We start from the raw sequence: 72,089 nt of genomic DNA on the forward strand, positions 1-72,089 counted from the left end.
ATAGGGCTGAAAAGAAGAGCAAGAATCTGGCATTCGTGTCAAATGATGAAGGAGAAGAAGGTGAGTATGACCTGGATACTGATGAAGGTCTGACTAATGCAGTTGTGCTCCTTGGAAAACAGTTCAACAAAGTGATGAACAGAATGGACAGGAGGCAGAAGCCACATGTCCAGAACATCCCTTTCGACATCAGGAAAGGCAGCAAATACCAGAAAAGGTCAGATGTAAAGCCCAGTCACAGCAAAGGAATTCAATGTCATGGGTGTGAAGGCTATGGACACATCATAGCTGAATGTCCCACTCATCTCAAGAAGCAGAGGAAAGGACTTTCTGTATGTCGTTCTGATACAGAGAGTGAACAAGAAAGTGACTCTGACAGAGATGTGAATGCACTCACTGGGAGATTTGAATCTGCTGAAGATTCAAGTGATACAGACAGTGAAATCACTTTTGATGAGCTTGCTACATCCTATAGAGAACTATGCATCAAAAGTGAGAAGATTCTTCAGCAAGAAGCACAACTGAAGAAGGTCATTGCAGATCTGGAGGCTGAGAAGGAGGCACATAAAGAGGAGATCTCTGAGCTTAAAGGAGAAGTCGGTTTTCTGAACTCTAAATTGGAAAACATGACCAAATCAATAAAGATGCTGAATAAAGGCTCAGATACGCTTGATGAGGTGCTGCTGCTTGGAAAAAATGCTGGAAACCAGAGAGGACTTGGATGTAATCCTAAGTCTGCTGGCAGAACGACCATGACAGAATTTGTTCCTGCCAAAAACAGGACTGGAGCCACGATGTCACAACATCGGTCTCGACATCATGGAACGCAGCAGAAAAAGAGCAAAAGAAAGAAGTGGAGGTGTCACTACTGTGGCAAGTATGGTCACATAAAGCCCTTTTGCTATCATCTACATGGCCATCCACATCATGGAACTCAAAGTAGCAACAGCAGAAAGAAGATGATGTGGGTTCCAAAACACAAGGCTGTCAGTCTTGTTGTTCATACTTCACTTAGAGCATCAGCTAAGGAAGATTGGTACCTAGATAGCGGCTGTTCCAGACACATGACAGGAGTCAAAGAATTCCTGCTGAACATTGAGCCCTGCTCCACTAGTTATGTGACATTTGGAGATGGCTCTAAAGGAAAGATCATTGGAATGGGAAAGCTAGCTCATGATGGACTTCCTAGTCTGAACAAAGTACTACTGGTGAAGGGACTGACTGCAAACTTGATCAGCATCAGTCAGCTGTGTGATGAAGGATTCAATGTAAACTTCACAAAGTCAGAATGCTTGGTGACAAATGAGAAGAGTGAAGTTCTAATGAAGGGCAGCAGATCAAAGGACAACTGCTACCTATGGACACCTCAAGAAACCAGTTACTCCTCCACATGTCTATCCTCCAAAGAAGATGAAGTCAGAATATGGCATCAAAGATTTGGACATCTGCACTTACGAGGCATGAAGAAAATCATTGACAAAGGTGCTGTTAGAGGCATTCCCAATCTGAAAATAGAAGAAGGCAGAATCTGTGGTGAATGTCAGATTGGAAAGCAAGTCAAGATGTCCCACCAGAAGCTTCAACATCAGACCACTTCCAGGGTGCTGGAACTACTTCACATGGATTTGATGGGGCCTATGCAGGTTGAAAGCCTTGGAGGAAAGAGGTATGCCTATGTTGTTGTGGATGATTTCTCCAGATTTACCTGGGTCAACTTTATCAAAGAGAAATCAGAAACCTTTGAAGTATTCAAGGAGTTGAGTCTAAGACTTCAAAGAGAAAAGGACTGTGTCATCAAGAGAATCAGGAGTGACCATGGCAGAGAGTTTGAAAACAGCAGGTTCACTGAATTCTGCACATCTGAAGGCATCACTCATGAGTTCTCTGCAGCCATTACACCACAACAGAATGGCATAGTTGAAAGGAAAAACAGGACCTTGCAAGAGGCAGCTAGGGTCATGCTTCATGCCAAAGAACTTCCCTATAATCTCTGGGCTGAAGCCATGAACACAGCATGCTACATCCACAACAGAGTCACACTGAGAAGAGGGACTTCAACCACCCTGTATGAAATCTGGAAAGGGAGGAAGCCATCTGTCAAGCACTTCCACATCTTTGGAAGTCCATGTTACATCTTGGCAGATAGAGAGCAAAGGAGAAAGATGGATCCCAAGAGTGATGCAGGAATATTCCTGGGATACTCTACAAACAGCAGAGCATATAGAGTATTCAATTCCAGAACCAGAACAGTGATGGAATCCATCAATGTGGTTGTTGATGATCTGTCTCCAGCAAGAAAGAAGGATGTCGAAGAAGATGTCAGAACATCGGGAGACAATGTAGCAGATGCAGCTAAAAGTGGAGAAAATGCAGAAAACTCTGATTCTGCTACAGATGATTTAAACATCAACCAACCTGACAAGAGACCCTCCATTAGAATCCAGAAGATGCACCCCAAGGAGCTGATTATAGGAGATCCAAACAGAGGGGTCACTACAAGATCAAGGGAGGTTGAGATCGTCTCAAACTCATGTTTTGTCTCCAAAATTGAGCCCAAGAATGTGAAAGAGGCACTGACAGATGAGTTCTGGATCAATGCTATGCAAGAAGAATTGGAGCAATTCAAAAGGAATGAAGTATGGGAGCTAGTTCCTAGGCCCGAGGGAACTAATGTGATTGGCACCAAGTGGATCTTCAAGAACAAAACCAATGAAGAAGGTGTCATAACCAGAAACAAGGCCAGACTGGTTGCTCAAGGCTACACTCAGATTGAAGGTGTAGACTTTGATGAGACTTTTGCCCCTGTTGCTAGACTTGAGTCCATCAGATTATTACTTGGTGTAGCTTGCATCCTCAAATTCAAGCTGTACCAGATGGATGTGAAGAGCGCATTTCTGAATGGATACCTGAATGAAGAAGTCTATGTGGAGCAGCCAAGGGGATTTGTAGACCCAACTCATCCAGATCATGTATACAGGCTCAAGAAGGCTCTCTATGGATTGAAGCAAGCTCCAAGAGCTTGGTATGAAAGGCTAACAGAGTTCCTTACTCAGCAAGGGTATAGGAAGGGAGGAATTGACAAGACTCTCTTTGTCAAACAAGATGCTGAAAACTTGATGATTGCACAGATATATGTTGATGACATTGTGTTTGGAGGGATGTCGAATGAGATGCTTCGACATTTTGTTCAACAGATGCAATCTGAATTTGAGATGAGTCTTGTTGGAGAGCTGACTTATTTTCTGGGACTCCAAGTGAAGCAGATGGAAGACTCCATGTTCCTCTCACAAAGCAAGTATGCAAAGAACATTGTCAAGAAGTTTGGGATGGAGAATGCCAGTCATAAAAGGACACCTGCACCTACTCACTTGAAGCTGTCAAAGGATGAAGCAGGCACCAGTGTTGATCAAAGTCTGTACAGAAGCATGATAGGGAGCTTACTATATTTAACAGCTAGCAGACCCGACATCACCTATGCAGTAGGTGTTTGTGCAAGATATCAAGCCAATCCCAAGATAAGTCACTTGACTCAAGTAAAGAGAATTCTGAAATATGTAAATGGCACCAGTGACTATGGGATTATGTACTGTCATTGTTCAGATTCAATGCTGGTTGGGTATTGTGATGCTGATTGGACTGGAAGTGCAGATGACAGAAAAAGCACTTCTGGTGGATGCTTCTATTTGGGAAACAACCTTATTTCATGGTTCAGCAAGAAGCAGAACTGTGTGTCCCTATCTACTGCAGAAGCCGAGTATATTGCAGCAGGAAGCAGCTGTTCACAACTAGTTTGGATGAAGCAGATGCTGAAGGAGTACAATGTCGAACAAGATGTCATGACATTGTACTGTGACAACATGAGTGCTATTAATATGTCTAAAAATCCTGTTCAACACAGCAGAACCAAGCACATTGACATTAGACATCACTATATCAGAGATCTTGTTGATGATAAAGTGATCACACTGAAGCATGCTGACACTGAGGAACAAATAGCAGATATTTTCACAAAGGCTTTGGATGCAAATCAGTTTGAAAAACTGAGGGGCAAGCTGGGCATTTGTCTGCTAGAGGAATTATAGCAGCTACTGCAATCTGAACGTGCCCAAACGAATCACTTAACATTAATAGCACGTTCACCACAAAGCAAATTCGACCGTTGCCTCACACGCCCCTCTACATTCTTCATTCAAATTTATATCTGCTTGGCATTCGTGTTTTCTCCAGCATTTCCCAATAGCTTTCTGAGATTTACGAAATCATTCCAAACGCTCTGCTTTTTCATGGCTACCTCACCAAAAGAAACTGCAGCTTCTGGTTCACCCGCAGTACCATCATCTCCGCACCAGGAACAACCTGAATTCAACATCCAACCCATCCAAATAATTCCTGGTCAAGCTTCTGTCCCTGAGAAACTGGTTCCCAGAAGACAACAGGGAGTGAAGATTGCTGAAAACCCTAGCCTTGCAACAAGTCCTAGGGAAGTAGACACGGAGATGGACAAGAAAATCCGCAGTATTGTGAGTAGCATTTTAAAAGACGCCTCTGTTCCTGAAGCTGATGAAGATGTTCCAACATCTTCCACCCCGAATGTTTCTGTGCCTGATGTTGAGAAAGATGTTCCAACATCTTCCGGGCCAAATGCTGAAGTACTCTCTTCCCCCAGCAAAGAGAGATCAACAGAGGAAGATGATCAAGCGACAAAGGAGACTCCTGCACCACGGGCACCAGAAACTGCTCCAGGTGACCTCATTGACCTGGAAGAAGTCGAATCTGATGAAGAACCCATTGCCAACAGGTTGGCACCTGGCATTGCGGAAAGACTTCAAAACAGAAAGGGAAAAACCCCCCTTAAGAGGTCTGGACGAATCAAGACTATGGCCCAGAAGAAGAGCACTCCAATCACTCCTACCACATCCAGAAGGAGCAAGGTTGCAATCCCCTCCAAGAAGAGGAAAGAAATTTCCTCATCCGATTCTGATGAGGATGTCGAACTAGATGTCTCGACATCTAAGAGGGCCAAGAAATCTGGAAGAAAGGTGCCTGGAAATGTTCCTGATGCACCACTGGACAACATCTCTTTCCACTCCATTGGCAATGTTGAAAAGTGGAAATATGTGTATCAACGCAGACTTGCGGTTGAAAGAGAACTGGGAAGAGATGCCTTGGATTGCAAGGAGACCATGGACCTCATCAAGGCTGCTGGACTGCTGAAGACTGTCACCAAGTTGGGAGACTGTTATGAAAGCCTAGTCAGGGAATTCATTGTCAACATTCCCTCTGACATATCAAACAGAAAAAGTGATGATTATCAAAGAGTGTTTGTCAGAGGAAAGTGTGTTAGATTCTCCCCTGCTGTGATCAACAAATATCTGGGCAGACCTACTGATGGAGTGATAGATATTGATGTTTCTGAGCATCAAATTGCCAAGGAAATCACTGCCAAACGAGTCCAGCATTGGCCAAAGAAAGGGAAGCTTTCAGCAGGGAAGCTAAGTGTGAAGTATGCAATTCTACACAGGATTGGTGCTGCAAACTGGGTACCCACCAATCATACTTCCACTGTTGCCACAGGTTTGGGTAAATTTCTGTATGCTGTTGGAACCAAGTCCAAATTTAATTTTGGAAACTATATTTTTGATCAAACTGTTAAGCATTCAGAATCATTTGCTGTCAAATTACCCATTGCCTTCCCTACTGTATTGTGTGGCATTATGTTGAGTCAACATCCAAACATTTTAAACAACATTGACTCTGTAATGAAGAGAGAATCTCCTCTATCCCTGCATTACAAATTGTTTGAGGGGACACATGTCCCAGACATTGTCTCGACATCAGGGAAAGCTGCTGCTTTAGGTGCTGTATCCAAGGATGCCTTGATTGCTGAACTCAAGGACACATGCAAGGTGCTGGAAGCAACCATCAAAGCCACCACAGAAAAGAAGATGGAGCTAGAACGGCTGATCACAAGGCTCTCAGAAAGTGGCATTGATAATGAAGAAGCAGCTGAAGAAGAGGAAGAGGCAGCTGAGGAAGACAAAGAAGCAGCTGAAGAAGAAGAAGAAGCTGCTGAAGAAGAGGAAGATGCAGCAGAGGAAACAGAATCCGATGATGAAGATTCTGAAGCCACCCCATGATCATCAGACCTTTCTATTTTTGCTTTTTACTGGCTAAAGGGGCATGTCCCTTAAACAATTACTAGTTATTGGTCTGTAATATTTGCACATTCATTTCATGCATCCTACTTTTGCCAAATTTATGTCTAAAAAGGGGGAGTAATAGTATTATGCTTGCTATTATGCATGATTATGTTGAATGTATGATGTATGGCAGTAGGATAGTAGGATACGATGTATGCATGATTCATGATCTTGAGGATACGGTGTATGCATGATTCATGATCTTGAGGGGGAGTTGTATGAATATGATTTTGAGGGGGAGACTGCTGCTGATGATGACTGATGTAAGCTACTAGAAGCTGCTAGAAGATGCTGCAGTAAGAGCATGAAGACAGGGGGAGCAGATAGCGGATGTCACATGAGATGTCTCGACATCCTGGAAAAGACTAGTAGCTGATAGAAGATGCTGCAGTAAGCATGAAGACAGGGGGAGCAGAAGCAGAAAGCTGATGTCACGAGAGATGTCTTGACATCCTGGAGAAGACTTGTAGATTTGCAACTTGAAGAATTTCCGCTGTGCTTGATTACTCTGATAATGGAAGTTGCTGATCCCACTTGCATAACTGCTCGTACCTGCTCAGGAAGTGTCTAAGTATGTTTTAGACAAAATTTGCCAAAGGGGGAGATTGTTAGTGTTTAGCTCTACTGAGCTTTAAAAGATTGGCTAAGATTTTGTTAAAACATAAGCGCTTAGACAATGAAGGAAAGCTGGAGTTGCTGCACATGATGTCCAACGTTATGTCAAGGAATAAGATCGGGCTGCACAATGCACAAGGCAAGATAAAATGTCAAATGAAGAATTGAAGTTGCAGGATCCACGATGTCGGATACAATGTCCTGACATCCTGCCCGAGAATACTGGAGTTGCTGTACAATGCAAGATAAAAGTCAAGTGCAGAAGTGAAGTTGCAGGATCCACGATGTCGGATACAATGTCCTGACATCCTGCCCGAGAATACTGGAGTTGCTGTACAATGCAAGATAAAAGTCAAGTGCAGAAGTGAAGCTGCAGGATCCACGATGTCGGACACGATGTCCTGACATCCGGCCCGAAAATACTGGACATATAAATCTGTTATATCTTTAACAGATTATTGTGCAGTTAGCAAGAGATTAGAAGATCTATCTTTAGGAACGAATTAAAAGATCATTAAAGTTCGAATTTCAAAGTAGAAGAGTTCGTTCAGGGATTAAAGATTAAAGATTAAAGATTCAAACTAAAAGATCAAAAGTTATCTTTTAGTTCTCTAACTGCAGATTTTTTGCAGAAGAAGATAGATCTCCTCCAGCACAAGCCGTTGCAGCCCAGAAACGCAAATTGCTATATAATCATGGAGGCTGCACGAGTTCTGTACCAAGTCCGGGATTGAAGAGTTAGTTTGTGAGTTTTTGGGACTTGAGTCTTTTGTGAGCCACCTTGATGGTACCCTAGCATCAAGTGTTGGACCTATGTGTGTAGAGTTGATCTCTTGTGTCTAGAGTTGATCTCTAGTGTGTAGAGTTGATCTCTTTTGTTCAGAGTTGATCTCTGGTGTGTATTCGACTTAATTGTAAACACGGGAGTGTGAGTGAGAGGGAGTGAGCGGAGGTTCTCATGTCTAAGAGTGGCTCTTAGGTAGAGATCGCACGGGTAGTGGTTAGGTGAGAAGGTTGTAAACAGGGGCTGTTAGACCTTGAACTAACACTATTGAGAGTGGATTTCCTCCCTAGCTTGGTAGCCCCCAGATGTAGGTGAGGTTGCACCGAACTGGGTTAACAATTCTCTTGTGTTATTTACTTGTTTAATCTGTTCATACGGACACATATAATCTGCATGTTCTGAAGCGTGATGTCGTGACATCCGGTACGACATCTGTCCCCTGGTATCAGAATTTCAACTTTCCATGGTAAGCCAGTAATAACCTGCTCTTAGGATCTTCCTGGCCATAGCATGTCCGTTGGCGTGCGTTCCAAACGAGCCCTCATGGACTTCTTCGATCATGTGATTTGCCTCCTTGGCATCCACACACCGCAGGAGTGTCATGTCGTGATTTCTTTTATACAGTATGCTTCCGCTCATGAAGAAACCGGCTGCCAACCTCCTCAATGTCCTTTTATCGTTGTCGGCAATCTCTGGCGGGTATTCTTTGCTTACGACATATCGCTTGATGTCGTAATACCAAGGCTTTCCGTCCCGTTCCTCTTCCACTTGGCAATAATGTGCGGGTTTGCCACGACACCAAAATTCAATGTAGGGTAGATCCCCGTGCGGTGTTAGCTGGAACATAGACGCCAACGTAGCAAGTGCATCCGCCATTTGATTTTCCTCGCGGGGAACATGATGGAAGGAGATCTCATCGAAAGTCTTAGCCAATTCCTTGATATAGGCTTTGTAGGGTATCAGCTTGGGATCTCTAGTTTCCCATTCCCCTCTCAGCTGATGGATTACCAACGCTGAGTCGCCGTACACCTTGAGTAGTTTGACATTGGAGTCAATTGCTGCCTGGACGGCTAGGGCACATGCTTCATATTCGGCCATGTTGTTGGTGCAGTCGAATCCTAACCTGGCTGTGAAAGGTACACATTGATTGTTCGGAGAGACCAACACTGCCCCAACGCCATGACCTAGAATGTTTGACGCTCCGTCAAACCATACAGTCCATTTGTCCCGATCTTCGTCCGACTTTTCCTCGAACAAGGCCATGATGTCGTCATCCGGGAATTCCGGATGCATGGGCTGGTAGTCGTTAAGAGGCTGTTGAGCCAAATAATCTGCCAAAGCGCTTCCTTTTATCGCCTTTTGGGTGACGTAGACTATATCAAACTCAGATAGCAAGACTTGCCACCGGGCGATTCGTTCTGTGAGAGCTGGCTTTTCAAAGATGTACTTAACCGGGTCCATTTTGGATATCAACCAGGTAGTATGGCTCAGCATGTACTGCCTTAGGCGATGGGATGCCCATACTAAAGCACAACACGTTCTTTCGAGCAAGGAGTAATTCATCTCACAGGTCGTGAACTTCTTACTTAGGTAGTAAACAACGCGCTCTTTCTTCCCGGATTCGTCATGTTGCCCCAGCATACACCCCATTGACTCGTCCAAGATTGTCATGTACAAAATGAGAGGCCTTCCAGATACTGGTGGCATAAGCACGGGAGGATTCATTAGGCACTTTTTGATCCTTCTAAAAGCCTCTTGGCAATCCTCATTCCACCGATCAGTTTGGTTTTTGCGCAAGAGTTTAAACAACGGCTCACAAATGGCGGTGAGCTGCGATATGAATCTGGCAATATAATTCAAGCGCTCCAGGAAACCTCGGACTTGCCTCTCTGTACGGGGTTCTGGCATCTCAAGGATAGCCTTCACTTTTTCGGGGTCTACCTCTATCCCTTTCTGGCTTACAATGAAACTAAGCAATTTCCCTGATTTGACCCCAAAGGTACACTTAGCGGGGTTCAACCTTAATTGATATTTCTTAAGCCTTTCGAACAATTTTCGCAGGTTGACAAGGTGTTCTTCCTCGGATTTAGATTTAGCAATTATGTCGTCCACGTAGACCTCGATCTCTTGATGCATCATATCATGGAACAAAGCTACCATGGCCCGTTGATAAGTTGCCCTGGCATTCTTGAGTCCAAAGGACATCACCTTGTAATAGAACGTTCCCCACAGGGTGACGAAAGTAGTCTTTTCCATATCCTCGGGCGCCATCTTTATCTGATTGTAACCAGAGAAACCGTCCATGAAGGAAAATAAAGCGAAATTGGCCGTGTTATCTACGAGGATATCGATGTGTGGTAAAGGAAAATTGTCCTTGGGACTGGCCCGATTCAGGTCCCGATAATCTACACACATTCGTACTTTCCCATCTTTTTTAGGAACTGGTACGATGTTGGCAACCCATTCTGGATACCGAGCGACGGCCAGAAATCCAGCGTCAAATTGCTTCTTCACTTCTTCTTTTATCTTCAAGGATGTTTCGGGCTTCATCCTCCTCAGTTTCTGTTTTACCGGGGAACACTCGGGATTTAGAGGTAATCGGTGCTGTACAATGTCAGAACTCAAACCGGGCATATCTTGGTATGACCAAGCAAAGATGTCTTGGTAGTCTTTTAGCAGGATTATTAATTCTTCACGGATAGGTGCGGTAATACCTGTACCTATCTTTACTTCCCTCTTTCCACTGCCAATTCCTAAGTCTACTAGCTCTGTTTCTTCTTGATGAGGCCCCATTTCTTGGTCCTCATGGGCGACCATTCTTTCTAGTTCTAGGGGAAGTCCCACATCCTCATTTCCTTCATCTTCCGTTTGATTCATTTCTTGCTCGAAGTCGATAGACGGGTCCCAGGTATTAGTACCTTCGGGGGACTCGTCATCGGATCTGCCGTTTCAGAAAAAGAAGTAAACATGCAAATGAATGAGAATGGGTAGAGACCAGGAACAGATGAAGAAAGATCCTTGTATTATAAATTCAAAAACAAAAGACACAAAGCCTTAACAAAAGGAAAAACTCTAAAGCCTAGGCCCAACTATAGAGCTTTTAAAACCGTAAAGGTTTACATTATGCTTGTTGCGTAAATGCCGGGGCGTTCCTCCACTCGCCAATTTCCCAGCTGGAAATCAGGAGGGCAGGGTCGTACCAAATCCAAAGTACTCGGAATATCATCTTCGCATATCGCGAACGCTTGACCTTTGTCTCCCGAACCCGCGCTTATAAAGCTTCTACTTATGTGGCAGGGCGGGCTTCCTTCACCTTCTTGCCCCCAACGCGAACTTTGACCATTGTTCTTCCTTCCCGCGATGCTTCTTTTCATGTCCGCCTGAGTGGGCTTATAGCCTAAACCATACTTCCCACGATTTCCTTGGGTATTTATCAGGCTAGTTATGCCGCCGTTGTTTTTTCCTAAACCCATCCCGGGTTCATAACCGTTCCCCAACATAACTCGGGCCATCATTACCGCTGCATCGGACAGACAAGGCTGCCCAAAGAGGGAGTCCACGGAGGAAATGCTGACCACCTCAAAAGACTGGAAAGCAGTTTCTAACGATTCTTCTGCGGCTTCCACATAAGGCATGGAGGATGGGCAGCTTACCAAGATATCTTCCTCGCCTGACACGATGACCAAGTGCCCCTCCACTACGAATTTCAGCTTTTGGTAGAGTGTAGAAGGCACAACTCCCACTGAGTGGATCCACGGGCGCCCCAACAGGCAGCTGTAGGGGGGGTTAATATCCATTATTTGGATGGTGACTTGACAGGTGTGAGGGCCTATTTGTACTGGGAGATCGATCTCTCCCCTAACCTCTTGGCGAGTGCCGTCGAAGGCACGAACCACCATTGAACTTGGTTTTAAGTGGGAAGCATTGAATGGTAACTTCTCCAAAGTGCTCTTAGGCATCACGTTTAAACTGGAACCATTATCGATGAGCACCTTGGCTACGATATGGTCCATACACTTGACTGATACGTGTAAAGCCTTATTATGCCCTCTCCCCTCGGCGGGGATTTCTTCTTCGGCGAAGGCAAGATAGTTGTTGGCAGTGATATTGTTGACCAGCCCTCCGAAACCTTCTACCGAGATATCTTGGGCCACATGAGCCTCGTTCAGCACTTTTACTAGCAGGGCCCGATGAGGCTCGGAGCTCATAAGTAACTCCAACAGCGAGACCCTAGCCGGGGTTTTGTTGAGTTGTTCGATAACCTTGAATTCGCTCTGCTGAATTATCCGAAGGAACTCGCTGGCTTCCTCTAGCGACACCGCCTTTCTACCATCCTTTTTCTCCGGGGGCCCCTTTGCTGGAATATCTTTATCCGAAGCGTGGGGTGCTTCGCCATCTTGTTCCTCCACCACTTTTCCTTTTCCCTTGACGTCGGCGGGTTGGACTGGTAGGTCCGGAGGTGCGAACACACGACCACTACGGGTCACACCACTCAGTCCCGTGATATTTGTTACTTTAGCTGACAGCGAGCTGACGTCAGTGACTTCTTCTTCCTTCTTCCCCGGAGGTGTATATCTCCACGGGACCGCGTGACTATTTTGGTACGGGAAAGGAACAGGTTTGGCCATTAAGGGGTGTCCGGGCTTTTGTGAAGCTGCGCTTTTAGTGAAGTATATCACCAAGGGTTTGGGCTTCGCAACACCGCTCCCCTCCGTAGATTGCATGCATATATGCTGCTCCTCTTTTCCTTCAATGCCGACTTCCAGTCGACCTTGATCTATCATCCGCTGTAACAATTCCTCTACTTCCAAACACGTCTCCATGTCATGCATCTCGCCGGAATGTAGCAGACAGGAATCCTCCTTACACCCACTATGGGGAATCACACCTCCCTTTTGTAGGGCCTCAAAGATAAACCTCCTAGGGGTTGCCACATCCCTTAAAGGTTTAGACCTGTGCGGCCTATTGGATTCAACTGCATTAACTGCTCCCCCTCCATGATTGGCGAGCGGGTTGGTTCTCACATTGGGCCGATCCTCTTGGAAAGTCAGCCATCCAGCATCCATTAAATGTTGGACCTTGTATTTAAGGGCCAAGCATTTTTCGACGGAATGCCCCGGGACACCCCCATGGTACTTGCAAGTTGCGTTAGGGTCATACCACTTCGGGAAAGGGGGTTCGAGGACCCTTCCGGGAGTTACCACGGCCAAATGATTGGCGATGAGGGATGGCAGAAGATCCTCGTACGTCATTGGGAGCGGGGTGAATTCCGGCAATGGCCTCGGAGGGAAGTTCCTTGTCGTGTTGGAATTACCGGCCGGTCGAGTCGTGTTCGGAGTTGGAACTTGGGGAGCTTCCCTCTGGGTGGGTGCCTTAGGCTGCACGGGTGTTGAACTAGAGGCGTTCCCAGCATGAGCCGAGAAGCTTGGGTGATGTTGCGCGTACTGATGGGTACCATGAGGTGTTTGCTGGGGTTTGACCCACGCGGGTGTTGAAGAGACGGCATGGGCATCTCCTTCCTTCCTTTTTGCCCCTATTGCCCCGATTCTTTTGGCACTCACGTTTGTGGAGGAAACGTAATCAAACTTTCCTCTTTTCAATCCAACCTCGATTCTTTCCCCGGCAAACACCAGATCCGCAAAGCTGGACGGCATGTAACCCACTAGCTTCTCATAGTAGAACACTGGCAGAGTGTCTACCATCATGGTGATCATCTCTCTCTCAACCATGGGAGGAGCTACTTGTGCCGCCAAATCCCTCCATCGCTGCGCATATTCTTTAAAGGTTTCACCCTCTTTCTTGAACATATTCTGCAGTTGAGTACGGTCAGGAGCCATATCAGAATTGTACTGATACTGCCTTAGAAAGGCGGTAATCAGATCCTTCCAAGTACGGATACGGGAAGCTTCCAAATTAGTGTACCACACTACCGCAGCTCCGGCCAAGCTATCCTGAAAGAAGTGTATCAACAGCTTTTCATCTTTAGAGTGGGCGCCCATCTTACGGCAGTACATTTTGAGATGGTTTTTGGGACAAGTCGTCCCTTTATACTTGTCGAAGTCCGGCACTTTGAACTTCGAGGGAATAACAACATCGGGTACTAAGCAAAGATCCGTCATGTCTGCGAACGGATAGTCCCCAAATCCTTCTACGGCCCTCAATCTTTCCTCAAGGAGATCGAGCTTCCTCCTTTCTTCAGTTGCTGGGGGCGGCCCTTCCGTGGACAGAACTATTGGTGGTACTGCGATGTTGGGTTGAGGCAACGTGCCTGGTGCCGGCCCTTCGGGGATTGGGGGATAGAACTCGACATCCCTCCGAGCATAATCTTGAGGGTCTTTGTGGACTTCGTCGGGCTGCTGAGGAGGCTCTCTTTCATGGACGGGAGAAGCAATGTGGCCCGCATCTTCTTGCAAGACGGGTGGTGAATAGTTGGGCGGCAATCCATAAGGGTAAGCCGCTCGGTTGTATCCCAGGTGAGGGCTGCCATCGTGCCCCAGTGTGTCCCTTCCCCGTCCTACTATGTTTGAGGGAGGATGGTGCGTAGTTGCCAAGAGAGTCGGGTCTGCTTCGGCAGCCGAACTGGCAGCGGCGGCGGTGGCCGCGTTTTTCTCTATGAGCTGCTTCATACTTAACATGGCCTCCATCATGGAGGCCATTTGTTCTTTCAGAGCCGACATGTCGGCTTTCATCTGTTCCTGCGTCTCCTCTTGATCACCCATCGTTCTAGATTTGGATCTGGTGCGATAGGGATCCCTTGCGGCGCGTTTAGTTATGGTGTTTTTCCCTAAAAAACCAAACGTGAGGAGTGGGTAAAGAAAGAAAATGCATGCTAGAGATGAAATGTAGGAGTGATTTGATTTGCACAAGCTTTTTGGAGTAGAAACATGGGACCAACTCATTTTATTTCAAAAAGGAAGTCGTATCTAGTCAAGGTCTTAGAGACCATACAAGTTTCCTAACGATTTCTAATTATGTGGGCCATTAAGTCTATCATATGCTGACAATAGCCGAGAAGCCCATGAATCTCTTCGGGGGCGGAGTAGGTGTCTGCCATCGCCTTGGCCTTGGCTAACAATCGGGGAAGTTCTTGACTCCCGTTCAAGGTAAGAGCAAACCGATCCATCCACATGGTTGCCTCTTGGTGTAAAGAGTCGATCACCCTTCCTCTAGCCTCTTTTTCCGCGTATACTTGGGCATATTCGTCCGCAATCCTATGCTCGTGGGCCGCGGCTAGACCTAACTCTTCTTGGTACTTGGCGATGATAGCTAGCATGTTGGTCTCCGTCTCGCATAAACGCTGAGACAAGCTTCTTTTGGACCTTGAACAGGCAACTAACTCCTCTTTCAAAACCATGCTATGTGCTCGCGACTGGTCCCTTTCTTCCTTTCGCAACTTGAGTTCACTATTGCTACCCCATAGAGCTCCGCGAAATTTGTTCCGGCCATACTCTTCCCTGCGAGCCCTCTTGGTCTCTTGTTCGAGGGCTCTTGCGGTAATTGCATTCTCTTCCCATAACCCGGCACACTCCTTCCGAACGTGTGTAGCGGCCAACTTGAACTTCTCCTTGGCAAGTTTTGCCTTTCCTAACTCGCTTTTGAGAGCTTGGACTTCTTCGTCCTCTTCCGGTGCTTCAAAACTCTCTTCGCTGACGACTTTTAACTTGGCGAGCCAATCTAAATCTCGTATATGAACTTTCAGCCATTCGTGGTACCCACCAATGATGCCATTACGAATGCCTCTAAGCTCTTGATCTTTCCTTAACGGGGTTTCCCATGCCTTATGGATTCTTTGTATAGTCTTGGAATTTTGTGCGCCGAAATCCCTCACAAGGAAAGGAGACATGCTTTCTTCCGTCGGTGCTCCCCTCAGGGGGTACCCTAGTTGTCTTATAGCGAGCGCGGGATTGTAGTTAATACAACCCCTCGTTCCTACCAGCGGAATGTTTGGGTATCTTCCACATGAGAAAAGGACTCCTTCTTTTCCTTCCTTCCATCGGGGGAACCAACTGATTGTTCTACCTCCTATCCCGGCCAAGAGCTGGTCCCAATCTATTCTCCTCTTTTCAGTACACGAGCGATGGCTCAGGAGCGGACATGGATGTCTTGTGTCTTGTTGGAACAAGTGCGAAACCAACCAAACACAGAGGGCGGGTAAGCAACAGATGATCCGTGCGCTACTCTTTTCGCACCTTCGGTCAAATGTGTCAAATAGATCTGCCAAGACAGCTACCACCGGACTTTCCTTGCTATGGTGGTAGGCAAGGAAAGCGTCGATTGCTGCTAGGTCTACCAAACCATCCACGTTTGGAAAGAGGACGACCCCGAAAATTAGCAAAGCTAACACATCCATAAACGGGATCCAGTCTCCTTGATTGGCCATACCCCTCGCCTTGTCTTCTAGGTACTTCTGTGGTAGGCCCGCTATGCCGTTCCGAGTCTGTTTTATGCGGTCCAAACCTCTTGCTGAATCCTTGACCACAGTTGCAATTCTGCCCAAAGAGGGGAGACACCCGGAGGAAAGATATGGTTTTCTTCCCCCGAGAGGACATCCTAGAATTTCCTCAAATTCTTCAATGGTTGGTACTAATTGGAAGTCTCCGAATGTGAAGCACCTCAAAGGCTGGTCGTAGTATTGGGTAAGTGATACAATGGCTTCTATGGACACCTCTGCTATGGTCAACTCTAAGATCTTTCCGTAAGTCTTGCGGAAGGCTTGCATTTGGAGGGGTTCCATCAACCGCCCTAATTCCTTGATGCTGGTGGTATCTAGGCTTTTGACCTTGACTTGGTAGAACCTCTTGCCGGTTTGATTTGTTCCCATGCTTACTAAAGTGAGACAAAAGCTGGCGCAAATCAAAACTCCGATATCTCATGGGTGGGATGGATAAATGCATGATGGAATGCATATGACACAAATGCAATCTAGGAATGCGGGGGTCCGGGGAATTTGTCCCCTTCTTAGATACGACGTCTAGGGGTAGCGAAATGCCCCAACGCACGTTTTTAAGAAGGCGACACGGACCCTCCGTTGGTTTGTTTACAGTAGGGATCAAGACAGAACCCATATGCAATGCCTATGCAAAAGACACAATGCGGGAATGTGCACAGTATGACAATATTTACCAAACATAAGCAAAAGGGTATATGATACTTATGCATGGCAGTGTGAAAAATGGCACGCAGCGTGTTTGCTTCGTGCCCCTATTTAAGGGACCTATAAGGGAGAGAACTAACTAGGCTTTTAGCAATAATCCCCAAGGTAGTTATATCTCTCTTGATGGTTTCTAGAGGTATCATCCCCTTTGAAGAACATATTGTAGCAGTAGGGACTACTAGCAACAATAGGTTTTCAAAGAGAAAAAGCTCTAGATGAGGGTTCACTGTAATCAAGCAAGTCGGAGACCTAGCATGATCACAGGTTCACCTCCACTCCTTATGCTCCCATGAACCCGGGTATAGGGCCCTTTTTCACTCACAGTGTGTGCAAATAGTGTTGGTGTTTGTGTGCATCAAATGAATAAATATTTACTTCATGCATACATTTAAAACGCACTAAAAGCAACAAAGAGTTTATATACACAAGAATATGATGAAAGGAAACCAACAAAGGGGTAAGTCACGGTAAAACATTGCACAAAATTAAATGGCCTAACTTTCTAAAAACAGTCCCCAGTGGAGTCGCCAACTGTCGCAACCTACCCTTCGGCGGGAGGGCGACGCGTGACTCGCGGGACGCGTGTTCCACGAAAGGAATACGCGCGGAGTCGCCACCAACGTTTATTTGAGGAAAACGTCGGAAAAACCGGAAAAGACGCGATCTACGAACTTTTAAGTGAAAGGTTCGAGAGTTGTATTTACGCGCGGGGAAGGTATTAGCACCCCACACGTCCGCCCCAAGGGACGACAGCCTTTAATCGAATGTGCAAACATGACTTTGTTTTTTTATGTTCCCTTTTTATGTCTCTATATCCTTTATACCCTTTTTATATTTTCTCTTTTTGTGGTCGACAAGGGTGTTTCCCTTTGCTCCTACGTATTCCTCAATTTGGGATGAGAAAATCAGACCTACGTAGTTCTTTTTTATCAAGTGATTCTTTTTTACTTTAAGAGGTGATCATTTTAAGGCGTTGGACCTTAAAAATGATCCATTTTACTTAGTGAGAAAATGAAATGACAAACTTCAAAAGCCTATTTTTATGGACGAGCTTGACTAGGCGAATTGATTTTAGCCTTTAGTTTCACTTTAGTTATTAATCAATTCGATTAAGAATGAGAAATCCCAAAGAGAAAACGTCCGATTGATTTTCCGCTTTATTTTACTAAAAGATGTCTTTTTGATTATTATATTATTTTTTACCTCTTTTTGATTTCCAACGTGGTTACGGCACGACCGAACGGTCGGAATTTATTTTAACCGAAGTTAATGGATAATACAATTCAAACGTTCGGTGGAAATTTATTTTATTTTTAAGTTAAGCGAGAAATGACTTAAGTAAAATGGCTTAAGCACGTCAACAGGGGGTATAAAAAGTAAACAAAACGAGAATAAAAATGCACGAAACACAATGTGGACCACTACGGGTACATAGAATGAATCGAAAAGCTTGGTTCGAGGTACTTACCCGTTGAAGATCGAAGAACGATGAAGAACGAATGAAGAACGTCGAAGAACGGTTGAAACCTTTGCGAAATTCTTCACGGAAAACGTTACGGAAACGTTTCGGAAGCGCCTCGGCTTAGATTTTCTTCACGGAAACGATTTTTTCAAGCAAATTCGAAAGAGAGAGAAGTGCCAAAGGGGCTGAACCCTTTTCTTCTTCACTTCCTCCCCTATTTATAGCAAAATAGGGGAGGTGGTTGCCGCCCAGCTCGCCCAAGCGAGCTCAGCTCGCCCAGGCGAGCCAGGTTGCTTCCTCCAGAAGCAACAGCCTTCTGGAGGAATATTCTAGAGGGCCCAAGTGGGCCTGGGTGCTATTTGCACCCCCATTTTTACTAAGTACACCCCCTCTGCTGTTTTTTTGGTGATTCTTTTTTTCGTAAAGTTACGGAAACTTACGAATTTCGTAACGATACTTGTTTTCTTTCCGTAATGTTACGGAACCTTGCGGATTACATAATCATCCCCCTTTTGACTTACGGAATGTTACGGAACCTCACTTAATTATGCAACGATGCTTCCATTTGATTTCCGGTGTGTCACGGAAACTTACGGATTGTGCATCAATATTTTTTTGGTTTTTCGGCATGTCCTGGAATTTCATAAATTGCCTAATGATGGGTGCCAAGCACCTCACGAGGACCAAAGAATGGTCGCATGTCATCAAGCAAAGGTCCCCGGACGAAATTAGGGTATGACAGTTGTGAATGTGAATTCTAACCTTTTGAACACGGAATGGTGCTGTAAATCTGATGATGTCCATTGAATCGGATGGGGACTACACGAATGATGTAAAAATATTAAGTAACCAAACAAACAGAGCAAATAGATATAACAAAGATGAAAATGAGAAAGCACAGGAAAAAAGTTACAATAGTGGAGCGGGAACTGGAAGTGGTCATGCTTGTTTGTTTAGGTAAGATGCGAAGAAGTTGAATAGGTAATGTAGTATACACACACACACACACACACACACACACACACACACACACACACACACACACACACACACACACACATAGTATTTGTTGGGCTTGAAAGTGGCAATAGGGTTAGTTCGATATAAACACCGATTTAATAAATTAAATGGTGACTCCCCGTTGATGGGTTCAAAAAAGAGTTGTGAATAGTCACAACTGGTAGATGTATACAGCGCTGACGGCTCCCGATATTATTATTTTAGAGTATGAATGTATGATAATGATTACATCTAATGTAGTATAGGGAGATACAACTGCAGTAATTGTGCAGTGCATTTATTAGGAAGGGGCCTGAGTGGTGTAACTCTGATTTGGGAGGGGAATGTGGTTTTTCTGTAGACAAAGTGGAAGTTCAGAAGGAAAACCAATAGCAGAGTAAGCAGGGATAGAAAGCGTGCAGGAGAGGTGGAGGGAGTGGGAAAAGAAAACGTTCAGCAACAATTGTGCAGTGTATTTATTAGGAATGCAGTTTGATTGGTGTAACTTTGATTTGGAAGTGGAAAATTCATTTTTTTTAGACTAAGTGGAAGTTCAAAAGGCAAACCCATAGGAGTGTAAGGACGAATAGAAAATATGGAGGAGAGGTCGAGGGAGTGGGAAAACATTTTTATTAAATCACATTAAATTTACCATGAAATAAACTATTTGATATTTACCATGTAATATAAATTTAAAAATAAGAATTGAAGTATTAAATAAATTGGTTGAAGTTGCATTGAATTCTCGAAAATTATCATAGAAATTTTGGAATGCAAAAACATACATGATACATGTGTTATGTGTAAGAGTAAATAAAAAAACAAATAGAAAGGTGCAACGTAATTAAATTGTACGATGAAAGGATACCTGTTTATAAATTGGCAAATACTTCGTTGTAAACAACATTTGTGGTAATATTTTTTGGATTACCATCATTGTCATGTATGAGAATATGAAGTCTGTGTTTGCTTTTAACTCTTGAAAGTGCAACATATAGTTGGTCATGGCTAAAAACTGGGTGTGGAAAATACAGTCCTATGTGTTGTAATGATTGTCCCTGAGACTTGTTTATAGTCATAGCATAAGAAACTATGAATGGAAACTGCCTCCTAATAAGTTTGAATGGTCATGGAGATTAAGAAGGAGACATATTTATTTTGGGTATGTATGTCATATTTCCTGTATTAGGCCCAATAATGACTTCGGCCTCAATCACATTAGATCCAAGTTTGGTGATTATGAGCCTAGTTCCCTTGCACAGTCCATTAGTTTGGTCGAGATTTCGTATTAGCATGATTGGAGTATCAACCTTTAGTTTTAATTTATGATTAGATATGCCTTATGTGTAGAAGCAAGCTTCATGATGAATCAAGATTGATTCAAGGAGTTTTGATGATAACAAAAATGATGACAAAAATCTCAAAAGTCAAGATCACTTCATGATAACAAAGATGATGACATTCAAGAATGAGTTCAAGATTGAGTCAAGAACACTTCAAAGATCAAGAGGAAATTTGATTTCAAGAATCAAGAATCAAGATTCAAGATTCAAGAATAATCAAGATCAAGATTCAAGACTCAAAGATTCAAAAATCAAGAGAAGACTTAATCAAGATAAGTATTAAAAAGTTTTTCAAAACATTGAGTAGCACAAGAAGTTTTCACAAATACCAAAGAGTTTTACTCTCTGGTAATCGATTACCAGATTATAGTAATCGATTACCAGTGGTTTTAAAACGTTAAGATTTTCAAAATTCAAAATGAAGAGTCACATCTGTTGATGTGTAATCGATTACACCTTTATGGTAATAGATTACCAGTGACTGTTTTCGAAAAATTCATTTCCAAAAGTCACATTTCTTCAAGTGACTTGTTTCTGAAGATTCTTTCAAAAGTCATATCTTTTTAAGTGATTATTTTTAAAGGAATTGCCAAGAGTTACAAGTTTTGACATGAGTCATCAAGAAACTATAAATATGTGACCTTGGCATGAAACATTTTAACAATCACATTCATCCCAATCATCTCTTTCAATTATCTTTCAATATTTGCTTTCATCTCTTTCAACGGTTTTTCTGTTTCATCTTCTCTTCATCTTTCTAAAAAATTTTGTTCAAAACTTTCTCTTCCAAGAAAAGTTCTTGTTCAAAAACTTGTGTTATTCATCTTTTTCATTCCCTTCTCCCTTTGCCAAAAAGAATTCGCCAAGGACTAACCACCTGAATTCTTTTTGTGTCTCTCTTCTCCCTTTTCCAAAAGAACAAAGGACTAACCGCCTGAATTCTTTTGTGTCTCCCTTCTCCCTTGTCAAAGAATTCAAAATGACACAGTCTGGGAATTCTTTTGATTATTCCCTTTCCCATATACAAAAGATTTCAAAGGACTAACCACCTAAGAATTCTTTTGTATCCCCATTCACAAAGTTTCAAAGGTTTAACCGCCTGAGAAATTTGTCTTAACACATTGGAGGGTACATCCTTTGTGGTACAAGTAGAGGGTGCATCTACTTGGGTTATTGACTGAGAACAAGAGAGGGTACATCTCTTTTGGATCAGTTCTAGTGGAGGGTACATCCACTAGGTTGTTCAAAGAGAACAAGGGAGGGTACATCCCTTGTGGATCTTTGCTTCTAAAAGGATTTTTACAAGGTTGAAAAGAAATCTCAAGGACCAAAAGTCGCTTGGGGACTGGATGTAGGCACGGGTTGTTGTCGAACCAGTATAAAAACTCTTGTGTGTTTGTCTCCTTCTTCCCCACTCTTTTAATTTCCGTTGTGCACTTTAATTCCCGCTTTTACTTTTGGTTAAGTTTCTTTTCTATTCTTCATCTACTTAACAACATAGTAAAAGCCTTAGAAGAGTAAATTTTTAATTAGTAAAGGTTTATGAATAATTAATTCAACCCCCCTTCTTAATTATTCTGAGGCCACTTGATCCAACAATCTGGGATGGTGATTTATGAAAATCCGTCATTATCTTGTCCAATTTTTCCATCTCCTATGTCAAGTAGCCAATCTGAAAATTGTTTGAGCTCTTGATTGTTGGGTTGTTCGGGAGCACTTGATAACAATCTCATGTTTTTTGTGAGTTTAAGAATTTGGCAATGGTCCCAAATGTATGATGCATTTATAGTTGCATGAACAATGTCTGAGCGATTACCTTTTGGAACAATAGGCAAGATCTGTCGGAAATCTCCACCAAAAACTACAATTTTTCCTCCAAAAGGCAGATTGTTCGGCATGATGTCTTTAAGGCTTTTATCTAGTGCCTCAAATGCAAATCTGTGACACATTGGAGCTTCATCCCAGACTATTAGTTTTGTAACCTTTAATAATTCAGCTAACTCACTGCCTTGATGAATATTGCATGTCGAATTTTGTGTTGCAGGGACTGGTATAGCAAATTTGGAATGCGCTGTCCGACCACCAGGCAATAGTAATGAAGCAATTCCACTTGAAGCAACTGTACAAACAATTCTACCATTGGAGCGTATAGCAGATGATAAGGTTGTCCAAACAAATGTTTTGCCAGTTCCACCATATCCATAGAGGAAGTAAACTACAACTGATTGAGTGTTAACTATACGGATAATGGTATCGACAATAGTTTTTTGCTCATCTGTAATTATATATTGACATATTAAGAAATACTAATATGCACTATTGTGATTGAGGAGTGGCTTAATAAAATGTGTTATAATTTGTGAATACCTCTGAGCAAATGGTATGCTCTGTTGAATTCTGCTGCTAGCATTTGTTTGTCATATGCCATTTCATTATGGATTGGTTTATTATGGTGCTGGTTGGGTGCATATCCTATTGGGTATGGCATGGATGGAAAATCTCGCAAGGTCGTTCTGTTGGCTTGTAGCATATTCTCAATCTCAGTCAAGCATAAATGAATTGTTTCCTTTTCAGTAAGGTGGATACCTGTGATTAGTAAAATAAGAAACACAATGATTATGAGTAAACAATAATTATTTAGAATATATAAAATTACCTTGTTTTCTATGATTGAATGTGATATCATCTGTCATCCATTGCCATGTCTGTTGCCAAACATATTCTGGTCTGTCCATGGTGTTCATAAATAAAATTTTGACAAATAATTTTCTTAGGTAGTGTGCAGTACCCCAATTATTAGCTTCTTGTAAAGCACTAATAAATTCTTGATCACTACCTAGAAAGCCTTTTGCAAAACATGTTTCCTTAAATGTACCATATACCACACCATTGACTGTTCTAATGTCACTGTAAGACTGTGCACCTTTGGTAGTGGATATCATCATCTAAGGTAAAACAATTCACCAGCTAAAGGTGGGACCCATATGAGTCTGCCTATTGTATTCCTTGTTTTCTTGGTTGCCAGCATCTTTTATAATACCAAAGAGTTTTACTCTCTGGTAATCGATTACCAGATTATAGTAATCGATTACCAGTGGTTTTAAAACGTTAAGATTTTCAAAATTCAAAATGAAGAGTCACATCTGTTGATGTGTAATCGATTACACCTTTATGGTAATAGATTACCAGTGACTGTTTTCGAAAAATTCATTTCCAAAAGTCACATTTCTTCAAGTGACTTGTTTCTGAAGATTCTTTCAAAAGTCATATCTTTTTAAGTGATTATTTTTAAAGGAATTGCCAAGAGTTACAAGTTTTGACATGAGTCATCAAGAAACTATAAATATGTGACCTTGGCATGAAACATTTTAACAATCACATTCATCCCAATCATCTCTTTCAATTATCTTTCAATATTTGCTTTCATCTCTTTCAACGGTTTTTCTGTTTCATCTTCTCTTCATCTTTCTAAAAAATTTTGTTCAAAACTTTCTCTTCCAAGAAAAGTTCTTGTTCAAAAACTTGTGTTATTCATCTTTTTCATTCCCTTCTCCCTTTGCCAAAAAGAATTCGCCAAGGACTAACCACCTGAATTCTTTTTGTGTCTCTCTTCTCCCTTTTCCAAAAGAACAAAGGACTAACCGCCTGAATTCTTTTGTGTCTCCCTTCTCCCTTGTCAAAGAATTCAAAATGACACAGTCTGGGAATTCTTTTGATTATTCCCTTTCCCATATACAAAAGATTTCAAAGGACTAACCACCTAAGAATTCTTTTGTATCCCCATTCACAAAGTTTCAAAGGTTTAACCGCCTGAGAAATTTGTCTTAACACATTGGAGGGTACATCCTTTGTGGTACAAGTAGAGGGTGCATCTACTTGGGTTATTGACTGAGAACAAGAGAGGGTACATCTCTTTTGGATCAGTTCTAGTGGAGGGTACATCCACTAGGTTGTTCAAAGAGAACAAGGGAGGGTACATCCCTTGTGGATCTTTGCTTCTAAAAGGATTTTTACAAGGTTGAAAAGAAATCTCAAGGACCAAAAGTCGCTTGGGGACTGGATGTAGGCACGGGTTGTTGTCGAACCAGTATAAAAACTCTTGTGTGTTTGTCTCCTTCTTCCCCACTCTTTTAATTTCCGTTGTGCACTTTAATTCCCGCTTTTACTTTTGGTTAAGTTTCTTTTCTATTCTTCATCTACTTAACAACATAGTAAAAGCCTTAGAAGAGTAAATTTTTAATTAGTAAAGGTTTATGAATAATTAATTCAACCCCCCTTCTTAATTATTCTGAGGCCACTTGATCCAACAATCTGGGATGGTGATTTATGAAAATCCGTCATTATCTTGTCCAATTTTTCCATCTCCTATGTCAAGTAGCCAATCTGAAAATTGTTTGAGCTCTTGATTGTTGGGTTGTTCGGGAGCACTTGATAACAATCTCATGTTTTTTGTGAGTTTAAGAATTTGGCAATGGTCCCAAATGTATGATGCATTTATAGTTGCATGAACAATGTCTGAGCGATTACCTTTTGGAACAATAGGCAAGATCTGTCGGAAATCTCCACCAAAAACTACAATTTTTCCTCCAAAAGGCAGATTGTTCGGCATGATGTCTTTAAGGCTTTTATCTAGTGCCTCAAATGCAAATCTGTGACACATTGGAGCTTCATCCCAGACTATTAGTTTTGTAACCTTTAATAATTCAGCTAACTCACTGCCTTGATGAATATTGCATGTCGAATTTTGTGTTGCAGGGACTGGTATAGCAAATTTGGAATGCGCTGTCCGACCACCAGGCAATAGTAATGAAGCAATTCCACTTGAAGCAACTGTACAAACAATTCTACCATTGGAGCGTATAGCAGATGATAAGGTTGTCCAAACAAATGTTTTGCCAGTTCCACCATATCCATAGAGGAAGTAAACTACAACTGATTGAGTGTTAACTATACGGATAATGGTATCGACAATAGTTTTTTGCTCATCTGTAATTATATATTGACATATTAAGAAATACTAATATGCACTATTGTGATTGAGGAGTGGCTTAATAAAATGTGTTATAATTTGTGAATACCTCTGAGCAAATGGTATGCTCTGTTGAATTCTGCTGCTAGCATTTGTTTGTCATATGCCATTTCATTATGGATTGGTTTATTATGGTGCTGGTTGGGTGCATATCCTATTGGGTATGGCATGGATGGAAAATCTCGCAAGGTCGTTCTGTTGGCTTGTAGCATATTCTCAATCTCAGTCAAGCATAAATGAATTGTTTCCTTTTCAGTAAGGTGGATACCTGTGATTAGTAAAATAAGAAACACAATGATTATGAGTAAACAATAATTATTTAGAATATATAAAATTACCTTGTTTTCTATGATTGAATGTGATATCATCTGTCATCCATTGCCATGTCTGTTGCCAAACATATTCTGGTCTGTCCATGGTGTTCATAAATAAAATTTTGACAAATAATTTTCTTAGGTAGTGTGCAGTACCCCAATTATTAGCTTCTTGTAAAGCACTAATAAATTCTTGATCACTACCTAGAAAGCCTTTTGCAAAACATGTTTCCTTAAATGTACCATATACCACACCATTGACTGTTCTAATGTCACTGTAAGACTGTGCACCTTTGGTAGTGGATATCATCATCTAAGGTAAAACAATTCACCAGCTAAAGGTGGGACCCATATGAGTCTGCCTATTGTATTCCCTTGTTTTCTTGGTTGCCAGCATCTTTTACGGGCAACATAAACAAATCTTGAGATATATTGATGATATGTAAGAACCCGTCCATAAGAACATATTTTGTTAGAATGCATCCAGGCTGTGAACATGGATTCTTTGATTGTGTTTTTTGATAGGACTTCACCAATTTGTTGATCATCTGTCCAGTAAACATGCTGTTGATTTTCAAGATGGAAATATAGCCGCTCCACTGCTGGGGAACGTCTGTGCATCGGGAATGCGAAAATTTTCCAACATGCTTCTGGGGAAGATACATACCTAATGATTCAAGCAATATAGATATATTGTTGAAGATACAGTCAGATGTTGGTAAGTTTGAGTTAAATATATAATATTTAATAAATAAACTTATGTGAAATGATGTTGTTATTTTAATCAGGTGAGAATAGAAGCATACCTGCAATCAAGATATTGTTTAGTTTCATCTTGAACCTGAGAGTGGTCACCATTCGAGGTGTGATGATTTAGAAGAGTGGCTATGATACGGTCAGAACCTTTGTTGATGCATTTGAACAAATATTTGATGGATGTACTTTGATTACACCATTCCACATTTAGGTGTGTTTTATATTTCAATAAGAGTTGTGGATTGTATGGTACAACAAATCTGTTATCTAGTTCAATTCCATTTTTCATCACTGTACGTCCATCATTTCTTCTCCTATAAACTGGAAATCCATCTTGGTCAACAATTGTTGCTCCATGGAATTTTTTTGTAAAACATCTAATACACTTCCCATTGACCATACATGGTGATCTTTTATTTGCAAACCCACATGGTCCATGCATCATATGGCTGGAGACAATTTCAAATAATTCTGCATGGGTGTGTTTGTTAGGTATTTCTGCTGAAATGATGTGATCAATATCCTCTGGATTTGGTAATTTGTTTGAAGGGTGCAGAAAGATTAAAATGTGGGCATATGGCAATCCTCTTTTTTTCCACTCAATTGTATAAATAATTGCAATAAAGTTGCATTAGTGATACTATAAACATCAATTTACAAAGTAGGGAAAAAGTCATAAAATTTTTTATCACTTACATCCAATAATGTTACCAAAGATATTGCCATGTTTTAAGTCATTCATCAATTGATTGAGTTTTATTTTGAAAACTCGTGTGATAATATTAGGGCAATTATGGGGGGTGAGATTGGATTGTGTGACCTTGCGTTGTATTTCTAGCCATGTTGGATTACATGTTATTGTTAAGAATAAGTCTGGAAATTCAAGATGTCCACAAATTGCCATCCCATCAAAATAGAGTTGCTCTATATATCTTTAACTACCAACAAAACTATTTGGCAGTATGATTCTCTTTCCTTTATCCCTACCAAGTGTTTCAGGATGATCATTAGAGGCAGTGAAATTGATGTATTTGTCAACCCTGAGTTGTTGTTGATGTTGTCTCACATAGTTAAGTTTTTTAGACTCAATCATGCAATATCCATCAACAATCCATTACTGAAATAATCTTCTGGAATGAAGTATATTCTGAGCTTCGTTGATTCTTGACTGCAGCCTATAACAAAAATATTCGCGTAACGTGACTTTTTTCCTCTTTGCAGTATGTATATTGGCATGATCTTTGTGAGGTATATCTAGTATGTAACCATCTTCTCCTTTTGGGTATAAAAGTGGATATTGCAAAGGTAAATATGCAGGATGAAGTTCATGTATTCTCTTCAGAAATCCGGATTGTTTTTCTATTATGATATCTCTTTTATCAGCTGAGTGTTCATCACCAACAATCAAAGCAGCAACTTCAGTGGTAGTTGGTAAGTTATATAACCTTCCATCTGTTTGTCTTTGACTAATCAGTTTTATCTTTAGGTCTGGAAGTGCAACAGATTGCAATATGTCCCTTGCCATCCTAAACTTTTGGGCATAATAATTGTGATGATCGAGCATGTCTTTGATTGCAATGATAATCTATTCATCAAGCATATTGTGCATGCTGTAAATTAAAAATTAGTCAGAGCAGAATAGGCAGTTATTTGAAAATGTAATTTTTTATAGGTGTAACATAAGTATAAATACTAACGGGTTTTGTGAAAGTCTATTGTTGATCTCATTGTCTGTATCATAAATATATAGTTGTGAAAACTTGGGTGGGTTATTAGGCATAGGGAGGAGGCTTCCAATAAGATGATGTGTTTGGCCATGTATAGGGAAAGTTAGAGGTCCCTTTCCAGTGTTATAGGATGTGTCAATTTTGATACCGGGAGATGTGAACGCAAACATTAGATTATACATTCGTATGTACTGCTGGAAATTCTTAGCTTTAGCATCCTGGTTATTGAAAAGTAAGTAATTCAATGGATGGGGTGGTTGTTGCAATAGAGGCAATTGTATTTTTCCATCAGAACAACATAATGAAAACCTTGGTTTCTTGATTTGTTTGTCTTTATTTATCCTCTCATCATACCACATCATAGTTTTACAATGTGGGCATTCCTATACAGGATCTCCAATATGAATGTAAGCACCACCTATAAATAAGTTATCAGTAATAATTATATATATGAAACACATTTGAATGCATTTTTTTAGTTGAAAGATAAAACATGTATTTTGCTATGCAGATGAGGCGGTTAGAAAGGTTTGTTCATCGTAATCATCAAGATCATCTATCGTTGGGTCATTCAATGAGTATTCTATATATATTGATATGGTATAACACACATCAGCCGAAACTATTTGATTGATTTATTTGATGATGGAAGAAACACAATATAAATAATGGATGATTACCTATATCGATGTTTTCCTGTGTCTTATTTAGATCATCATCGGTGGAATCTGAGAGGTCATGGCCGACAAATTGATGATCCTGTGTAGTGTTAGTTGGTGTGTGATTTTCATCTGCATAATAAACACACAATATGGCATCCTATATATAAGTTGACTATAGAATAAGATTTGAAAAGGATGTAATAATAAATAAAATGTGTCTATGTAGATATCTAATAATAGCATAACAAAAAAAAATTACCTATATGAATGTGAAACTGTGTGATATTGGAATAACGATCACTGACTTGGCATGTGGATGTAGAAGGAGTTGTTCTATTTTTTTATTGTCATAACATGACATCAAATTCCTCTGGATGGAAGAAAGATTGACTGTATGGTTTTTCGAGCAATGTCCAGATTGATTCATAGATAAAGTTCTGTGTGGTGGTGTACATTGGAAGCTTGTAGCGGGGTTATTATTATGGTTAATGGTCGGGCTACATTGTGAGATATACTGCAAGTTGTCTATAATAATAGTTGTTGTAAGTATAATATTAATTTGAATAATGTATAAATGAATTACAAATCTGTATTAATTGATACCATTAGTGATTGAACTTTGTGTTTTTCGTTGTAAAATAATTTTCCTACGCTTCCTTCATTCAACATAGTTGTCCATGAGAAGTTAGATTTATGCAACAACTGGCTTATAATTGTGAAACAACATGAAAATCAAACGTTGAAACTAAGTTAAATAAGTAGTTGTAGTTGCTGGATTTTGAAATGATACCAATATTATAGCTATTTGGATGAGCGAGTAATGGGATATGTATTTGCAATTGAAAAACCACAATAGCATAAAAGAATACAAAAATTTGTAGCGAAACACGCATTAAATTTCATACTCGATGGTTTAGTCTAGTACGAATGGTCTACCGCTGTAAAGTGTCTGGTTTGCAAATTCTCTGATGTGTGAACATTTATGATCATCGTCTTTGTTTTTGAAGTTGAATACATTTAGTGTTTGATGAGGGAGGAAATAAAATGTTTGAAATTAAATGGTGCATTGCCGGATGAATTGAAAGTAACAAAAGTTTTTGAAGCATTGTTTCCATAGCATTAATATTGATATTGATTGATTGACATCAATGAGGGATTGACAAAGGCCGTCGAATGAGGGAAGTAAGTTTATATAGTTGGTGAAACCACCTAACGAATCAAGGTTAGTCAGTGTTGCTGGTAAAGGTGTATCTAAATTTGTTTCATTAAATGCATTGAGCGTGGCATCCCAAAAAATAGTCACCTATAAAACGCAGAACAATCATACCATACATTTTTATAGTTGTACACATTAAATGCATTTCCAAGTAATGAGGTTAGTGACAATATAACAATAATTTTAAGTATTGAAAAAATCACAAAGCGATAGACATATATTAACGGCATTATTGTTAGTGTTTTGCATATGACTAATAATTTTTGGAAGCCTGGGATAGGTTGAGCATGGGATATTAATTTTAATGATTAATATAATTATAATTATTAATATAACTGATGTGATGAATTCATGAATTTTAATTGTGTTGTGTTATAGGCTAAGTAAATAGAATTGATTATGTGTGTTGGTACACAATGTTTTACACAGGTATATAATAATAATAATTGAATTAAAATTTAAGACCACCAAAAGCAAGAGATTGAACAGCTGATTAAGAAACATGTTTGTTATACCATATATAATATTGATTAAAGTGGAACAACAAATATGATATTGAATTAAAATTTATGATCACAAAAAGCAAGAGATTGAACAGATGATTAAGAAATATATTTATTATACCACATATAATATTGATTCAAGTGGAACAACAATTATGATATTGTCTAATATGCCAACACATATGAAAGCAAAAAATATATAAATTTTGTAATGGACAACCAAAGCAACGAAACATTGTTATAAGTGTTATCCCTCTTATGTAGGTAGACTCCTCTTTATCGCATCCAATGTGTTCGCTCAGGATGATCAGTCATAGACCTCCGTTAGCGTGGTAATAAAAGACAACCTTATGCTGAGGCATCAAGTAATTGTGTCTCAGGTCAACAACAGGATATTCAGATCTACAATCAATGATATGCACGCCATGTGCTAGCAACTGTAATATTTAAACAAACAGAGTTAAATATAATGGGATGGACGTGTTTTTGGATATCAATATTTCCATGTGAGGATATGATGGCCATCTTGCCTGCAACAGAGAAATGATTGTAAGGTATAGTTATTGTGGTCACTGACAAAGGCAGAACCTGAAAAATTCCTATATAGATTTCATAAGAAATACAATTACACACTACAAATAATGGATGTTGATAGTTTCCGTAAGTTCTGATTTATTTCAAAGTCAAACTGGAAGTTGCATCCCTGGTAAAGTGATAAGCATCTGTGACATTAAAGCACAACAAATGTAAATATAATATACTATAATATAAAAATATAAAATATAAATATGAATATTTGATATATATATATATATATATATATATATATATATGTATGATATAAAAATATAAATATGAATATAAGAATAAATAAATAAAAGCATTAAATGACATAAGCTAATATTTGGATATATCCCAATATTTGGATATATAATAAAATGGTAAATATGACAGGAGGATATAGCATGGAAGGAAGTATTTTGTTCGTGACACAGTCAATGTCGATGTAGTAACATCCAAACAAAGCAAACCAAATCGATTTATATGTTATCGTATGCTAAATTAAACAGTAAATTGTTATGGTCCAATTTAGTAATATATATATATATATATATATATATATATATATATATATTAAGAACAATACGATAAGGAAATATTTTTCATGATGTAATAATAGTTTAAAACATTTGTCAATCGCACATCCAGAAAAATATTGAAACCAAAGACCCACCGTGGGAAGAAAAATTGGCGGTGAACTTTTAGGCTCAACAGCTATTGCCTTTCCCTTACTTGATTGTTCCTGTATGAAAAATATTAACACAGGAGAAACACCGTTTATTGTTGCTGACCTTATATTCTAATAAACTTATTTAGTTATTACCTTCAACCCAAGGGTGGCTATCAATGTTTGAATATGATGGGGTTCTTCACTGACATCCAACACAGATGATTGGTGCAATTGTGAACAGAACTTAAATATGACAGCCCAAGTTTTGGACAGGATTTCATCAACACAGGTTGAAAACACCTTAATATCGTCCCCATCCTACACAGGGGAAGTAATTGGCGTCAATCACAAACCACAAAATTATTATTTAATCTATGATTGTATCGTGTAGAACATACCGCTATCAATTCATCTCGACATTCTGCAGCAGTCTTACCAAACAGCTTGATACATGTTGCATCCCAAAAAAGGAAGTTTCCTTTGTCCCCATTATGCTCCATCCTAACATTTAATTTATACCTTGGCATCCATAGCAGTGTCAGGAAAATTTGGTAAAATAGTGAAACATGTAAGTAAATAATTAGAGCAAAAAATGATCATGGCTAACCGTGGAACTGTATTGGTCACACTATTTTGGCAAGAATGACAAGCTAAGCCACCTTTCGATGGATCAAATGTGGTGGTACAGTTAGGACAACTGTCATAACTCCATGGAGCATCAATGATGATTTCGTCAACTGTCCCAACAGTCAAGCAGTAACAATCCTGAAACACGGTAAATAATACATGACGAAACAAAGATGCCGTAAAGCCCACATAAAGGAAAGCAACGTTCAATTAGTAACCTGTCTGAGGTTGTTGATTTCACCTATACTAACCACCCGAGCATTGTGAAAAAACTTCTCCACCAGATTACTCTAGCTAGATTGGGACTGAGAACCACCTTTATCATGGGTTATTCCACCACAATAAAATGGGACACACAAACTGAATAGACCACAAATTAAAAAATTAGAGTCAGGCCATTAAAACATATAAAAAATGCAAAGAAAGTAAAAAAAAAATGAGGGCTGCAACATGACAACACTGCAAAAATGTAAAATTAATGACAAACCTTTGACGAAATTGTTGTATCTCTGCAATGTCAGCATTGACATACAATCTAGATCCAAATTTGATATTTTGCACACTTAGGGGATACTTGTCTGGAATGATATTCGTTAATATCATCAACAACATACATATTTATTAACCAAAGTGAATAAATATGCAAAACAAAGACTAACCAACACCAGACGCACCTGTAGCATCCTTGATTTTACCTAGGGTCAACATAACAACCAATGGTTCCTGAAGCAGAAGGTTTTTGTCAATAGCATCATGGAGCTGAATAGCATAGTCCTCCCAAACAGTCATTAGAATGTCGCAGTTACTATGACCAGACAATGACAATCAGCATGTTAGTTGTTGATAACCCATTGATCATATAAAATAATAAGGAGAAGCTGGAATGGTCTGATTTGGTTAGTCTGAGAGGATATATATATGTTAAATTAGGACATTTGAATACTTGTTATCCCTGAGCCTGACTGTCATCCTGTGAGGGGGATTAACTGTCTTAACATCAATGAGATCAGTAACCACACCAACAATGTCTTGCCAAACATGGCCACCCAACATAAACGTTAGTATGAGACAAAGATGCATATCAAATTGTTGGTTATACGAAAAACTAAACAAACTGACCCACTAATGTATGATGGGATGTCAGGCCAGAGATTATATCAGCAAAAGAAGTAATCAGATAAATATAAGAAGGAATTTTTGGACGATGGATTTCCTTGACAAATGTAGTTTTCAAGAAATAAACCAAAAATGGAACTGGGCTGACTCTGTATTCAGATTGGTTGTCAACAATCCTCAGGTTCTGAATCAAATACGAAGAACCACAATGTAACTTGTCCCACAACTCAGTGAACAATTCTTGCCATAGAGTAGCCCCAATTTTTGAACCCCGAAACACTTAAACCATAAAATAAAGTGACATCACATACAATACAAATGACTAATAACAACAAACAGAAAGAACACAACAATAACCGTTTGGTCCATCAACACCATCTCAATTGCTTGTTTACTATTTTGCTTCCGAACTTGCCAAAGATCAGTGATACGGGCAGCTATTTTCCATGTTCCTTTTCTAGTGTGTAACTCAAATATAAGATTTTCTTTCCAAGACATGGCTACAACATAGATAATAAAGACCACCGGGAATCACAAAAAGACAGGCAAATATAGAGAAAATAGGAAGCACATTCAAACAGGAGCAAATAGCGGGAAGGATACCAACATCAAAAACCTTTTTGTTTTTGCAAACAGTGACAAACAAGAGCAAATAAGGGGAAGGATACCAACATCCAAAACCTTTATGTTCAGAATAAAACACCAAAGAACACAGAAATAGTAGAAGACAAAATAGTACTGAAATTGGAAAACATAGTCAAACGCAAACCCAAAAACAGTGTATTTGCATCATTTTGTGATCAGAGATGTTTTTAAAAACCAACAAATGGGCATAGAATCAAAAGGAACCAAATACAAACTTGGTCAATGAAAGCAATCGAAAAAGAAGAGCAAAATCGTAGCTCAAAACCTGGATAGAACAAAATAACAACAAACGTTAGCAAAACCGAATTAAAAAAGGTAATAAAGAGTAGCCGGAAAAGAAAGTTGCAGAAAAATAGAAACCTGGATAGGAGAACAAAATAGCAACAAATGTTACCAAAACCCAAGAAAAAGGTAAAGAGTAACCAGAAAAGAATGATGGAGAAAAATAGAGGGAATAAAAAAGGAACCAAATACAAAGGTAAAAAAATTTTAGACATCAATCAAAACGGACAGAAACACAAAACCACAAAGGAGGGAAAATAAACAGTAGACAACAAAATGAGGATTAGATAAACGTGACATTTGTTCTCAGTCCAAAGCAATATACAACCAAAACAAAGAGAAACACAAAACGACAGAGGATGCCTGATAAACAGTAGCGAACTAAAGCAGAATCAGACAAAGGCCACGCCTTTTTTCAGTTTCCCAGTCCAAACCAATACACATAAAAAACAAATACAAAGGTGAAAGCTTTTAACACATGCAAACCAACATAAAGGCCAAAAGGAACCAAATACAAACCTGGGAAAAGAAGAACAAAATCGTAGTTCAAGACCTGGATATAGAAGAACAAAATAGAAACATTAGTAGACATCAAAACGAACAGAAAGGCAAAAACACAGAGGAGGTAAGATAAACAGTAGCAATCTAAATCCGAATCAGACAAAGCTCACGCATGTTTTCAGTACTTCAGTCCAAAGGAATATACAAAAAAATGAAATAAAGAATAAAATGATTAGATGCAAAGGGGCGAGAATGAAAAGGAAACAAAATACAAAAGAAAAAGCTAAGCCAGTAGGAAGCAAAACAAAAACCCATCAACAAAAACCCAAACCGAAAAAGGAAAATAGAGAATGAACACACAACCGCAAAAAAAGAAGCAAATGCAAGACAAACCGAAAGTTCAGAAAGCAAGCCCAAAGGAGAGAAAGAGTGAACGGAGTGAGGACGACAATAGAAGAGAAGAAGAAATGGGAAAAAACCCAGGAGAGAAAGAGTGAACAGAGTGAGAATGGCAAAAGAATGAGAATATGGGAAAAGAAGAAATGGAAAAAAACCCAGACAGGACACCTAGAGGGACGGGAAAAATAATGGAAGGGGAAAAGCAAAGAAGCAAAAACAAGCAGGACACATGGACTGAAGTGAGCACAGAAGGATTGGAGGGTTTATTATTTTTTTATTGGACAAGTGTTGGCAGTAGAGACAACAGGTAGTCAGGGCCTTCTTTGTATATATAATAGAGATAGAGATATAACTAGGATACCATTATTTCTTGCATACTCCACACCTCCACAATCTAGTATTAAAATAAAAGAAACAAAGAACAAAGAAGCAATTTTTAGTAGACCAAGGCTCATAATAAAAGGTAAATCAAATCATAGCCCAAACATTCCATGTCACACAAGTTTGCTTCTTCTAGCCACTGGAATAATAAACATGATCTTTGAAGGCATGCAATCTTAATCCAGTGACTAATATCAACTAAGCAAGAATTTCGCTAAGCAAAGTGATGACACAAAAGGACACAAATGAAAGTAAAGGGGTTGCATGATAGAGCATTACCACTTCAAAGTAAACTAGAGAAAGTTTATAATTAACTTGTAAGAGTTTTAGTTTTAAATTTTAATAATACAAGGCTTAGTAAAATGAATTAAATTAAAATGCAAAAAGTCAACAGATCAAGGTTTCAAAAATCTATCTACAACTATAGATTCACTGTTTCAGCCACAATGTCATTCATGTAAAGATCCAAGTTCACCAAGTTTGTCAAACTTCCAAGCTTGAGTGGGATTTCCCCAGTTATATTATTACTATAAAGTTCCATGTCATTGATAAGAAAAATGTTTATAGTTGGGCAGAGAAAAAAGTCTAATGAATGACTAATAATGGCATAACACATTTGTACCAATTCTATCGCAGGGGTTAAATTAAAATCTAATAGAATTCGTTATGTTAAAAATTGAACTACACAAAATGTCAAGGTATATGTGCTATGCAAAAGTGCAGGTCTGCAGGATCAAATCAATTGTAGAACTATAAGTAAATGGAATGAAAGCAATGTGGTTCCACTATGACAAGGAGAGTAACACAAATCCTCTAAAAATATCATGATGAATGGAAATAAAAAGAAATAATGCCATTGATGAACAAATGTAATAAAAAAAATTTATCAGGACTTGAACATAGAAATCCTACATTTTATAGTTTTTACAAAAGAAAGAGTCATTATATATTTAGCATATATTATACTTTAAAAAACCAAGAACAATATAATTTCTTCTAAGATGATTGGGGATAGAACAAAGTATAACTCCAACAATGTCCCAGGTTATTAAGGTCACACAAATACCTCAGTTATATATTGGTTGAATTTTTTCTTTTATCATCTGTTATTAGCCCTTATTCTCATATATATAATAATGAAAGAAGTTGACCTTATAACAAAAAAGGGATGGGTTCCTATAAGCAGGATTAGCAGAATGTCTTTATCATAGAAAAAACTTTATCGATTCCCATTCATTTTCATCTGCCTTTTTTTTATCTCATGAAGGAAATCAGTAGGGGATTTTCTTTTTTTCCTTGCATATTCTATGATCTTTTCTTCTTCCCTTTAGTCACTAGCACTTGCTATTATCTAAGTTTCCAACACTAGTGGAGTTGATAGGAAGGTCCTCGTCTGGGACTTGGAAGATGGTTACTGCACTCATTCCTAGCTTTTTTTCCTCAAAAAGATTTGACAAACCATATTTGATATAAGATAATAATTGATTCAAATAGAAGTCTTTAAAGATGAAATTCAGTAATATATTTGCAAGGAAAAGACTGATTGACGCTAATTTTATTTTGGTAAAAGACTGCAACGTAAAATTCAGACTTCTTGCAGATGTTAGATTTACTATATGTTTACCCCATTTGTGTTTCAGTTTTGGGAAAAAAAATTCAGCAGCCCAGAGCTTAAGGTTCTGATTCCTTGTGATTCCTCATACTACAAAGAAGAAGCCATCTTTACTTACGCAGCAACCAGAATCAGAAGTGTATGTTGTGACCAAAGGCTCATTGGGGCATTTAATCAAATAGGCAAAGAGAATCAAACAACACAACATCAAGATAAACATATTATGTGACCAAAGGCTCATTGGGGCATTTAATGGAAAAATGAAGTAGCACCAAACTGTTGAAATTAGTTCATTAGCTGGCAGTTATGTATTTGTTTTATTTGATTAGTTTTAGATATTAACCGAGTTTACCAAGTCTTTAGGAGGTTGTTGCAGCACTTTGCACGTTGCACTTATTTTCCCTAGTTTGTAGCTTTGCAGTTTTGATGTATCTTGCCTATTTATTGGCTGATTGATTATTGAATAAAATGAGTTAATTTTCTCCTCATCTTGTAGTAACAGTGGTATCAGAGCCTAGTTCATTTCCCATGGCCACTGAGTCTAGTTTTGTGCAAGCAGCCATCCCATGCTTTGATGGTCACTATGACCATTGGAGTATGCTCATGCAAAATTTCTTATGATCAAAAGAATTTTGGTCAGTTATTGAATCAGGGATTCAAGAATCACCAGTAGGTGCAGTCTTGACTGATGCCTAGAAAACGGAGTTTGAAGCTCGAAAGCTGAAGGACCTAAAAGCAAAAAATTACCTCTTTCAGGCAATTGATTGTGCAATCTTGGAAACTATTCTTTGCAAAGAAACTTCCAAGGATATTTGGGAATCCATGAAGAGAAAATATGAAGGCTCTGTCTGAGTGAAGCGTGCACAGCTTCAAGCCTTGAGGAGAGATTTTGAGACACTGGCTATGAAGGATGGAGAATCTGTGACCAATTATTTTGCAAGAACAATGGAGATTAGTAACAAGATGTGGTTCCATGGCGAAAAGATGACAGATGTCACTATTGTTGAGAAGATTTTGCGCTCCCTAACAACAAATTTCAATTATGTTGTTTGCTCAATTGAAGAATCAAAAGACATAGATGTGCTGTCTATTGATGAATTGCAAAGCTCCTTGTTGGTTCATGAGCAGAAAATGCACAGAAGCTCTACCACAGAGGAGCGAGCACTGAAGGCCTCTACCGCTACCAATACTTATTCCTCCGATTTCAGAGGAAGGGGAAGGGGGAGAGGTAGAGGTAGGGGTAGAGGAAGAGGAGAATGTGGAAGCAGAGAAGATAACAAGAATCCCAGAGCTAATACTACAAGCAAAGGCAGAGGACAATACTCTGACAGATCCAAGCTAGAGTGCTTTAGATGTCATAAATTTGGCCACTATGCTTCTGAATGCTATTCTAGGCTGCCTAATGATAGAGAAAAGGGGGAGAGTTCAAATTTTACTGAAAATAAGGAAGTTGAAACTCTACAGATGGTTATTCAAGAAGGAGGAAAAACTGAGTCAGGTATATGGTATGTGGATACAGGTTGCAGTAACCACATGAGTGGATGTAAGTCTTCTTTTTCTTATTTAAATGAAGATTTTCATTCTACTGTGAGTTTTGGTGATTGTTCTTCTATAAAAGTAATGGGAAAAGGTGATGTCAAGATAAAAACCAAGAATGGCTTTGTGGAAACAACCTCAAATGTGTTGTATGCTCTTGATTTAAAAAGCAATTTATTAAGCGCGGGTCAATTACATGAGAAAGGTTATGTCATTACAATTCAGAAGGGAGCATGTGAAATTTATGATCCTGTTAGAGGTGCCATCGCAATTGTTCAAATGAGTTCAAACAGATTGTTCCCATTGAAAATTGAAAGTATTCAGACTTGCTTCAAGACTGACATGGTAGATCCATCATGGTTGTGGCACTTTCGTTATGGTCACTTGAATTTTAGTGGACTAAAGACCCTGCAACAGAAAAACATGGTGACAGACCTTCCTCAAATTACTATTCCTTCCCAAGTTTGTGAAGAATGTGTTGTTGGCAAACAACATCGATCTCAATTTCCCAAAGGAAAGTCATGGAGAGCAAAAGATGTCTTGGAACTGGTGCATTCTGATATTTGTGGTCCAATAAACCCATTTTCTAATGGAGGTAAAAGATACTTAATTTGCTTCATTGATGATTTTTCAAGAAAAACTGGGGGTTATTTTATACAGGAAAAATCAGAAGCGTTTTCTACATTTAAAAGCTTCAAAGCAAGTGTTGAAAATGAAGCAGGAAGGTCTATAAAGACTCTTCGCACAGATCGAGGTGATGAATATTGCTCCAAAGAATTTGAAATTTTTTGTGCAGAACATGGCATTCGAAGAGAGCTTACAACTGCATATGCACCACAACAAAATGGTGTCTCAGAGAGAAAAAATAGGACCATTTTCAACATGGTGAGAAGCTTGCTAGCAAGAGGAAATGTCCCAACATCATTTTGGCCGGAAGCAGTAAATTGGAGCATTCATGTTTTGAATAGAAGTCCAACCTTTTCTATTCAAAATATGACACCAGAAGAAGCTTGGAAAAGGAGGAGGCCAGGGAGGAGGCCAACGGTAGATCATTTCAGAATCTTTGGATGCATAGCATATGCTCATGTACCAGAGGTAAAAAGAAAGAAACTGGATGAAAAGGCTGAAAAATGTGTCTTCCTTGGTGTAAGTGAGGTCTCAAAAGCATATAAATTGTTTAACCCATTAACAAAGAAGATTGTGACCAGTAGGGATGTTGTTTTTGATGAAGAAAACACTTGGGAATGGGAAAGGCAGCAACCTAGTCAAGTCATTTACGACAACGATACTGAACACGAGCAAATATCAGCACCTTACATGCCCGAAAACTCCACAAATTCAACTCCTATAGCAACTGTAACTTCACCAACAACCACTAGCATCAACGAAGAAGAAGCTCAATCTCATTCTCGTGTTAGAAGAAGGCCAGTGTGGATGAAAGATTACGAGGTAACTGGAATTCAAAATCCAATTACTCACTTTGCTTTGTTTGTAGATTGCGATCCTACAACTTTTGATAGTGCTGTCAAAGAAGAAAAATGGCGCAAAGCCATGAACGATGAGATTGATGCTATTGAAAGAAATGACACATGGGAGCTGTGTGATCTTCCAAGAGGACAAAAAACAATTGGTGTGAAATGGGTCTTCAAAACAAAGTTGAATGAGAACGGTGAAGTTGACAAGTACAAGGCTCGTTTGGTTGCTAAGGGATACAAGCAACAATATGGGACTGATTACACAGAAGTGTTTTCCCCGCTTGCAAGACATGACACAATTAGATTGGTGGTCGCGTTGGCAGCACAACAATCCTAGCAAATTTTCCAGCTCGATGTCAAATCCGCATTCTTGCATGGATACTTGGAAGAACAGGTATATGTTAATCAACCCCCTAGTTATGTTAAGATTGGAACTGAGGAAAAAGTTTACAAATTGAAGAAAGCCCTTTATGGACTAAAACAAGCCCCTCAGGCTTGGTATAGTCAAATTGAATCTTATTTCATTCAATCTGGTTTTTCAAAATGCCCTTATGAGCATACACTTTTTATTAAAACTAGGGATGAAGGGAAAATTCTCATCGTTTGCTTATATGTTGATGACCTTATTTTTACTGGAAATTGTGATGCCATGTTTAAAGAATTTAGGAAGTCTATGATGGATGAGTTTGGAATGTCTGATCTTGGACTGATGCATTATTTTCTTGGCATAGAAGTGGTACAATCAAATGCTGGTATTTTTATTTCTCAAAAGAAATATGTGGGAGAAATCTTGGACAGATTCCACATGCAGAATTGCAATTCTGCAATAACTCCAGCAGCATTTGGTTGCAAGTTGCACAAAGATCATGAAGGGAAAAAGGTTGACAACACATTTTTCAAACAAATTGTTGGCAGTTTGATGTATCTAACTGCAACAAGACCAGACATAATGTATTATGTGAGCTTAGTTAGCAGGTACATGGAGTATCCTACAGAAGAACATTTGCTAGCTGCCAAAAGAATCCTTCGTTACTTGCAAGGAACAAGAGATTTTGGGTTGTTTTACAGGAAGGGTACAAAGTCAAATTTGTTGGGATTTACTGATAGTGATTTTGTAGGAGATCAAGATGATCCTCCAAGAAGCAACCGATAGTCACTTTGTCTAGCACAAAAGCTGAATTTGTTGCTACAACTGCTTGCGCTTGTCAGGCAATATGGCTAAGAAGAACTTTAGAGGAATTGCAGTTCAAACAATTAGAAGCTACACAAGTGTTTTGTGACAACAACTCATATATCAAACTCTCAAAAAATCTAGTGCTACATGGAAGGAGCAAGCATATTGACGTGAGATACTATTTCTTGCGTGAACTAACAAAGGAGAAAATTGTTGAGCTTATTCACTGCAAAAGTGAAGATCAAGTAGCTGATTTGTTCACAAAGCCTCTCAAATTAGCGTCATTCCAGAAACTTAGAGCCTTGCTTGGAGTATGCACAATGGAAGAAGCCGTGCAAGGGACTTGAATGTGTTTTAGATTTGAGTTCATTAAACTTATGTTTGAAACATTAAGTTTAAGGGAGGCTGTTGAAATTAATTAATTAGCTGGCAGTTATGTATATTAAACTTATGTTTGAAACATTAAGTTTAAGGGAGGCTGTTGAAATTAATTAATTAGCTGGCAGTTATGTATATTAAACTTATGTTTGAAACATTAAGTTTAAGGGAGGCTGTTGAAATTAATTCATTAGCTGACAGTTATGTATTTGTTTTATTTGATTTATTTTAGATATTAATTGAGTTTACCAAGTCTTTATGAGGTTGTTGCAGCACTCTGCACGTTGCACTTATTTTCCCTAGTTTGTAGCTTTGCAGTTTCTTTGCAGTTTTGATGTATCTTGCCTATTTATTAGCTGATTGATTATTGAATAAAATGAGTTAATTTTCTCCTCATCTTGTAGTAATACAAACAAAAGGAAACCATTTCCTAACTACAGTGTTAGGGGTCACGTGCAACTCCTTGAGTGAAGCTAGGTCACCCTATGAGACTGTGGTGGCAACTACAGAATCTCCAAGAAAAGCAATGACAAAAAAAGATGCAAAGAAGATGGCGGATAGGGTACCTGGGAATGGCCACTTTGATGACGACGACGGAGGACAACAGTGTAGGTGACAACAATTCATGTTGATGTTTTGAAAGTTGTAGTGGGAGCATAGGTTGCAGGTGAACCATACGAGGGTTGAGGTTAGAGGAAAATTAGTGTCGAGAATAAAGGGGGAGGTTTTGGGTGAGAGAAGAGGTAGCCGCCATAGGATTTGGGAGAAGAGATTGTGGCAACATAGGGGTTTGGTTTGAGGGTTTTGAGCTACTGAGAGAGGGAACAAAAGTTTTCGAAGGAGTTAGGGGAAGGAATGCCCAGATAGAGTGAAGTTGATATTAAAATAAAATTGACATGATCGGTTTTAACAAACCCATCTTAAGCAAAAAAAAAATATCAATATAAGTTTTATGGAAAGTGGATGTTAACTTAGCACTCACAACATAAATTTTAAAATAAGAATGTTTAGGAAAATTTACAACATTGACTATTTTATAATTGATGTTAACAATAACATTTTATTTATAAAAATTCAATCACATTTATATAAAAATTGATTTTATGAGAATGTTAAGTGAACAATATTAAATCCATATTTTTATTAATGAATTAAGTTAAATATTTATCATTTGTAATAATAAGTGGGTGTATTTTTTTGTTTTGTAATTATAGCTTGCTAACTACTTCTTAAAATGAGTGTAAGTTATAGAAAACTCCTATATATAGTGAAATAAAGTTTAAAGAAACAAAAAAAATAGATTGGGATTTTGGTACAAAAGATTATTTTTCCCTAGCTTTGTATTGTGTTGTTGCGATATGTAGTATTCTATGTGTGTTTTCTGTTGTTATAATTGTATTACATGCAACAATTGAGTTTTTGCGGTTTGCTGGCTTTATTTAGAAGTGGGCCAGTAAACTTCTCTTCTATGTAAATCGACCGTCTGGTTATTGTTTGCGCACATTTCTTGACAACATAAATTCAGATTTATATTAATATATATCCCTCTTTTGCTGTGCAAAAAAAAAAAAAGAGTTAAGATGATATTTATTTCATGTAGCATAGGAAGAGAACCATATGGATCATAATTACAAGAAGAAATTATGTTTATAAGAGAAAATTGAAGTGATTTTAATTTATTGGTCTACAAGTTATGGAGTGTAACTCAGTAGACACCCCCAACAAGGCACTTAACATAACATGGGATATCACCCTTTTAGTTAATGTTTCTTAATATATATAGTAATTGAGGAATTGATTTAATGGAAAAATGTTAAATTCAAGGACCACGAGTATTATTTACTTCTATCAAGAATCAATCCGACCAATCTGTTCATTTTTTGTGATCCATTTGAGGTTTTATTCATAAAGCATTCGTTAAAAATTTGAAGACATATGTATGATCATGAATGAACGTCATTCAACTGAAAAATATTTCTAAGGATCTAACTCAGTCATTGATTTGGCGTGTCCCATAAAATGGAGAGCCCGATTCAAATAGAAGATGATAGATCAATATTCTAATTGACAACATATATAAAATATTGTTACAATCAAATTAAAAAGGGTCTTGTGTGCTACTGTTATTATAGAAAATAATCATGGGAAGACAAATACTTGCTGGTTACTTGGACATATGATGGATTGATTTTTTTTTTTCGTTTTTTTCAAATATAAATAGATAAGTTGGATTTTTGAATTCATTTCAAATACAATAGTTATAGTCAGGACTAAAAATGAATCAAAATGAGTCAAGATCAGTTCATCTCATACAAAGAAAGAAAAAAAACAAAGTGGAAAAGAAGTTATGAAAAATAAATTATATTATGTATATTTGCTAGTTTTTAGAGACATCATTACATATAAATATTTGTGTGAATATTTTTTTAGGTATAAACTAAATGATACATTATAACATGACTAAATTGAATAAACAAATGATACATCTTTTTTAGATCTATTAAAATTAATTCATATAATGTAATAAAACATATCATTTTTAAGAAAAATGCTATGAACATTCTCATTGACTATCTTTCCATTAAATTATGTTATCACTTAATGTAATAAAATATATCATTTTAAGTAAAAATGCTAGGAAGACTCTCAGTGACACTAGCTTTCCAACATCTCTTTATAATTGACTGAAATTTATTGAAAAACACTAGTTTAAAGATAGGATTTGCTAAAATTAATAATTTGGAATAAGTTTCAATCGGTTGTAGAGTGTATTTAAAAACATATCATTAGCATTCCAATAAAATTATGTTACTAAACAAGTGTTACCAAATTAACCTTTGAGGTGGATCAGTGTGACATGGATGCACATAACACACTAACCAGTGTTAAAAAACTTGAGTTAGAATTGGATGAAGCTACATGCATGTTAACCACGTGTATCTATAATAAAGGGCAAGGAAGTTATTTTTCAAACAAATTGTAATAAAAAAAAATGATATCAAAACAAGCGAATTAATTGCTGGACTTAAATGCCCTTATTCTAAACAGTTTAATTGCTTTGAAATTAATATTAAATGTCGATGTCTTTAATATCATTAATTTTATTTCATTTTATACAGACAGTTTCAACAAAGTATAATTGTGTGAATATTTTAATTTAATTTTTTCTGAGTGATCTGAATATTTAATGATTTCTTTTCTGGACATTATAACCGTTTGAATAGACTTCTGTCATGTTTTGGTAGCCTAAAACTTAACTTCTCATAAAAAATGCTGTAAATTATATGCGTTACTATTCCTCGGACACAGAACGTTGTCATTTTTCTAATGTGAAAGAAAAAAATTATGCGTATGTGTTAGTTCTACCCAATTCATCGTCATATAATTCATGGTGCTGTTCTCTCATATGTCCATCAGCGATCCAAATTCTAAATCTTGGTCGTATACCATTTTTAATTTCAATTAGGATATGTACCATTTGGGATTAAACCTGCTTTTGTTTAAGGGAATACATATAATTTTTCTTACAATTTAGTGAATTTACGAATATGAAGAACAAAATTAAAGAACTAGCAGATTTTAACACAGACGACCAACTATTAGACCATATTAATTAATCGATTGAAAACCATTTTAATTAATCGATTGAAATTCATTTCAAAGGGCATAATTATTATTGAAAATCCATGACCAACTACCAGACTAACCACGACCTATCATCAACTTGAATTAGCTTGGACTAAATTCACAAGGCCTTGTGAAACATAAATTAGCAAACATGTTAGGCAAATCCATGACCAACTGCCATCCAAATTGTTTCCTTCTCGGAACAGGGTAGGCCAATTATGAGGGTTGTGGCTTCATGTCTGCATTGGATACAGGAGCGTCGAGTTCCAACAATGGCCCAGGTGGTGGAAGGTAAGGTCGAAGCTCAACACCCGAAATTCGGACAGACCCAGGTGGTGGTGGGAGGTAAGGTTGAATCTCAATACCCAAAATTCGGATTGTTGTCACAGGCTCCTCCATGATGGACAAGAGGTCAAGTGTCACCCGAGATGACCTGGGTCGCAACATCAGTCGTGATGGTGATGGTGACAACATTGAGGTGACTTTCTTGTCGTCTACATGACTTCGAGATTCTTGAAGTGCTTGAAATGATGCATATTTTACTGCGTCACTCGGTTTGGCAGAGTTGTCAGGTGTGTGGAACATTGCGGTGGAGATGGACTGTTAGTCTCTCACACTACTAGAGCAAAAGGTTGTGATGCTGATCATGGTTACAGGAAGTACCTTATATTCATCAGTTGTATGATGTCAGACAAATGGGTTTGTGGGGGCGCGCAAAACTTGGCAACAAAACAGTGGATGTGTGTAGATTTCTCAGCTTTTACTTGACATTAGTTATGTATTGAGTAGGATTAGGGGATAAATGTGTCTTGACAAGCCCTGTATTGGCAAGTGTGCATGCTTTTTATCTGATTAGAATGCTCTTAAGAAGTTTTTTTTGCCTATTTATACAAGATAAATATTACTAAGGACACTGGTCAAAGAATTAAAAAGAAAAAATTATTAAGATGTGTGAAATGGTGTCGTCTAAGATTTTTTTTACACTATCTTATGTATCTTTACACAAAATATTTTTTCTTTTCAATTTTTTAACCAATGTCCTAAAGATTGGTCAATAAGATATTTTTCTTAAAAATAATTAATTGATCAAACATTTTCAGGCAAGTCAACCATGTGTGCCTATAAAAAAGAGCAAAGTGATTTTTATTTCTATTCCTAACAAAGCTAATTAAAAATAGTGATGCCAAGTAAGGTGGATTTATTTTTGCCTTCAAATGTCCTTCTACTCTATTTTTTTTTTTTTCTTATTGCTTTAACACTATGACTTTATGGCCAAGTCTTTGATATAAAATTATATATATATATATATATATATATGAGGGTGTGTGGGAAGACTACTACCCATACCCTCCAAATTGTCTTCCCTACTTACAATGAGGTTATCCAGTTGTGTTAAATGCTTGGAGGGATAGTTTTGTTGTTGATAGTGGTTTTACTTGATTTTAACAACATGGCTTCCAATGGAGGATATCTATGGTCTAGACGGAAAAAAAATCATAAGAGAGACTAACTAGAAGATTGACATAATGGAAAAAAATTTATATTCATGGATCACATGTGTCATTTACTTTTATCTAGGATGAATTTGGTGGTATATTTGTCACAAGAGCATTGATTGAAAGTCTAGTATATAACTCAGTTAAAAAAACATATAAGTAAAATAATATATTAAAAATTTTCCACCCATCACAACATAAGGCACCCAAGTTGGGTCATAAAATGGAGGAATATGGACAAGAAAAGATGGCTAAATATAAACATGACTTTTGTATAAGTATTTGAAAATAAAGAAAAGTAAATGATGAAGAATTATCAGATAATCCTCCAAATGCCTTATTTATTAATTACAAAGTTCTACAAATTTTGTCATGCACATTTATATTAAATAAATAAAAGCGATTGAAATTACTTAACCTATAACTTTAATTTATTCATTTTCTTAGCTAACTTGGTTTTCTTTTGATTTCTCATTTGAGATTCTAAAAGTATCCTGAAGAGAGATGAAGACTCATAACAACTCTACTTAACCCGAGCTTAATTAGTTTGTTATTCTTACAAAACAATTGATTAAAATTAGTTAATTTCTATTAGTGCAAGTAAAAATGTAGGCTTTAATTAATTGACAAGCATAAATGACTCTCATGATCACTTAAAGTAAACTAATTTAAAAGTTTCTACTAGTACAATGCGTATTAATGATAGGGGTAGTTTTAAAAAATACAAATTTAAAAGTTTCTATTTGTACAATTTTTTAAAAGTTTTGTTTCGAAATATATTAAGAAAAATATAAGCCAATAGTTTTGTTCCTAAATAAATGCACCATGAATTTTGAATTTCACACTTAAAGTAAAATAAATAAAGGAGATAGGAATTTCTTGACCAATAGTTTTATTTTTTTGAACTTTTAGTTTGATTTCCCCTTTGAGCTTCCTAAAGTATCCTAAAGGGAGAAAAAAACTCATAACAATTGTAAACTCATAACAATTGTACCTTACTTGGGCTTAATTAAGTTGTTATGATATCTATAGACAATAGTTGTATAAAGTCAAATACAAAAAGAATTGTTGAAAAAATGATTCCTAATTTGTCATATATCGTAAGTAACAAGGATTATCACTGCGTATTAATTTTAGTTATAGCTCCCAAAGAAAATGAAAGAGTATTTATAGACAAGTGAAAATGGTATCGGTCTTTGTTTAATTTGTCATCTAATGAAATAACAAAATATTTATCATCTAGTCAATAATTTTTTTAAAAGAACAAATTTGAAGTTAATGATAAGTTCTATTCCCTCACTATTTTCTCGAAGACTGTACCTTTATTGTTGTTATCTACATCTAGTAAATACCTATATACTCATAATCATGAGAGTAACTAATTTTTCGTATATTATAATAAATAAATGTTATCATTTTAATTTAAGTGATTGCACTAAAAGAAATATATATGGAAGAACATTTATAGACAAATAGTAAGGGGGTGTGCTTCTTACTTATTTGTCGTCTAACAAAATACTGGTTCTATGATCTATACTCAATCCTAAATTTTGTGACTATATATGTAAGATCAACTCACTCCTAGGGTTAGTCATTTTTAACTTATTGCTGTTTAAAAATTGAATCTCATTAATCCAACTGTTGGTTTAGGAGCTTACATATTTAAATCAAATGTACAAAATTTAAGCACAACATATTTTTTAAAATATAAGCAAATGTCACCTTTATGATTACATATCTATATTCTTTAAGAAGAGTAAATATAAAAAAACCTACTCGTGTAATAAGTTCATTTCTCCTCATATATGTAATTATATATAATAATTGTGGGTCTAAGTGAAGTGACACAGTGTGTAGTATAGTAACTATGCTTGCTTTTATACCCAGAAAATTTTATGGTGGGAGAAAGGTTGGTGCGTGAAACACATGGTTGTTCAAATTCTAGACATCCTATTATGGTGGGAGAAATGTTGGTGGCGAAAGCTATAAGTTTGGAGAGTAGTAGCAAAATCCTACAATTATATAATGATGAGATAGCTTGGAGGTTATGGGAATTAGCTAGGGTTCTTGGTCTAGAAGGGAGTCACCTTAATGGTTTTTATGTTTAGCATATCCAAGATATGGAGCTTACTGCAATCATATGGTCCAAAGAGGGCGGTCTGGAGGGATTTAATTTTTGTGGAGGAATTTTTGTTTTCTTTTAGGTATTCTTATATTGTTGAAGGTTTTGTTAGGTGTTGCGTGGTATGGAATCTCAATGGCAACAATTTTTATCTTGTTAATATATACTCATCTTGCTATTTGAATGAGAAAAGAAAATTGTTGGCAAATTTGGTGATGTCAAGATGAGGATTTGGAGACAATTGGAAAAGATTTCTTTAAGGAGAAGCTAAAATTTCTTAAAAAAAAAAAAACTCTGGGGTTGGCATGTGGAGGTATTTGATGGTTTGGGTGCTAATATAAATTCCAAAGTGGAGGAGCTAGAAGTGGTGAACATAAGGTTGTGTGAGAGGGTTGAAGATGAAGAAGGAAGGAGGTTGATTCTTTCTAAAGAATTTTGGAGATCTTTGAAGAAATGGCACAAAAATCTAGGGTGGGATGGATTGGTGAGGGTGATGAAAACTCTAGATTCTTTCATTCTTCTTTGAAATAACATTATTATCACTACTAAATTAAAAGCTTTTTACGACGCGTGAATAAGGACGGTTCTACTAAAACCGTCCTTAACAAATGACCGGTGGCATTTTTTGTAAATAAGAGTATGCGAACCATTCAATACGAAGGCGGTTATTTTCCGAACCGGCATCATAGATTGGGCAAGTTCAAATATGTGAAGCTTGCTCTCGATCTCATCTCTCCCATTCACCTTTCACTCATGCGCTCTATAACTCCACGCTCCTATCAATGTTCCTCTACGACATGTTCCTGAACGCCCCCATTGGGAAAAGAGGTTCTAGTGTTAGGGGCCTAGGGTTAGGGTTTGTGAGAGATGCTGGATGCTCCATGCATTGATGAGTCTTATCGCGCGCTGTTGGATGCCATTCGGGCACAGTGACGATGCCGGTAATGCCACCGTTGGAAGAGAATGCAAGGATGAACTCCTTTGGTTCTGTGACATCGGAAAGTTTGCCATCAGCGATTTCTCCATGGCCGTCATCCAGGCCAACCAAGTCGTCGTGGACCATTTTTGATGCTAAGCACTTTCCAATGACAAGCTGAAAAGAATGGATCACTCCATTTTTTACCTTTACCTTCTTGTTTCATCTTTTTTTTTTTTATTTTCCCTTTGTTTCTGAATGTTGTATATGCCAGTAAAAAGGTAGGCCGGTTATTTTGCTTGTTAATTAGTATCTGGTTTGTATATTGTTATGAGGTTTCTACTTTGAAAATGAGGTGATGATTTTATAGATAGGGTGTAATAGTGGAATTTGGAGGATATGATGTTGGTTTTTTATTTGCTGTTTATAGTGCTACATTGTATACTTGGGAGCTCATTCTCATGGCCCAACCCCTTCATCTATTGACCTAGAAACTGCCACACATTTTCATTATGATTTTCTGGGTTCAATCTTGGGAAGGTATTTAAATTGATGAAACCATTAAATCTAGCTTAAGTTCTGGGTTAGAAGAAACTGATTAATTGATTAATTGTGTTGTGTATATTAATCATCCACAGCCATGAAAAGGCCAAAGAAGCAATTATTTATTCATATAATAAACAAATCAATGGCTTTGCGGCAGCACTTGAAGAGGAAGAAGCTGCAGATATTGCAGGTGAGAAAATCAAGTGCTTTTTGTACTAATTTTTTCTTATTATAACCTAGTTTTAAGTTAGTTAGTTGAAACAATGATTCCACTATGCAGAAAACCCAAACACGGTATCAGTGTTCTTGAGCAAAGAGCATAAACTGCACACTACTCGGTCATGGGAGTTTCTTGGACTGCAAAGAAATGGTAGGAACACAACATGGCAAAAGGGAAGATTTGGTGAAAATACAATCATCAGTAACATTGATACAAGTAAACTTTATAACGACTTTACCATACTCTATTTTATAATTCATTACTTTATTATTCGTAAAATTAGTGTAGTCTTTTTTAATTTCATTTTTATATCAATAAGATTTGCAAAATCCGGAGTCCAAAAATAATAAAATAAAAGATTAAACTGACATGTACTTAAATGTTAAAAACTAAAGTGGGATTTACTCTCAATTTCTATAATTGGCATGCAATCATGTCAGGGAACTGACATTTTTTATGTGTGATTATAATATGACCTTTGTATTTGCGTAGTTTTCTTTTTGCCTTCCTTTCACCGTTTTAGTTTCTTAATCCTTGAAAAGTATATAGCTCTGAACAACACTTGCTGTGTCTACTTTTCAATCCTTTGTTCATCAAAACTTATTAGCTTGCATACGGGGCAGATTCTGCTGCTGTGGCAATCACCACGACAGATCTTGTTAGCAAGAGTGTGGCAATTGAGTCTCTGGTATTACTTGTTACTAATTTTTGCTCACTTGTTTTAAGTTGATACAAGTAGTTTGTACGTAACTGTGTTATAAGCACACATACAAATATAGATAAAACACACATTGGATATTTGTATGTATGGATGCATTTAGTCCTACGGATAAGTCATAAAATTGCCTTGTTTATTTCACTTGAATGAATTGTTGATATGTATAGGGTCAGCAATTAGCAGCCAAAAGTTATAGGACTAATTTCAAAAACAAACCTACAACTTCCCTGATATGATAGCTTTCCATAATTCTGTTAAGCTTTCCGTGTTGGGTGTTGGTTAGGTTGGAGGAACTAAGCTCAAAGTTGGGGGAATGGCTAAAGGTTCTGGAATGATCCACCCAAATATGGATACCATGCTTGGGGTATGTCTTACTTGATGATTCTTTCTTATTTGGAATAATTAGGTTTAACAGTCCATTCCTTGAATTAAACTAGCAATATGAAATTTCATTGCCATGTCATGATGTCTGTGTTAAAATTTTGATGGTAACTTAACAGATGGACCACATTAGCTTAATTTTAAAAGTAAGGGATTGGCTTAAAAAAATATTAGGGGGACTAAGATTACGTGTGTCTCATACTAAGGGAACCAAAATGCAAAAGTCAAAATAAAAACTCTTTCTAAACATATCCCTTTGCTCATTATTAGAGTAAACTTATAAGTCTTGTAAAGTAAAACCAATACGAAACAATAAGTCTTGTACCTCAAAAAACTGAAAATGAAAGTAACAAATAAGATAGGAGAAATAAAAAGAATAGAACCCATAAAGCAGACAAAAAAAAAAGAGTACTAGAGAGGAAATTATATGTTACAAGAAAAAGTAACCACCACAATATATATATATATATATATATTCTAGAGTCTTAGTTTTTTTGTTGAGCACAATTAATTGAGTAGAAAGATTAAGGAAACCAATGGGAGTATTTTTAATCATTGCTGTGAATAATAACTTTTGAACTGTACCATGATAGAGAAGTAACAGAAACCAAAAAAATTTGGCCAATAAGTTTTCCATAAAAATAAACAATAGATGGAATTGGAATGGAATATAAGGGTCTATACTATGTATTTTGTTATCATAGAAGTTCACAAAACCCCATGAGATATGCATATGTGTGCCTATAATTGTACTACACCTAGGTGAATTGTCAAGTATTTTTTGGTTGCTGGCTTAGTAAAAATGTTGGCTTAAACAACAAATGATTGACAACTCACCTTGGATATTAATAACCTCAGAGCTTAAAAAACATAAGTACGGGAGCAATCTTCTTATATGATATTATATTACGCAAAATATCTAAAGTATTTATTTATATAAGTAAAAATTGCAACATACAGTCACAATATTAAAAAATAATTAAAAAACTGTGTCCCTTCTAATTATTTTGTCCTGAACTCCTAAAATGTTAGAAACAACCCCGATTATACCATTACTCAGGCCAAACTATACGGGGAGTGTGTTTAATGTTATTGTATCATTCAGTTTGGCTCATGTTATGTGTGAGGAACCTTGTGGAAGATGGTTGTGAGTTTGATCGTGGTGATATGATGCTGGATACCACATTGTATCAACCAGTGTTAGCGTTACTAAACTAGTGTTACCAAATTAACCTTTGAGGTTGATCAGCGTGACAACACACTAACCAGTGTTACAAAACATGAGTTAGAATTGGATGAAGCTACATGCATGTCAACCACGTGTACCAATGATAAAGGGCAAGGAGGTTATTTTTCAAACAAATTGTAATAAAAAAAATATATCAAAACAAGGGGATTAATTGCTGGACTCAAATGCCCTTATTCTAAACAGTTCAATTGCTTTGAAATTAATATTAAATGACAATGTCTTTAATATCATTAATTTTATTTCATTTTATATAGACAGTTTCAACAAAATATAATTGTGTAAATATTTTAATTTTATTTTTTTCTGAGTGATCTGAATATTTAATGATTTATTTTTTGGACATTATAACCGTTTGAATAGACTTGTCATTTTCTGTATCCTAAGCCTTAACTTCTCATAAAAACGCTGTAAATTATATGGATTACTGTTCCTAGGACACAGAAAGTTGTCATTTTTCTGATGTGAAAGAAACAAATTATGCATATGTGTTAGTTCTATCCAATTCATCGCCATATAATTCATGGTGCTGTTCTCTCATATGTCAATCAGCGATCCAAATTCTAAACCTTGGTCGTATACCATTTTTAATTTCAATTAGGATATGTACCATTTGCGATTAAACCAGTTTTTGAGTAAGGAAATACATATCATTTTTCTTACAATTTAGAGAATTTATGAATGTGAAGAAGAACAAAATAAAAAAAACTAACAGATTTTAACACACACACTCAGATTAATTAATCGACTGAAATTCATTTCAATGGACACAATTATTATTGAAAATCTACGACCAATTACCAGACCAGCCAGGACCCATCACCACCTTGAATTGGCTTGGACCAAATTCACAAGGCCTTGTGAAACATATATTAACAAACAAACAGAATGTAAAAACTCAATTAAGTCCCAAGCAAACTCGATTGAAAACCCTAGACACGAAATGCCCTAAATTTCCAAACTCAAATCTAGCTCTACCATCCAAATTGTTTCCTTCTCAGAATAGGGTAGGCCAATTATGAGGATTGTGGCTTCATGTCTGCATTGGATACAGGAGCGTCGAGTTCCAACAGCGGCCCAGGTGGTGGAAGGTAAGGTCGTCTACAAGAGCAAAAGGTTGATGGTAATGGACTGTTAGTCTCTCACACTACAAGAGCAAAAGGTTGTATTGCTGATCATGGTTTCAAGAAGTATCTTATATTCATCAGCTGTATGATATCAGACAAATGGGTTTGTGGGGGCATCCAAAACTTGGCAACAAAACAGTGGATGTGTGTGTGGGTTTCTCAGCTTTTACTTGACATTAGTTATATATTAAGTAGGATTAGGGGATAAATATGTCATGGCAAGCCTTGTATTGGCAAGTGTGCATGCTTTTTATCTTATTAGAATACTCTTAATAAGTTTTCTTTGCCTATTTTTAAAAGATAAATGTTACTCTGGACACTAGTCAAGGATTTAAAAAGAAAAAAAAATGATTAAGATGTATAAAATTATGTTGTCTAAGATTTTTTTTTACACTTTCTTATTTATCTTTGCACAAAATATTTTTTCCTTTCAATTTTTTAACCAATGTCCTAAAGATACTAGTCAATAAGACATTTTTCTATAAAATCAATTAATTGATCAAAACATTTTGAGGTATGTCAACCATGTGTGCCTATAAAAAAGAGCAAAGTGATTTTTATTTTTGTCCCTAACAAGGCTAATTAAAAATAGAGACACCAAGTAAGGTGGATTTATTTTTGCCCTTAAATGTCCTTCTACTCTATTTTTTTCTTATTGCTTTAACATTATGACTTTATGGTCAAGTCTTTGATATAATTAATTTCATTTTATAAAATAATTTGAATATATATATATAACTTAGTTAAAAAATTTATAAGTAAAATAATATATTAAAAATTTTCCACCCATCACAGCATAAGGCACCAAAGTTGGGACATAAAATGGAGGAATGTGGACAAGAAAAGATGGTGAAATATAAACATGACTTTTGCATAAGTATTTAAGAAAAGTAAATGATGAAGAATTATCAAATAACCCTCCAAATGCCTTATTTATCAATTGCAAAGTTCTAAAAATTTCCTCATACGCATTTAAATTAAATAAACAAACGCGATAGAAATTACTTAACCTATAATTTTAATTTATTAATGTTTTTTAGCTAACTTGATTTTCTTTTGTTTTCAACGAGGTATTCTTATATTGGTGAAGGTTTTGTTGGGTTGTGTGTAGTATGGAATCTCAATGGCAACAATTGTGATCTAATCAATATATACTCATCTTGCTCTTTGAAGGAGCTAGAAAAGAAAATTGTTGGCAGGTTTGGTGATGTCAAGATGAGGATTTGTAGACGATTGGAAAAAATTTGTTTAAGGAGAAGCTAAAACTTCTAAAAACAAAACTCTGGGGTTGGCATGTGGAGGTGTTCGATGGTTTGGGTGCTAATATAAATTCTAAAGTGGAGGAGCTGGAGGTGGTGAAGACAAGGTTGTGTGTGAGAGTTGAAGATGTAGGAGGGAGGAGGTTGATTCTTTCTAAAGAATTTTGGAGATCGTTGAAGAAATGGCCCAAAAATATAGGGTGGGATGGATTTATGAGGGTAATGAAAAACTCTATGTTCTTTCATTCTTCTTTGAAATAACATTACCGTAAGAATTGATTGATTGCATTGAAGGAGTGGGATTGGTAGCTAGAGGAAGTTCATGTGATTAAGGATGTCATGGTTAACCATTTTTAGAATTTATTTTCATATGTGAAATTATATGTATAATAGATGTCAGTCTGAATGAGGTGTGTAGTAAAGTATTTGTACTTGCATTTATATCCACAAAAGTATGGTTAATTAATTTCTATGGAAATTGTTATGTCTGGTTGTGTCCAAGTCACATTCGACTGTATCAAATAATTAAATCCCTAAGGTTTTGATGTTAAAAAAGTATAAATTTTATATATTAACCTTTCATTTTTAAGTTACAAGTTCATCTATCTCTATGAGATACAAGCAAAAAGCATGAAAATAAAGGTTTTAGATGATAGCCAATGTATCAATCATTGGGCAATACTGCCTCAACATCCAGTCCTCAGAAGAAAAGTGCTTTGACACTTCTCTCATAGTACAAAGGCAATGAAACAATTACTCTATCCTTAAGTACAAAAAGCAATCATCAGAAAGTAGCGTCCATAGGTTCAATAAGCAACTCGTGCCACAACGCACAAAAGGGAAGATTTCAATTGTCTTGTCTTAATATTCTTAATTCCTTTTGTCTTATGTTGTTAACATTATATTTGATTTGTACACTAAAAGTCAACTTTGAGCGCAAGGCGACACTGGCAAGTTGTAGTTCTATGAAGATATGCTACAAAAAGTGTTTAGAGTTCCCACTATCTCTCTTTTCACAGTAACGGCCATGTGTAACGCTATCGACTTTAATGGATGAAGTAAACTTGCGAGAAATGAGTGAATCTTAGCTTTGTTAAGTTAGCAAGTTTCATTATATTCAAGCTTATTGTGTAAACACTCTTTGGACAAAACAACAATATCAACAAAATGAAGATTGAGTAAATGTTAAAAAACCAGAAGTACCTCCATTGCACAAAGATAGTCATTTCGGAACGTGAGGCTCATCGTGGACCGGCTTGTCGAAGCCCTAGGCATGTGCACCAAGATGAGCAAAATGAGGATGCAGACATTAGTGGAAGAGCCTTTGTGCCTCATCGATTACTGGATGCAAGACACGCTCAAGGAAATCAAGGAGGCCAAGCTCGCCAGAGACATGCCGCAGCCGTTCTCCACCGACACCGAGATCAGTGGCTACCTCTTCGACTTCCTCTTCGCGGCGTAGGACGCATCCACTTCGTCACTTCTGTGGGCGGTGGCGTTGCTCGAATTGCACGCATAGGTGAGGGACATGACACCCAGGCGGTGGCACGTGAGGTGGTGAGGTCATTGGAGTGAAGCTCGTGGTCCACATCCACCCATGTCGTCCTCTGCCAGAGAGAGAACATGACAAAGAGAAAGGGAGATACAAGGCAACAATGAGAGAGGAAAATGAAAGGTCAGGGGAAAATGAAGGGTCTGCAGTGTACCCGAGAAGATAAGATAAGAGAGAGAAAAAAACATAACAATTCAAAGATGGGTTTTTAAAATAACCGTCCTTGAACTTACAATCTAAAGATTCTATGCCATTTTTCTGCGGACCGTCCTTGTTGGTACGTCGTAGTAAATGACTTTTGTAGTAGTGTGTTCTTGTTAACATCTAAAAAACTTAATGAGAGAGAAATAATAATCGATTAATCCACTTGGTAATCGATTAAAGCAGAGACTCTTGACTAAATTAGTCATTGTCTCAAATAACAATGTAATGGATTGTGAGATATATGTAATTGATTAAACCAATACGAGACTCAACTCTAAAAGCTTCAAACAGTTGGTTGTAATCGATTAAAATAGAGAGTTTTTTCCTTTGGAGAAATTTTTCTAACTTAGAAAATTTCCTTCACCTAAACAATGATGATGCATGATGCAAAACATATATCAAATGTACTAAGATCCATCAATCAAGATAACAACCAATACAAATGTCACTCAAAGGAGTTAGGCATGTAAAAGCCAAAATTTCTTTAAAAACTCCACTTCAAGCTTTAACCTTAGGGTTTTTACCATGTTGCTCCCCCTATCTCTAACAGTGTTATGGCATATAATAAATTTATGTTTGAAAAAGCTATTAGTGCTATAAGGAAATTGAGTAAAGAACCTGCTGATTGGCTCTTACATAAAGACATACCAAAGCATACATGGGCTAGGCACACATTTGACCCTCAATGCAAGAGTGACAATGTAACAAAAAACTTCTGCGAAGTGTTTAATGCTTGGGTTGGGACGATAGGAAATAGACTGTCCTATCAATGTTGTAATCTATAATTTGTAGATTAATGACACTTTTTGACAATAGGAGAGATAAGGCTGCAACTTACCAATTTACTATTACCCCTAGGGTCAAAAGTGTCTTGGATAAAATTGTGGAAGATGGGAGGTATTGTGTTGTCACACATGGTGGCAATGATGAGTATCAGGTAAAGAATGAGTTTACTAATTTTGTGGTAAAGTTGAAAGATAGTTATTGTGGTTGTAAATATTGGCAGATAACTGGCTTGCCATGTAAACATGCTTCGACATGCATTGCTTATAAGAGGGACAAATTTGAGAAGTATTGTCATAGAATGTTCTCTATTTCTATGCTAATATTTGCTTATGCTGGAATTATTCATCCAATGCCTGAGCTTGATGTTACTAATAAGGGAGGCTATCCCAATATAGATGCTCCAGCTTTAAAAAGGAATTATTCATGTTGAGAGACCTTCAGGAACACAAGAGGCTAAGAGATCAAACACTCTCAGGTGTTCCACTTGTAATGAGTTTGCACAAAACTCTTGGATTTGTCAAAGGGCTCTAGTGAAAAAGAGCAAAGAAAAAAGGTTGTATAGTAACTTTAAACTTTATGATTATTGGTTGGTATTTTATAGTTACCAATTGATCAACTAAAATTATTATCATATTAATTTTTTCATTATAGAAATCAACTGTTGAAGGTGCAACGAGTGAAGAGGAAATTCCTATTGATCCAAATGCTACTTTAGTTGCTACCACTCAATCTGTCCAAGCTGAAAACACTGATCCAAATTCTACAAGTGGACAGAACATTAAAACTAATGGAGCTATGCAATAAAAGAAGAAGCCAAGAGCAAGAAAAAAAGTTAACGAAGTTGGAAAATAGAGACGATTTTTATGGCTGGTAGTGTTTTTTTTTTTTTCGGTATATGTTCACATACATGTGGTGCTTAGGAATGGGGCCTTATATTTTGTGGATTGGCCTCAACTTAGTACAGTTGTGCAGGGGGGAATTATAGAAATTGGTATAACAATACTTGTGCATGAGTTTTTTTTTTTTTTGGGATAATGGATACTATATATCTTTGATGTTTTTTTTGGAAACACTAATGCTTTTGATTATTACCTATGTAAAGACAAAATTATACACTTAATACAACGTGGTTTATTTCCATGAAATATTTTAGTAGAAAATTTGTAATATTTCAAGTGTTGGAATGTAGTGCACTATATATGTGGTTTATTGCACTTAATATTTGTAATATTGTGGTAAGGTGACACGTGTGAATATTAAATTTAACCATCAGAATATAGTGTTGCCTATGAATTCAACCACCAACATTTAGTGAGTGTAATTTGGTGTGAGTGTAATTTAACTTGGTTTGTTTCAGTGATTATGCTTCGTGTTAATACCAACAAATATAGTGACGCCCATTAATTCAAGTAACATAATTTTTAGTGACATTTTTTCTCTCTGAGGTATTAAAATTGTTTTTATGAAGTATGGATGTTACCAAGTGAAAATATCAATATGTATATTACTCGTTTAAGGCCAATTTTTAACTAAATTATGCAAGAAGCTTTGTCATCTTTATTTTTTTCCCAAATTTTATTCATTTTGAACAAGAAGCTTTAAAATTAGAATAACTATCAATAGAGAGGTCAGATTTGTTTAAAGCCAAATTTTATTCATTTAAAATGTCTCATTGATTCATTAGCAATTAAATGATTCATTGATTCACAAATTACTAAAGAAGCTTTGTCATCTTTTTTTCATACTCATCCTCAACATCTTACACTTGAAGAAGAATCATCCCTTGATTGAGACATTTCAACAAACATCCTAAAAGCAACAAAAAAAAAATAGGACTTCTTCAGTCAAAAATTTGGGGCAACAAATGCAAATCCAACACCAAACACAATGACATAAGGCTACATAAACACAAGACTGCATTCAAACACCAAACCCAGCATCCACCAACACCAATACCTCAAAATGCCAAAAAACAAAGAATCGGGAGATAGAGAACACAATTATATGATCTCAAACATGCTTATAACATTTCAATATATAAATTAATTTAAAATAAATCAGAAACACAACTATTGTTTCACAAATGAAGTCCTCTTTAGGATCTCGTGCATTCCCTTGCAACGTTCTTTAATGCATCCCTTTTTTTTCTAACATTACTAGTTGCAATGTTCAAAAGAAGAAGATCAGGGTATTTTTGCCCAATAAAAATTTATTAAAGAGCATGTGTAGATCACATGACCTATTAAGGTTGATGTTGTGCGGTCCAAGTGTAATACATATTAAATTAAATGGCATGTCTTGAGTTATTTTTTGAAATACAAACAATATCACTTTTTTTTATATCTACACTAACTTCCATAGCTATTTGAAATATTAAATTGGCACTCACTTTTATATTACACTAACTTCTCATAATTATTTGAGAAATATTATACTGACATCCCCTGTAAGGAAGATTGTTCAATAAGTGGGTATTATGTGTAATTAGAAAAATCTGAGGAGGTGTTAATGTAATTAATTTGTTCTTTCCTTTATTGTTCAATCCTCTAAGTGATCACACTTTATATTGGTAATAGGATTGTAGTAATCCATGCAATCTCTTTTTTCCTTACAAAAAAATGGCTGGAAATTCTTGCAATGAAGTTTTACAAAAAAATATAAATTGGCAAAAAAATAGTAAATTTCTATCACTAGTACAAAAATACATTATCTTGAACAGCTTTTTAGAATGGTTATAAAAGCATTATTTTAAAAAAAAAACAGTGACATTTTTGCCAGTATTAGCGTAGACCTCTTAGTTCATCACATATGTTTCTAGTCAAGTTCTTTTTGCCTTTACATTACTTTTGTTCTATCAATCCACAAGCTGTCCAAGAGTTGCTAACCATGATTGCGAAATGTGAATTAATCTCTAATCTCTAGTCTATAAGTGTTGCAGAAGATCAAATGTGCTAATATTTTGATATTGAATTCACCTTCTCAATAAGCTTTAAACAAGTGTTATTATTTTTAAATCCCCACATATTCTTCAATGTAAAATTAACAATCAGGTTCAAGGAACTGTAAACACAATCTCTTATAGAACCTACTTCACGAGTGACTTCATGCCGACATTTGGCACCAAGCTTGAGAGGGTTACGTCACCCTTTTGGCATCGCTGATAAAAAAATAAAAAAAATCTTTTGGCATCCTCCTCTGCAAAGTGTGAAAAAGTAATAAATGTTGTAATTGAGCTATATTCCAAAAGGAAGTTAATTGGTGGCATTAACACTCTCCATTTACATTATTGTTTCATTCAATTTGGCAGTGATGGAAATATTCTTAGTGGTAGTGATCATGAAAGATGCTTGTGAGGTTGATCATGGTGATACCTCCTTGAACTAACCAATGTTACTAAACTAGGGTTACCAAACATGTGAGGTTGATCATGATGACATTTTGACACTGCCACCTTGTACTAATTAACCAGAGTTACCAAACCAGTGATAGAATTGTAATAAATGGAAAGGAAGTTTTTTTTTCCCAAACAAATTGCAATAAAAGAAAAATGATTTCAAATAATGGCATTAATTGCTTCCCACAAATGCCCCTATTTAAATGTCTTTGATATAATTTATTATTTCATTAAATATTGATGACAATTACAATAGTAAAAAATTGTGCGAATATTACTTTCTTTTTTTCCCGTAGTTTTCTGAATATTTTAGCAGTTCTTCTCTCAACCATTTAAATTGATGACTGTGATTTTCTGTTTGTGTAAATACTCAATCAACTAAATTACTGTTCCTAGGAAACATAATATAAAGCTATCAATTTTCTATTGTTAAAGAAAAAAATTTAGACCTTTTTTAATATATTTGCAGCTTTGCGCAAATCTTAGTCTACACAATTCAAGTTCATGGAATGAAAAATGAATATATGTTTGTTTCTCTCTCTCTCTGGACCTGAAGTGTAATGAAATAGGAAAATGTTGGAGAGTGCAAATTCGTATAGTGTGAAATGAAATATTCTTATATGTCCATTAGCACCCACCATTTCAGATACGGGTGCAGTTCAATCCAAACCATGGTCATATAACGCACATGTCATTTTAATTTATCCTTTTGAGAAATGGAATTTGATATCACTTTTCTTTCAATTTACCAACAAGAAACTAACTAGCTAGATAGACGAATTGATTAAAATTCATTGTAAAACACATGACAACTAGACCAGACCAACCACTAGAAGATGCTCTAGATTTTCAAATGCAAATCCAGCTTTGCCTTCTCGATTGCTTCCTTCTCTGAACCCGGTGGTCCAAGTATAAGAGTAGTGACTTCTACTTCGGCATCAGATACATGCAAGCTGAGTGTCAACAATGACCTAGGCAGTGGGGCTTTACCCTCCTGTCCAACAGCCCATCCATCAACATGCAACAAGTTATATTGAGGCTCAACACCCTGATCTATAATGTTGCATGTGACAGGCCTGTCCATGATGAATAGGAGGTCCAAGGTCATGTGAAGTAGCTTGAGCGATCACATTAGTGGTGATTGTTGTAACAATAGTTTATGACAAACCGAAAAAATTACTGGCTGAGTCGCGAACAATGTCGTTTTCTTTAAGACGTTTTGTGGCACTGCCAAAAATTGTGCAAGAAGACTATCAACCACGAAGTCCCCAGGATAAAACAGCCTAGATCACTGTATAAGATTCCCACTGCACTGAGGGAACCTTTCTAGAATTACACCCTCTTGTATGACTTGAAAAGTCACTCTAAAGCCACCTGAAAATATGACTTGAAAAGTTACTATTATAGCCAACCAAAAATATGACTTAAAACGTCACTCTTATAGCCAACCGAAAATATGACTTAAAAAGTCACTCTTATAGTCAACCGAAATTATGACTTAAAAAGTCACTCTTATAGTTTGCCGGAAATGCATCGGCTGAAAAATGGGAGGGAGAAAGAAAAGTTGAGGAAATGCTTCTCAACTGGGACAAGGAAAAATGAAGAAATGAGTTCTCTATATATAGGCAGTGAAACACTATTCAAGTGTTTATCTTGAGCGATGGGGGACTTGAAGCCTTTTTTTTCCTTTTTTTTCAAACTTTCATCATTTGTTCTAACAATCCCCCACTTGAAATTTGAAAAGAAGATTTTTGAGGATTTCATAAAATTGTGCATAAACAAAGGTGTCATACAACTTGAACCTTTGCATAGTGAGTAAGATTCAGATTTTTCTAGAGTGACTCGAAGTCTTGAACTCTATCTCCGACATCAAACCACACACAACCTTTTTATAAGTGTATTCTATAAAGCACGTGCGTTAAAGGCCATGCACGTCTATCCCGGTATAGTGAACGCTCTAGAAATTTTTGCCCAAAATTTCATATGAAGCGGCCCCCACTTCAACATTCACATAGGTGAGTCTATCAAGAGTACTCCTGTAGCCTAGGTACTCCACTCAACGTAGAGTATAGATCTCATTAAGAATTATGATTTTTTTTTTCATAACTCATCCTCTTGTTACTTCAGGAATCATGCTACTTTCACTTATAAAAGCATGTTCATCTCATATCACTTCATAACTTGTTATTACCCATTGAACCTAGTTCTTGGGATCTCGAGTCATTTAGGTCGGGTTACCATCATGAATGATGATCACAGTAAGGGTAATAGTCTCATTCTTTTAGAAGTGTTATGGACTTTCTCTCTAGCTAATCCTTTCGTCAAAGGATTTGCTAAATTATCATCAGTGCGTACGTGATCCACTCTAACAGCTCTTGTTGAGAGTAATTCTCTAACAGTGTTGTGCTTACGACGTATCTGTCATTTCTTACCATTGTAATAACGGTTCTCAATTTTTGCAATAGCCACGGTACTATTGCAATGGATCAACACAACTGGTATCGATCTTTCTCATAAAGGAATCTCTGCAAGTAAGCTTCTCAACCAACTTGCTTCCTCACTAGCAGTTGCTAGTGCTATCATCTCAGATTCCATAGTGGACTGAGCTAAGATAGTCTGTTTCTTTGACTTCCAAGAAACAGCCCCACTAGCTATGCTAAATATATAGTCGTTGGTTGCTTTGGAATCATCTGAAAGAGTGTTCCAATCTGCATCGCTGTATCCTTCAAGTACAACGAGAAACCTTTTATAATGTAATCCAAGGTTTATGGTTCTTTTAAGGTACCTCATTACCCTTTCAATAGCGTGCCAGTGCTCCATACTAGGTCTACTGGTAAACCTGCATAATAATCCCATAACATAGGCTATGTCGGGTCTAGTACAATCAGTGGCATACCTAAGGCTGCCAATGATACTTGCATACTTAGTTTGTCGTATACCTTCACCAGTGTTCTTAAACAGTTTTACACTTGGATCATATGGTGTACTAGCAGGTTTACAGTCAAAGTAGTCATATTTCTTAAAGATCTTCTCAATGTAGTGAGATTGATCCAGAGAAATTCCCTCTTTTGACCTAGTAATCTTAATACCAATTATTACACTTGCTTCTCCGAGGTCTTTCATATCAAAGTTGTTACACAACAATGATTTCATATCGTTCACTACATGAATCTTTGAACCAAATATGAGAAGGTCAACGACATTTACACATATGATAGTGCAAATATTATTTACAGATTTGTAGTAAATGCATTTGTCATTTTCATTCACCTTAAACCCATTCGAGACTATTAAGTTATCAAACTTTTCATGCCACTGCTTAGGTGCTTGTTTTAGACCATACAAAGATTTATCTAACTTGCAAACTTTATCTTCTTGTCCATGAATCACAAACCCTTCAGGTTGTTCCATATAGATTTCCTCTTCCAATTCACCATTTAAAAAAGCAGTTTTAACATCCATTTGGTGTACCACTAGACTATGAATAGCAACAAGAGATATTAGCACCCGAATAGATGTTATTCTAGTGACTAGTGAAAAGGTGTCGAAGAAATCTACATTCTCTCTTTGTCTAAAACCCTTGGCTACAAGGCGAGCTTTGTATTTATCCACAGTACCATCAGGTTTTAGTTTCTTTTTCAAGATTCATTTACAACCAATTGGTTTGCAACCAGGAGGCAAGTCTACTAAATGTCATGTCTTGTTAGATTCTAAAGAATCCTTCTCATCATTAATGGCTACTTGCCACAAGTCAGCATCCAAAGAAGACAAAGCTTCTTGGAGGTTTGATGGATCCTCCTCTAATGTATAGGCCATATAATCGGGCCCATAATCTTTAGCAATTCTTGCTCTCTTACCTCTTCGAGGCTCTATATCTGGTTCTAGTTGTGCAAGATTTTCACTACTAATAGTAGGAAGATAACTGGATGAAGTACCCCCACTATCCCTTAATTTAAAAGGAAATTTATTTTCATAAAAATCAGCATCATTTGACTCTATGATCACTTTTGGGTTTAGGTCATAAAACCTATACGCTTTGCTATTAATAGCATAACCAATGAAAACACATTCATAGGCTCTACTTGCAAGTTTAACCCTCTTAGGGTCTGGGATCCTTACATAGGCCAAACATTCCCAAGTTCTCAAATAAGACAAATTTGGTTTTCTTTTCTTTAATATCTCAAAGGGAGATGTCTTGCTTTTTGATTTGGGGATTCTATTTAGCACATAAGAAACAGTTAACAAAATTTCGCCCCACCAAAAAGATGTTGCACTAGAACTCAACATAGTAGCTACAACTAATTCTGTAAAAGTTCTGTTCTTTCTTTCAGCTTTACCATTCATTTCAGGTGAATATGGAGCAGTCGTCTCATGTATGATTCCATGCAAATTATAAAACTCATTAAGCAAACTGGAATCATACTCTGTGCCTCTATCACTTCGAAGTTTCTTAATTTTCTTATTGAATTGATTTTCAATTTTTGTTACAAATAACTTACACATGTCAAGCGCTTCACTTTTATTTTTCATAAGATATACATTTCTGGTCAACGCTCCATCAAATTCACATCTATCAGAATGTATTAAATCCAATGTCTCAGATTCTTTAACTACTGATTTATGTGATTTCGTAGTTATTTTAGATTGACTGCAAAAAACACATTTTTCAAAGTGATTTGAAGATAGCTTTGGAATAAAACCTAAGTTACTCAAGTTAGATATGCAACGACTATTTATATGAAAAAGTCTAGAATGCCAGATATTAAAATCACACAGCATGTAAGCAGAAGGAGAAACTTTACTAATATCAAGATTCAATTTGAACATGCCATCAGTGGCGTACCCTTTCCCTACAAATACCCCATTCTTGGTCAAAGTAAATAAATCTGCACCTATGGTCTGAGTAAACCTAGCCTTGTTTAAAAGAAAACCAGAAACCAGATTCTTTCTCATCTCTGGAGTATGCATCACATCTTTGAGAATCAAAGTCTTTCCAGAGGTAAACTTCAGTTCAACATCTCCAGTTCCAGCAACAGTAGTGGTGTGGGAATCACCCAACAACACTTTCTTATTTTCAACATTCGTGTATGTTTTAAACATAACACGATCATAGCAAACATAGCGGGAGGCGCCAGTGTCTACCCACCATCCATTCGATCCTCCAATCATATTAATCTCAGTTATCACAGCTATGTATGGCTCTTGAGTCATGTTAGCCTGGAGAGCACTTGTCATTGAAGGACTTCTACATTTACGTGCCATATGTCCCGGTTTGCCACAATTGTAGCAGAGGAATGACTCACCGGGATTATTCTTGGCAGGTGGATGTTGTCTAGCATGTTGGACCCTTGGGGGGTTCTTGTTGCGGTTGGAGGTATTGCTCACATTGCGATTCTGATTCTTAAAGTTTTTGCCAATAGGCTTCAGAACTGCACCTTTGTTCTTCCTTTTAGTGTTGTTGTGAGACACAACCAACACTTCATCTTTCTGATCTTGTCTGCGTGCCTCTTCCTCAATGCGCAGGCATGTGATCAGAGACTCCAAAGAGAATTTTTTCGTCTTGTGTCGGAGAAGGTTTTTGAAATCCTTCCAGCCAGGATGCAGTTTGTCTATGATGACAGCAACCTGAAATTGCTCATCCAATGCCATACCCTCTGATATGATATCATGAGCAATTTTCTGTATCTCATGGGATTGAGACTCTACTGATTTATCATCAGTCATTTGATACTTGAGGTAGCGGCTAACAACATACTTTTTAGTCCCAGCTTCCTCAGTATCATACTTCATTTCCAAAGCCAGCCAAACTAATTTGGCAGACTTATATGGGCTATAATAATCATAGAGATCATCAACTAACCCATTCAGAATGAAATTCTTGCATAGGTAATCATTTTCATTCTAGAGAGCTAATTCCATAGTCATTTTATCCTTCACTTCCTTCTCAGCATCCTCAGGTACCACCGGAATATCAATGTTCAAAATATAGGCAACTTTTCTCATAGTTAAAGAAAACATCATCTTTTGTTGCCAACGTTTGAAATGATACCCTTCAAACCTAAAAGGTTTGTTGAGGTCGTTGTTGTTTGAGCCAATAATATCTACGGTAGCCCTAGCAGAACCGAAACCGTCTTAAAATTGTTGTAACAATAGTTTATGGCAAACCGAAAAAATTACTGGCTGAGTCGCGGACAATGTTGCTTTCTTTAAGACGTTTCGTGGAACTGCCAAAAATTGTGCAAGCAGACTATCAACCACGAAGTCCCCAGGATAAAACAGCCTAGATCACTGTATAAGATTTCCACTACACTAAGGGAACCTTTCTAGAATTACACCCTCTTGTATGACTTGAAAAGTCACTCTAAAGCCACCCGAAAATATGACTTGAAAAGTCACTATTATAGCCAACCGAAAATATGACTTAAAACGTCACTCTTATAGCCAACCGAAATTATGACTTAAAAAGTCACTCTTATAGCCAACCGAAATTATAGAGCGACAGAAAGAAAGAGGGAGAAGTTTGCCGGAAATGCATATCGGCTGAAAAAAGGGAGGGAGAAAGAAAAGTTGAGGAAATGCTTCTCAACTGGGACAAGGAAAAATGAAGAAATGAGCTCTCTATATATAGGGAGTGAAATACTATTCAGGTGTTTATCATGAGCGATGTAGGACTTGAAACTTTTTTTTTTCTTTTTTTTCCTTTTCTTTTCAAACTTTCATCCTTTGTTCTAACAGTGATGGTGATGACAACACAGAAGTGACGCTATGGTCGTCTAAAAGTATTAACTTTATGGTTTCACTCAACGTGGTAGAGTTGTCGTCAGTCATTTTGGTTGTGATGGATTCTCAAACTACAAGGGCTACAAACTTAATGTGTTGGGAGTGCAAACTTGGCAAAAGAGCAGTGGATGTGTTTGGGGTTCTAGTCACTCAAAACAACCTTTTACTATCATATATATAGCTACTTTTGCTTGACATATTAGTTATTAATTAAGAAGTATTTGGGGATAAATTAATGTAACTTGACAAACCAATTGTATTGACAGATGGGAATGCTTTGTATCTTATTTGTGGGACTGGGACATGTGTAAATGTTATAATTTTGCTGCCTGTTGTAAATCGTTGCACATCATGAAATAAGATCAGAATGTTTTCATAAAAAATTCTTTTCCTATTTAAAAAAAAAGTGTTTGACAATGCTAATAAAATTAGTGATACCAAATAAGAGGGATTAATTGTTCCCCTCAAATGCCCATATCCGATCTACTTTTTTCCTGCTTTCATAATAATAATAATAATAATAATAATAATAATAAAAGTAGTTATAAAACTATAACCAATTTTATAGAAATGATTATTTCAAATTACTTATTTTTATATTTATCCATAACCGGTTATATAACTTATCTAGATATAATTTATTTTTATTTCAAATAATTAATTATTATCTCTGGTCTCAAATATAAGAAAAAAAATGATACACTAATAAGAAAGTTAGTTAACCAAATTTAATTGCATAAATTTAAATTAAATTTATATTTTTTCAATTTACCCTTCATTGGAGTTTGATATCAAGATGAGAAAAAAGTCATTGAAACTAACATCTCCATTAAATGAAAGATATTTTAAAGATAACATCATTAAATAAGGTAAAGTTAGTTTTAATTTTCTTATATTTGAGACCATGAAAAATGTTTTAGTTTTTCTGTATATTTCAGACCAAAGAAAGTATATTCAAAAACGCTTATCAAACCAGTTTTTAAAATCAATAACCAGTTATAGCAAATTATAAGTAGTTATAGTTATTATAAATACTTATAATCTCAATATTTTTTAGTTATAGTTATAGTTATGGTTATTTAAATGACCAAACTATGACCACCCCTACTAATTTGTGGTCAAAACTGTATAATATGTAAAGTGATTTCTATAGACCGATGTTAAAAATCATATACAACATCCATTTTAGTAAAACAGATGTTGAATGTGCTATGCGATATTGGATTTGTCAAAAATGATGTTGAAATGTACTATGCCACATTGGTTTTGATTAAAATGGATGTTGTATAGCACATATTGATCTTGTATAACACATTTCAATATGAATTTTGACAAAACCGATGTAAATTGTCATTTTATTAAAATGTTTTTTTTGGTTCTTACAATAAACTCAACCTATAATTCAAAGTAGGATTTACTATCTTTTAGTCCTTAAACTTTTTAAAATGTTTGTTTTTAGTCCCCCAAACTTTTTTAATCAAATTTTTATTCTTTAACTTTTTATTTCGTCTTTAATGTTTAGTCCCTTAATTTTTTTTCCGTTCTTACTTTTAGTCCCTTAAAAGGATTACAAGTAACGATGGAAAAATGTTAAAGGACTAAAATTAAGGATGAACAAAAAGTTAAGGGACTAAAACCAAAAAATTTAAGTAATTTATGGATTAAAAAGATAATTTATCCTTCAAAACATAACCAGTCCCAAGCAGTTTTAGTGATACAATATATATTTATATTGGAATTACTATTACATTTACAAATAGTTAACTAAATGATGTCATAACAATATCAAAAAAGAAAATTTTATATATAAATGTCAGGTAAGATCTACACTATTAAAATGAAATAATGACATTAAATGTTGTTCACTATGCAAGCATAAGCCAGATATATATGGGGTTTTCTTTCTCATGAAACAATAGCATTAAAATGAAACAATGACATTAAATGAATTTTTCTTAGGCGTCTAAAATCGAAATATATTTATAGTCTTTATGATATTCTCCCTTTGCATGACCACCTCACGTGAAAATAGTAGTAAGAGCAAGCATCTCAATATAGTAGCATAGAGTAACATATGTAAATGCTTTTCTCCACTTGTACATGTACATCAGCTAGCAAATCTAATTATATACTCTTGCTGATCCATCAAGTATAGAAGAAGTTCCCAAATCAGAAGTTTAGATCCTGCTTTGTCAAATTAAGATAGGAACTCGTCTAGTAATGAGCACTTTCCATTAAAATACCTGAATAAGAATAGCTTAGTTCAACACCAAGAAAAAGGTACGTAGGATGACTAAAGCAGAAGAATCATACTTTATGAAACAAGAGCTCAAGCAAATCAAGTGTACTACCAGAAAATTGACTTGAGCAAGAGGCAAAAAATAGTTCTATTTGCTAGTTGGAGCAGTTCATCATGTATTCACTGCATCAAGTACCCTTACAATTTTTAAAAAACAGATTGCCAAGCTTAAACACAATTATGCAACAAAAAATAGAAGTTTCCATAAGATATAATAAATTTAAAATGTGCTTTCTAAGTTGATACCTAACATCATAATAACATAAGCTGATTGCAATTTCAAAGTTCTTTATACTCTTAGAAAAAAGGTCCATACACTCTTAATTTCTCCTTTTCTTTCAAATCTCATGATTAAGAGAACACATTCTCAAATCAAGAAAACAAAATCATATGATTGAATTGAATACTTATCTTCTAATGATGTTTCTCTGTTCACAAATAAAACCAAATGGTTGAACTTAGTTACGTAATAATCATATCATGAAATAGCAGAAAAAGGTCAGCCATCATAAATTGAATTAATCATTTTTACACCCTAAGTAGTAATCATAACAATCATGTCTAATAGAGCTGCTAAATATTTAGCTCACCTCTCTGCCATCTATGGAATTCAGTAGTTGAACTTAGATACTTGTCCTATTAATGGCTCCAAGGATAGTCTTCTATTTTTATAAATCAATAGGAAGTAGGAAGACAAAAAATCAATAGAAATTAGCATAGTTACAGACTATCCATGATAATAAAAATACACTCCCTAGAGAACAAAAACAAGAATAACAGAATTTCTAACATAAATATGAGTTACCCGTCGTTTGCTTTGTTTCTTGCAACTACTAGCTCTATCCGTGGCTCCAAGGATAGTCTTTTTGTTTTTATAGGATAATAATGTATTATAGGTTAAAAATGAGATGATCCACGTAAAGTGACTTTAGTGTACAATTGGAATAGTATTATAGGTTAATAACGTAACCACGTAAAGTTAAATACAATTGCAGAAAATGAAGTAAATAATCTGACTTTAGTATATCAACAAGGTCACTAGGAGATAATCCATTGTTGGAAATAAGGCTTTTTATGTTTAGGAAAAGTGTTTAAAAATATTGGAGACTTTGAATAGAAACTTGATAGGAAGGAGAATTCTTTATAGAGGAGAGAACTTTGTATTTTTGCTTGATACAAATGTGTAGGATTACATCTCTATTTATACTACTCTAAGGAGAACTCTAGACACACTAATTCTAGAGAGTTCTCAACTCTAGAGATCCAAAGAGTATTCTAGAGAATATTACAACCAT

The 72,089-nt window shown here is 36.9% G+C and overlaps 1 protein-coding gene across 1 annotated transcript; it reads right to left on the bottom strand.

Annotated features, from left to right (window-relative positions):
- Positions 1–22,170: 22,170 nt before the first annotated feature.
- LOC114368239 (ATP-dependent DNA helicase PIF2-like) lies at positions 22,171–23,292 on the bottom strand. Its single transcript, XM_028325565.1, has 3 exons — positions 23,214–23,292; positions 22,925–23,143; positions 22,171–22,832 (listed from the first exon to the last, which is right to left on the bottom strand). Exons 1-3 carry the CDS (start codon positions 23,290–23,292, stop codon positions 22,171–22,173), a joined length of 960 nt encoding a protein of 319 aa, XP_028181366.1.
- Between the last annotated feature and the right edge of the window lie 48,797 nt (positions 23,293–72,089).

Source organism: Glycine soja, chromosome 9 (genome assembly GCF_004193775.1).
Source record: "Glycine soja cultivar W05 chromosome 9, ASM419377v2, whole genome shotgun sequence".
Classification (NCBI taxonomy): Eukaryota; Viridiplantae; Streptophyta; class Magnoliopsida; order Fabales; family Fabaceae; genus Glycine; species Glycine soja.

Bases quoted from the DNA above. Each gene is read 5' to 3' on its own strand.
- LOC114368239 (XM_028325565.1), bottom strand. From the start codon at position 23,292: ATGGACAGACCAGAATATGTTTGGCAACAGACATGGCAATGGATGACA. The intron at 23,144-23,213 runs GTAATTTTATAT...TACTAATCACAG, and splicing joins ATTCAATCATAGAAAACAAG to GTATCCACCTTACTGAAAAG. The intron at 22,833-22,924 runs GTATTCACAAAT...ATATAATTACAG, and splicing joins AGCATACCATTTGCTCAGAG to ATGAGCAAAAAACTATTGTC.